General features: G+C 42.3%; 2 protein-coding genes and 1 pseudogene across 2 annotated transcripts; 1 reads left to right on the top strand and 2 right to left on the bottom strand.

The window, feature by feature from the left end:
• Positions 1-32891: 32891 nt before the first annotated feature.
• On the bottom strand, positions 32892-38918 carry LOC120059246 (solute carrier family 52, riboflavin transporter, member 3-A-like). The gene is made up of 4 exons (XM_039008147.1): positions 38737-38918; positions 34728-35877; positions 34287-34410; positions 32892-33786 (listed from the first exon to the last, which is right to left on the bottom strand). The coding sequence occupies exons 2-4, from the start codon at positions 35744-35746 to the stop codon at positions 33574-33576; spliced, it is 1356 nt and encodes a 451-aa protein (XP_038864075.1). The 5' UTR covers positions 35747-35877; positions 38737-38918; the 3' UTR covers positions 32892-33573.
• A 3487-nt stretch (positions 38919-42405) lies between these two features.
• On the bottom strand, positions 42406-65667 carry LOC120058649 (annotated as a pseudogene).
• A 2687-nt stretch (positions 65668-68354) lies between these two features.
• LOC120059245 (CCAAT/enhancer-binding protein beta-like) lies at positions 68355-69911 on the top strand. The gene has a single exon (XM_039008146.1). It carries the CDS (start codon positions 68540-68542, stop codon positions 69422-69424), a length of 885 nt encoding a protein of 294 aa, XP_038864074.1. The 5' UTR covers positions 68355-68539; the 3' UTR covers positions 69425-69911.
• Positions 69912-72089: the final 2178 nt, after the last annotated feature.

Genomic DNA, 72089 nt, shown 5'->3' with positions numbered 1-72089 from the left:
ACTTTGTTTTGTTTTGTATACCGTCCTCTAGTTTGACTCTGCTGTCTGAACTGAGTTCAACCTTGGGCAGAGGACCTCCTCATCCTTCTGCTTTCTGTACAGTGCAGTGGAGCACAACCAGAGCACACCTCCCTGCTTCAGAGATGGCACGCAGACATTAATATTTCAAAAATATAAAGATGACACTCAGAAGAAACATGGAGGCACAGATAGAAACTCAACTTGGTGGAGGAAGGAAACCATCATTGAGAAATGGTTTTACAGTGTTATATTTGTTTTATTCATATGGTTGTGGGGTAACTTTTTTATCTTAGCATTTGCGTAATTGACAAAATAGTTTGACAAAATACACAGTATTCAACCCATAGTAATTCTATAATTTACTGTGTTCCATTTAATTATATGATTCAACAATTCACTATTCCACTGACTTGATGAATCCACATACTTGATTAATTAATTATCCTGATTTGAGACCAACAAGTGATAGTTACAGGTTGCCCCTTCCTCACCCCTCTCCCCTGCCCTGAGCTCCAGAGCCCTCAGACTCACTCTGACATCTGGTCACTGCCTTGGGACGGGTGTTGCCATGGTGACATCCCCTCTGGGCTAGCGGGAGTAGGATGGCTCTACCCTCGCCGGTAGTAGGGGCAGGGGCTTGGGCTGTATCCACCGTCTGGTCATTAACATACTGTACGGCCTCAGAGGGCTGTGGAAAGTTGGCCAGCTGAATGGAGGTAAATGTTTTGGGTTTCTTATTCTTTGAGGCAATTCCTCCGCTAGGGATGCTGTGCAAACTGCAAAAGGAGGATGTAAGGCCGTTCCGCAGGTTCCAACACCTCTATTTCTACTGCCTCAATTTACAAACATGTTATGCAATTAAATCACTTAATTTACATTCAAGCTAATTCATCTTGGTAATTTCTGTAGAAATTTCTGTTGAATGGAGAGAAAATACATCTCTTAATTTCTCTGAAACAGCTATTAATTTGTTAAGGTAGTGGTGCCTAATGAGTCCAGGACACAACCCATAGCGCCACTTATGATGCTACCATGAGTGTTTGGAGCAAGGTAGTGAGTCCATTAGGCACAGCCATTTATAATTCACTTCTATTTTCCTTACCGGGTTAGTGGTGCAACAAGCCAACATCCCCTCATACTGTTTTATTATATTGGCTCTGTCATGTACTGTATCACATTGTGTTGTTTTATAATAAACATTCTATACTCTACAGTACAGTCACTACAGATGTAGGATCTTAATTTGAGCCAGTTTGTTACAGCAGGAAAATAATCCTGCCAAATAGGAAATGTGAATTATTATGTGGATAATTATAATTTATGGACATTTTTTGTAGGGGTTGCAACATTTTTCATTAGGGCAAATCAAGGCTGACATTTTAAAGTGGAATTTACAAACTATAGAAGCCTTTTTAAACCTCTAATACACTATAAATTTGCATTTCCTGCTGAGCAGGAAACTTCTCAGCAACAAAAGATCCTACATCTGTATATGGGCACAAAAATAAGTGACTTAATAAATAGTTGATAAGTGACTCACCAGTGTATGGGACAAGTTGGATCAGAATTACAGTTTATCCAACAATTTCACACACAGAGAGAATGAGAATGATGTTGTCTCGGGTGGTGTGAAAATAAATAAATAAATAAAACTAAACTACAACAAACAAATAAATAAAGAATTGTTATATATAACGCTCTCCAATGCAATAAACAGTCAACAGAAACTGATCAGCCCTAGCACAGAGATGAAGGTTGAGGAGACAATATTTCTTACTTTATTGAGGACTCCCGGCTCAACATAAAGGGAGTGAATGGACTTTAACAGCTTCCACTGCCACTGTATATCAAATGCAAGTTGGCAGATAGTTCACTATATCACTCATGCCCTATTTGGCTTGTGTCTGCCTGGTGTGTGTGTGTCTCGGTGCGTGTGCTCGATTTTGTTGTCCACAGGCAACTAACTGTACAATAAGTGGGGCAATTAAGTGAGAAAGGCAGAAAGAAGCGAATATGTTCCTATCTCTCTTTGACGGATGAGATAATTTATGCTAATAACATCTCCACCAGCTCCAGTCTGCCTAAAGATGATAGCAGACCCATCGTTCTCCCTCTGAAAAATCCTTTTCATACTGTTTCTCAACAAATTGCAAGAAGACAGCTGCATGGAAATGAATGAATATCTCTCAGACAGAGCACAGCCAGAATAGTCTGTTCCTCACCTATCAATATATAATGGTAACTCTTACTTACACTCACTCATACTGTGAGCCCCTTTTGTAGTTTGGAAAGGAAGGAGTACTTAATGGATGTATAAACATGAATAACAACACATACCCAGTGATATTTTGAAGATTAGAAACATTTTGGAAATAAATTATACAACAAACACAATTCTACATAGCCCAAGGTGTGATCAAACTTAGACGGAAAGCAATTGTTTTGCAGTGAATAAAAATCTCCTCCTCTGTCCTATTGTCTCTGAGAAATTGCTCCTCATTAAATCAAATAATATAGCCTGATGCATGCTTACAACCTAGCTGCATGGTTACAACCTCTTTCTCCCTCTTCCTCTCTTTCTTCTGCTCTCTCTCTCTCTCCCTCCGCGCTCTACCCAACCTCTCTCTCCCTCCTCCTCTCTCTTTATCTCCCCCATCCCCCCTCTCTCTCTCCCTCCCCCCTCTCCTCCTGTCTCTCACCCCACACTCACAGTCTGTTCTTTTACCTCAACAGCCTCTTTCAGAGAGAACACAACCCAGGAACATATGAGAATATTAAATATGATGAAAGACTGATGTTTCTTAATACCATTCAAGCTGAAGCTCAGTACACAGTTCTAGTGGGATAAATTCCATTATCGTATTGTGGATGAGGAGGGAATAACTGGCTTGCAGAGCAGAGTTCTTCCATGATGGCAGATCAATAAATAACACTGGTGACAGTAGGAGCAATAAAGAATATGCAATCTCCAACATATGGGAGGTAGCTAGCTGCCCACAACCACGCACAGTAAGGAATTCTGTTATTGTCATCCACTGAGACAGATGTGCTATTAACTTCCAAGAACAAGGTAACTTTATTGTCTTAAAGAGTACTGGGGGAAAATAATGGAAAGCTTGATGAAAAAGTAATTTTCTAAATGTCATCTTTTCAAAGAGCTGTAATTGTGAATGGAGAGATGCTTGGACTGGACTTAATATAATAGATCTGATTGTTCGTCTCCATCCCAAATAAGTCATTATTATTCATAAACATTTCCTTAAAGGCAAACCTAATTAACCCAGTACTTTCCAAAGGAATGATGCAGAAGCACCCTGGTGCCATTAAAAACATCTAAAGATCTAAATTTGTATTCTGCTTCCCTTTCTATAGTGATAATTAAATATGAATTATAATAGTCATCATCGCACCTTGCTCTAAGTTATCTCTAAATGATTGTTCCAGTAATCTTATTCTAAATTAATTGGGTTAATTAATCATGAACAGTCCCTCCCCCACCTCCCCTCCTCCATCCCCAAAAAGGCATTGCAGGTTTTTTCATATTATGTTCCATGGAAACGGTCATACCGTTTCCATGGAATAGACTAAACACAGACCCCTAGATGTTTATTGTGTAGTCCCCAAAAAGTGTTCATTCCAGTTGCTCATTTGTCTGTGTGAGCAACACCTGTTTGCTTTAGGGGATAAACAAAGACACGTGGCCCTTGTTGGCAAAAAATGGAGCCCTTTCATTAATAAAATGAAGGAATCTGCAACCAAGCAAAAGAAATCATCAGGCAACATTGAAGCAGGCGTCTTTTTTCTCCTCTTATGTGTTTCCCTTCCCACCTGCTTGTCAGAAAGGTGAGGATCAATTTCCCAAGGATTAGGCGGCCTGTGGAAAATGATTGCTTTTTCTAATACTTAGCAAAAAACATTATATTTCCTGTGGTCTTTGTTACTTTCAACATTTTCTCAAATGAGAAAAACACAGGCGAGCAGCATTGATGCCTTTGCGAACTTCACCTTGGGACCAGTCGTCATTTGCATATATATTGAGAGCATACGTTTTTGGTTTATAATAGTCACCATTCTGGGGTAGGGGTGGAAGGTGGGGGCGGGTGGCAGGCATTCTGTTATGAGGCCCCTCACTGGGCACAGAAGTCATTTCAATGTCTAGTTTTGATTTACATTTGGTTGAGTTGTCAACTAACGTGAATTTAAAAAAAATTTTTTTTTTTAATTATGTCACCATGTCATTGGATTTAGGTTAAAATCTGTGTGAAAAAAAGACGAAATTCCCTTTAAATTTATGATTTTTAAAATATTTTTTATATCCAATCAGTTTTCCATGTTGATTCAACATCATCACATATAATTTTTGGGATGAAATAACATGGAAACAATGTTGATTCAACCAGTTTTTGCCTAGTGTGCTTGTCTGCAAACAAAACTGAGAGATAGGCAGGCGATAGTCACGGCGCTAGGAAATCCTGACACACTCTGGTGTTGCTCTTATGCTGCACACTCTCTTCAATCCCAACAGATAGGCTACAGCAGAGCTCTGTATATAATGATGAGGTGCTTCCCACTAGGCACACACTGGTTGAATCAACGTTGTTTCCACGTCGTTTAATTTAATTACGTTGCACCAACGTGGAATCGATGTTAAATTGTCGCCTGTGCCTAGTGGTTTGTGTCTCTGCCTTAATAATGGGATTCGTTGTCCACAGAGCGGAACGACGGTTGTTATTTGAATACTTTTTTGAATATTTGATGAGGGGTGTTGACGTCAACTGCCTTTATTCAATGGAGAGTGAGATGCTAGCCTCATGAATATGCATAGTCCGCCTCAAATGTCGGCGGGGACAACTCCGATGTAAATTGTTTTTCCTCAAACTTGCCGGGATGTCACGTGAATCACACTTATATCAATACACTCGTAACAACCTAAGCATTATGAAACTTCTATTAGATCCAATAAGCCTCACGTATCAAAATAGCAATTAATTTTCATCTTGACTGAATTTGACACTCTCTCATTGCCACCCATAAAAAAACTCCTCACTTGCTTAAAAATTAATGATCTGCTTAACATAAACCCTCTTTCTTCACCTCTTCCTCTCTGGCTACAGAGGCTACCACAAGACAAATACCCATTAGGGAAGAGTGGGGTATCCTTTTTCTAGGAAATGATACACAACATTTATCATTTGACCAAATATTTAGGAAGAGGTCATCATTTCATGGAGTTTGTGAAGGAAGAAACCACATGGAAAAAGTGGTAGCAAGTTAGGTCCCTAAATCAGATTTTCACCAAGTCAAATTGATTTATCGTGTTAGAGGTTTCACAGTGCTTGCATCTAAACCAAAGTAGATCATTTTAAGATTGTTCTATACATCAGTTGGGGTCCCTATAAGCTTCAATATGAGTTCCTAAACCTAGCATGAAAGTGCATCATTGTAGCTGTGTGGGCTAATATAGTCAAAATGTTTGCCTTGGGGTAAGATTAGCCAATGGCAATAGGGTAAATTGAGCCAATGGTTGAGCCAATGGCAAGTTGAGCAAATGTAAGCGTTTTTTTTCACCAGGCGTAATGCAAGGCGTGCAAGGGCCTGGCCTATGTTAAAAGTGTTTAAAAAAGTATGAAGTGTTTCTTAGGTATTAAGTCTGTGTTAAAAGATGCTTAGAATGATTAAAAGACCAAAAAGTGACTGCGATTGTGTTGAATTGTGTTTGGGAAATAGAGATAAACATGGTTTTAAAAAGGTCGTGGTAATAGTGTATTTCATTCAGTACAGAAATGTGTAGGCTTAACTTGGCTGAACTTACCCATGGCTGAACCCATGGCTGTCCCATGGCTGAACTTACCCTGTCCCATGGCTGAACTTACCCTGTCCCATGGCTGAACTTACCCTGTCCCATGGCTGAACTTACCCCATAACCAGTGTAAGTTGTGTCAAGAGACCTCTTTTTTTGGTCAAGCTTTGTTTTCAAAACTGTGATGTTTATGTGAATTCTGATTATTTACAGGGATACAGAACATCCTGAAATATATGTAGATATCTTTGTTAGGAAGAATACTATATTTCCCTTGATGGAGTGATGCTGAATATAAAACAACTTACACCACTCTCCTCTATCCCTGAAAGGGCAGATTTGGACAGAAAATATATTTATAGTTATATTCATGAAACCACATTGCATTAAAAGCCATACCATTGTATGATATATATTCATAATTCATGGTTTATTTGTGTACCTGTAGACTACTGTACATAACATTATACATTACAAATAAAATTACGTTCTTTACTTTGAGATTTGGGCAACCAATACATGTTTTGCAGTGCACATCGGTGCGTGTGTAAGTGTGTGTGGGCATTCATAGGCCTACATTTGTGTGTTTGAGCGCATTTCAAAGGGCATGCAGCTTTTCTGCAGACACACACAGACGATGCAGCTGGCAGTCAGAGTCGAGGCATGGCTTTGTTCACTGTGTTGCTACCTGGAAGTATGTCCAAGTTGGCAATCTTACAGAAGGCCGTGGCTCCTGGGTCACCCTTTATATACGGTGCATAAAAGCTGCCTCCCTCCCGTCTGCTATCTGCTCCATCCAGAATGGCTGTAGAGCACAGATTGAACAACACAAGAAACAATATGTAGGAGTTCAGTCTCCATTAATCACTTTCACAGTTATGTCAGATATATACATTTTATAACTTTCCTCTTGTAGTGGGAAAGTGGTGTAGAAGATTTCCTTGAATTCTTCCTTCCTTTCAAAAATATTTGTGACGCATTTTCATATTCCCTCAACACACTCCACTCCACTGTTGGATATGTTATTCTAGAATCTGACCAACCAACACCAATGGCTGCCCAAATGAGGAATGACAACAGTCCTGTATAATTGCCTGATACATTAATCAGATAAGGCACCTGTCAAAACAGGTGACATTCTCTGTGGAACCACCTCCCTCCCAATGGGCCTGTTCTGAAGGACTGAGTTGCTATTGGTAATGACAACTCCGTAAGTCGTAAGTCTGTCCCCTCTGGATTAGGGATGAGAGAGAGCCCCATACATCTAGTCCTCTTCTCCAATCCATCCCTATTAAGATAATGTATCAAACAGACATTTTAATTTGAAGTTCATTTTCTCTTCAAGGGTTTGTAAATGTCTGTGAGTGATGAAACAGCTAACCTATCATTTGCAACATTGAATGGCCATTGGTATTATTTTTTTGGTTCATTCTGACGTACATCATTTCACTCAGGCATTGTTTATGCCTTTTGGATAGACGCTTTAAAACTTAATTTAAATACTGCAGCCAATAATGGTTCTCTCCATTTGGACTCATTGGTGAACAGCAGCAATTTGTTGTTCAATGGTAACCTCCTCATTAATTAGGACACTAAACCACTAGATCACAACCTCTTTGGACATAAGAGTTTCTGTAAGGCTATAGCCAAGTTGTTTTAGAATTTCTATCTTATGTACAGATGTAGGATTTTAATTTGATCACTCTTTTGTTGCTGAGAATTTTCCTGGACGGCAGGAAATGCAAACTTGTAGTGTATTTGAGTTTTAAAAAGGCTTGTAAAGTATGTAATTTCCACTTGTCAGACTTGATTTGCCCTAATAAAAAATGTATCAACCCAGACAAAAATGTTGATTAATTATAATCCACATAATTATACACATTTCCTGTTGCTGCAGGATTCTTTTCCTGCTGTAGAATACTGGCTCAAATTAAGATTATACGTCTGTATGATTGCACAGAAGTGGCCATAAGTTTAGGTCTGGGTTCAATCAAATCAAGCGTTAACTGGCGATAGCCGACACCCACATAGTTGATGCATTGTCTGTGTCGGCGGTGAAACTGCGTAGGAGCTGTCAAATTGTTGAGCAGCTGCTCTTGTAATCTTTGTCTCGAAGCCACACCCGTCCCACTCACGTTAGAAGTTCTGAAATTAGAATGTGTAGATATATAGAATTAATGATTTAAGGCTGCATGGGATTATTCTTAATGTGACTCCTTGCAGCCAATGGCAATGTCCGCTTTAGGTATACTGCCGGGAGCCGCTTGTGTATTTGACAGCTCTAATGCAGTTCCACCTCCGACACCGTCAAAACATCAGCTATGCGGATTTCGGCTAAAGCGAATCTGATTGAATCGGGCCCTTAGTTAAACCAGATATTCTCACCAAAAACAAACAATGATGATTCATTGATATTTCACAAAGAAACCAATTATACAGAATAATGGAAACTCTCTCCCTGACTATAACGAGACCTCATCTCTCAGCTGTTATAGGGTACGGTGCACCCGGAGACCTCTGTTACCAACAGCTTGGGTGACGTTAACGTGTGTGAAATGAACGCACATGCCTGCCAGCGGTGCCTTGGTGCACACTGGGCTCAACACCTGCCCGTGTTCAGCTGCTACCGCCACAGTCCACCACATGTACAGTTGAAGTCGGAAGTTTACATACACCTTAGCCAAATACATTTAAACTCAGATTTTCACAATTCCTGACATTTAATCCTAGTAAAAATTCTCTGTCTTAGGTTAGTTAGGATCACCACTTTATTTTAAGAATGTGAAATGTCAGAATAATAGTAGAGAGAATGATTTATTTCAGCTTATATTTCTTTCATAACATTCCCAGTGGGTCAGAAGTTTACATGCTACCAAATTCAAATTGAGTGTATTGCCGTTAAATTGTTTAACTTTGGTCAAACATTTTGGGTAGCCTTCCACAAGCTTCCCACAATAAGTTGGGTGAATTTTGGCCCATTCCTCCCGACAGAGCTGGTGTAACTGAGTCAGGTTTGTAGGCCTCCTTGCTCGCACACGCTTTTTCAGTTCTTCCCACAAATTTTCTATAGGATTGAGGTCAGGGCTTTGTGATGGCCACTCCAATACCTTGACTTTGTTGTCCTTAAGCCATTTTGCCACAACTTTGGAAGTATGCTTGGGGTCATTGTCCATTTGGAAGACCCATTTGCGACCAAGCTTTAACTTCCTGACTGATGTCTTGAGATGTTGCTTCCATATATCCACATCATTTTCCATCCACATCATTTTCCATCCTCATGATGCTATCTATTTTGTGAAGTGCACCAGTCCCTACTGCAGCAAAGCACCCCCACAACATGATGCTGCCACCCCCGTGCTTCACAAGGTCTTGCCTGATTTCTTTTGATTTTCCCATGATGTCAAGCAAAGAGGCAGTGAGTTTGAAGGTAGGCCTTGAAATACATCCACAGGTACACCTCCAATTGACTCAAATTATGTCAATTAGCCTATCAGAAGCATTTAAAGACATGACATCCTTTTCTGGAATTTTCCAAGCTGTTTAAAGGCACAGTCAACTTAGTGTATGTTAACTTCTGACCCATTGGAATTGTGATACAGTGAAATAATCTGTCTATTGTCACGTTCCTGACCTGTTTTCTCTTGTTTTGTATTTATTTAGTATGGTCAGGGCGTGAGTTGGGTGGGTTGTCTATGTGTTGTTTTCTATGTTGGGGTTTTGTGCGTTCGGCCTGGTATGATTCTCAATCAGAGGCAGCTGTCAATCGTTGTCCCTGATTGAGAATCATACTTAGGCAGTCGGGGTTCACGTGTGTGTTTGTGGGTGTTTGTATTTCGTGTCAGTGTTCGTGCCACACGGGACTGCTTTCGGTTTGATTCTCGTTTGTTGTTTTTGTATCTTGTAGTGTTCAGTTTACTTTCATTAAAATATGAACACTTTCCACTCTGCGTCTTGGTCCGATCCCTACACCTCCTCTTCAGACGAAGAGGAGGAAATCAGCCGTAACATCTATAAACAATTGTTGGAACAATTACCTTTGTCATGCACGAAGTAGATGTCCTAACCGACTTGCCAAAACTGTAGTTTGTTAACAAGAAATTTGTGGAGTGTTTGAAAAACTAGTTTTAATGACTCCAACCTAAGTGTATGTAAACTTCCGACTTCAACTGTACATAAACAGACCCGTCCTTATCACTGGATCTCCATTAGAGGGGACTACAGTCATCTGAATCCAGACTACCTGGGACCAGGGACAAAGGAGGGTATTGTAAAGGCAAATGGTAATGGTTTTTACTATATTAACTGACTGCACACTGAGGTTCTGAATTAGACCAAGGGCTTGATGTTATTACGTCCCCTGGAGGGCCAGGAGCTTGTCTCTCTCCTTCATGATGACTACAGTGGAAAACCAGGTCAGTGCTCAAATCGTCATGCTCTTTGCCCTCGTCACTCTGATCCTATCTATACGCTCCATTCAGACTGCAGAGGAACAAAGGCCTGCAGCAGGTTGGTACCTCAGTCACATCTTGGTCAGCATTCGACACTGGAGAGATGATTGTTGTAGTCTCATATAGGCGAGAATATCTTGCAATGCTAACCCATACTTTCACTGTATGGGGGTGGATATTTATTTAGCACATTTTCCCATATTGTCCTACTATAGTACTGCTCCTGCAGTAGCCTGCAGCAACAATCACACTCTACTACAGTGTTCAGCCGAAACAACAGGCTACAGGGAGTAAGTAAGGGGGGTGTTTTTAATCAGTGAACCCTAGCTGCATCCCTCTTCGTCAATACATCCTGCCCTCTCAGGGATCCTTGAGTTCACAGACCAGACCAGGCCTGGAGGGAAGAGCTCAAGACAAAGACAACACCATTCCCCACAGGCCTAAAAGACTGAGGAGATGCCATTGGGGGCCCGTTGATAAATTACTCTCGTCTGTCCGCATGAGAAAACAGGGATTCTCAGTAATTGCATATTTCCCAGAATTCCCACTAATTGCAGTTGTCACATGTGGGGTCTGCAGTGCAGTGAGCCAGCCTGGACTCTGGGCCTTGGTTGTCAGTGATGTGTTAAACTAAACAGCTGAACTCTCACCTGCCCCCTGAGTAGGGGAGTGGGAGATGTGCAGAGAGAGGCCTGTAGTAGAGGAGGCTAATAAATTGCACAGTGGCACAAAACATCAGCAGGGCAGCCGTGGAGTCAGAGGCGCAGAGTGCCCAGTGTATCCTGCCAGACAGACAGACACATGCAGCAGACCCATTAAGGCCTCTGAAATGGGTATGGAGAGAATGTCTTGGTGACACTGATTAAGGACAACCAGAAGCTACTGCATGCCCCCCCCCCCCATCCCCCCCCATCCATGATTGAATGTATACTGAGCTCTACAGTATAGATGTAACCCGTTAATATATTGTGGCAAATTGTATCTTAAGGTCTCTCACACAGAATTAAATAGAAATATAGGATCTCTAGGGTCTCTCACATGAGATTGGTGGGTGGCGTAGGCATTACTTCCAACACTTTACACATCCTTCTTTCACACTAATTCAATTTTCATAATAAAATATAATTCCCTTCGCTCTGTTACATGCATACTGGCACCTTTATATGTACAAAAATATGTTAATCTATCTATTAGGATACCGAAAAATACTGTAATGTGTGCAGTTGCACTGAGAGCACCAGAGGTTAGATTATGGAACATGTTAGAGTATGGAACGTGTACATGCTACATCTTTAAAAATATGGGGATCATGATGTGGGATCTGTTGAAAACAGATTTCTCACAGGTTTCTCAACGGTGTTGTCTTGGTTCACCAACATAATGGGTTGGATCAGTGATGGAGGAAGGCAGATCTCATCAGGACTTCTGGCACACTGCGATACCATGGGGTGGCCTACTGAATTATACAGAGGGGTTGTACAACTACATTTTAATCCACTCATGTTTCAGGCCTGATAAAAGGATTCTCTCCATCTCTTTCTGTTTAATTCACACTATCATCAATCAAATGTGTCCCTCCTCCTCCCCTGGGTTTGAGGGCCTACTGTGGATAGGCTGGGGGTCCCCTGGGGGGGTTAGGGACTGGGGCATGACGGACTGGTCACAGATGCTACAGAAATTAAAATGCAAAAGTCTGTATACATGTGCAAGGTGCTCAGTGTCTCAGACGAGCTTGTTTACATCAAGCACAACATAGGGCATTTAGGACGCTTTTGTTTGTATAAAATCTCTCAGACAGCTATGATTTTAGGAATTAGTAGATTTATGAAATATGAATCACATAATAAAGCAATAAAACATTTTTATTTTATTTTTTAGCTTGGCTACAAGTGTGTAAGATTCCCTGTATAGAAAATATACTGGATTTGTTTCTAACAATTGTCAGGAATGCATACTGACAGCAGCAGCCAGAGGCTACAGTAGGTCAGTAGGTCAGCGTCTGAACAAAAATAGAAAATAAAGGATAAACATAATACCTTTATAGCCTACGTAGGTATACTCCCACACAACAACAAAGCATTGCAGAAACCAACCACATTTAATCCTCATTGGATCTTAAACCACATCAATATGATAATGTATTTTTTCCCCTCATCTTTAATGTGAACTAAAGTTATTGTATGATTCCCCAGTTCTGGTTATTAGTTTACGGGATAATAGCATGAATGTTTGATGGGCAGTAAATAATTCAGTACCTTTGTGTTCGTCTGTGGTTCACTACCAGTTCTGATTGAGTCACTTCAAGGCGTCTTTTGTGGATGGAGGGTCCTTCAGCCTAAATGACACTTGGCCAAATAACACTTAAGTACCTGCTCAATATTTTAACAGGCTGGCCATGAAAGAAGGCTTGGGAATGGAATGGCATGTCTGGTGGATTGTGTCTTTGTTAAGCCACAGCAACTGTAGAGTAGAGCACCATTAATGTCATTTAGAATCTCTGGGCTGACCTATCACGCAACAACACGCATCACTGTCCAGGCACTATGGTTTAAACTCCATGCTCACACCAGGTACAGTTACTTAAGTTTGACACAATGACTAATGATGGGAAAAAAATATTGTGAAATTGTACCACAAAAACATGGGTCATTCTGACCTTGTAAAAGCCTCTTTTGGTGAAAGAAATGATATATCCATGTGACATGTGGTTTGAAAAGTATTTTTCTCTTCATTTGTTTTATCAACTCTATTTTCATATACATAATTAAGAATTGAATTGATAGGTTCACACCTGTTTCATTTTCTTTTGTTGATTGTTCTTGGGTTGAAATTAAATGTATTTTTATACTTGGATTATTTTCATCTTGACACAGTTTCTCAAATACTGTATTAGAAATGGTAACATCAGAATATCACAGATTTAATGAAAATATCAAAAACCAGATTGTGAGTTGCTACACCAATTTGAATAATCAAATCGGTCAAAATTGTGTTTTCAAAATCATTCCCAATTGGGTGTGGAGACTGCTATTGTAGAGTATTTGATGAACGTTCCGTTGATGAGAAAATTAACTTATGTACACTTCATTATAAACCCAGCAGACCTCAAGGACCCAGTCTTTATGAATCCAGGACCAGATGTCAGCCAGCCAAAGCCCCAATTAATCTCCACGTCTTGTAACACACCCCTAGAAGAAACAAAACAAAAAAATCATTGGGTCCGTATGACTACGAGGACAGAGAGTCAGAGACAGTGAGTGGGAAGCGAGGGTGAGAGATGCTATCCAGGGAGCACGGGGCCTGGCTGGCGAGCCTGCACAAGGGGAGATAAGAAGGGGGTGGCTGGGCTGTGGTGGAGCCTGGGTCACAGAGGGGAGGCTGGGGTTATTCATGGCCTTGCCGTGAAAGCTTGAGAAGATTACCCAGGGCCTGGCTGGCAGTGATACTGAGGGAGCGGACAGGCAGAGTAGAGGGGGGCCTCATCTCACCCCCTTTGTTCCCATCCATCTGCTTGGATCTCACAATGGCTCATAGGGACAGGGGCTGGAGGGGTAGAGGGGGCAGAGGGGGGTGGGGTGGAAGAGATAGGGGAGAACGAATGAGGACTCAAGCACACGGCTTGTTGAGATTGAATGAATAGTGCTGCAGCTGACAAGCTCTGACATACTACATTGGGAGAGGCGATGGAGGCGGGTGTTTACATTGTCTTTTTCTGGGCCAGTAATGGGCCGGCAGCTCCTCTTCACTCTGTATAATCAGTACTTTGGATAGACTCAGACGCCTCTTCAAACCATGATAAATAAACCACTCCAAAACCTTTGCGACCATGAGGACAGCATTTGTATGTGAATGTGTTGACCGCCGTATTCATCTTGTTGAGCAATGATCAGATGATAAAGGTGTTGTGTCCTATGAAATGTTGTCCAGACAGACTATACCTATGTACACAACAAAAGGGTTTTGTCCTTTGATTATGTTCCACTTGTAGAATAGCAGACAGGTTTAAAGCGGAAAGCATTAATGTTAGGAAGGGAGTTTATAGTTGTCACGTTGCATTGACAATGGGATGGAATATGAATTTGGTAATATCTCATGACTAAGTTCATTAGTTATGAAATATGGAAATGTATTACTGCTGTGGTCTATGACTGGATGGTTGCCAAGAGGAATGTGCATGGATACGTGTGTATAGGTGTTAATGCCTTTGTGGTGAGCTTGTTTTTTGCTTTTACAACCCTTTGGAACTTTAATGTAATAATTTTAAGGAGATGATAATTCATCATGAGCTGCCACTGTACTTTACTTCATGACTCACTGAATATATTTTTATTTATTTATTTAACCTTTATTTAACTAGGCAAGTCAGTTAAGAACAAATTCTTATTTACAATGACAACCTACCAAAAGGCAAAAGGCCTCCTGCGGGGACGGGGGATTAAAAATAAGTAATAATATAGGACTAAACACACATCACGACAAGAGAGACAACACAACGCTACATAAAGAGAGACCTAAGACAACAACATAGCAAGGCAGCAACACACGACAACACAGCATGGTAGCAACATAACATGACAACAACATGGTAGCAACACAACATGGCAGCAGCACAACATGGCAGCAGCACAAAACATGGTACAAACATTATTGGGCACCTACAACAACACAAAGGGCAAAAAGGTAGAGACAACAATACATCACGCAAAGCAGCCACAACTGTCAGTAAGACTGTGCATGATTGAGTCTTTGAATGAAAAGAGCAGAGATGTTCTATTGCTGAGGATAACGACATCGTCCTTATGAAAAGTGTGATCTCTGATAAAAGGTTATATTGCTGTTGCAGTCTAATCTTATTGTTATTAAAATAATCTAATCTTACATTATTAAAATATATAATTAAAATCAATCCCCATTGTCTCATTTTACATAACTGTATTTTTAATAAAGCGTGTTTCCCAAATTTAAGGAGAAATGTGTATTTTGGAACATTGAAGGGTAGTTATCTCTACAAGGGAACCTCCATTTCCAGCATTATGACAACTTAATACTATCAATAGAGACTATTAGCTATTCAAACCCCCAAAACCCAGGATACTTGTCCCACACAACCTTTCTGAAAAAGTTCTGACATTAAGGTCAACACATCTTTTGATTGTCCTCAGTGTAACTGTGTGAATGTACAGTACCAGTCAAAAGTTTGTACACACTGTTATGCTGATGAATGAGGACCCAAAAGCGACGTAATAGTAACAGAGTCTTTATTCCAGTAATAAACAAATAATGATTCTCCTGGATATTAACAATGGTCAAATCCTCTCGTCAATAGAGAGGAACGACTGGAGACGCGACCACAGACTGCAGGTCGCTTCAGGAAGGCACTGGCCGTAGCTGACATAGACACCTGCTCACACGCAGCATCTGAAGAAGGCAAAGAACACGACAGGGCGGAACAAGGACACAGGAACAGCAAACATCAAACAAGAATCCGACCAGGCAGAAGCGGAAAACAGAGGGAGAAATAGGGACTCTAATCAGAGGGCAAAATAGGGGACAGGTGTGAAAGAGTAAATGAGGTCGTTAGGAGAATGAGAAACAGCTGGGAGCAGGAACGGAACGATAGAGAGAGAAAGAGGGAAAGAACCTAATAAGACCAGCAGAGGGAAGCACAGGGACAAGACATGAAGATCAAAGACAAAACATGACAGTACCCCCCCACTCACCGAGCGCCTCCTGGCGCACTCGAGGAGGAACCCTGGCGGCAACGAAGGAAATCATCAATCAACGAACGGTCCAGCACGTCCCGAGATGGAACCCAACTCCTCTCCTCAGGACCGTAACCCTCCCAATCCACTAAGTACTGGTGACCACGTCCCCGAGAACGCATGTCCATGATCTTTCGTACCTTGTAAATAGGAGCGCCCTCGACAAGGACGGGGGGGGGGGAGGGAAGACGAACGGGGGCGCGAAGAAAAGGCTTGACACAAGAGACATGGAAGACAGGGTGGACGCGACGAAGATGTCGCGGAAGAAGCAGTCGCACAGCGACAGGATTGACGACCTGAGAGACACGGAACGGACCAATGAACCGCGGAGTCAACTTGCGAGAAGCTGTCGTAAGGGGAAGGTTACGAGTGGAAAGCCACACTCTCTGACCGCGACAATACCTAGGACTCCTAATCCTACGTCTATTGGCGGCTCTCACAGTCTGCGCCCTGTAACGGCAAAGTGCAGACCTGACCCTCCTCCAGGTGCGCTCACAACGTTGGACAAAAGCCTGAGCGGAGGGAACGCTGGACTCGGCGAGCTGGGACGAGAACAGAGGAGGCTGGTACCCAAGACTACTCTGAAACGGAGATAGCCCGGTAGCAGACGAAGGAAGCGAGTTGTGAGCGTACTCAGCCCAGGGGAGCTGTTCTGCCCAAGACGCAGGGTTTCGAAACGAAAGGCTGCGTAATATGCGACCAATCGACTGATTGGCCCTTTCTGCTTGACCGTTAGACTGGGGATGAAACCCGGAAGAGAGACTGACAGAAGCACCAATCAAACGACAGAACTCCCTCCAAAACTGTGACGTGAATTGCGGACCTCTGTCTGAAACGGCGTCTAACGGGAGGCCATGAATTCTGAACACATTCTCAATGATGATTTGTGCCGTCTCCTTAGCGGAAGGAAGCTTAGCGAGGGGAATGAAATGTGCCGCCTTAGAGAACCTATCGATAACCGTAAGAATCACAGTCTTCCCCGCAGACGAAGGCAGACCGGTAATAAAGTCTAAGGCGATGTGAGACCATGGTCGAGAAGGAATGGGAAGCGGTCTGAGACGACCGGCAGGAGGAGAGTTACCTGACTTAGTCTGCGCGCAGTCCGAACAAGCAGCCACGAAACGGCGCGTGTCCCGCTCCTGAGTAGGCCACCAAAACCGCTGGCGAATAGAAGCAAGCGTACCCCGAACGCCGGGATGGCCAGCTAACTTGGCAGAGTGAGCCCACTGAAGAACAGCCAGACGAGTAGAGACAGGAACGAACAGAAGGTTACTAGGACAAGCGCGCGGCGACGCAGTGTGAGTGAGTGCTTGCTTTACCTGTCTCTCAATTCCCCAGACAGTCAACCCGACAACACGCCCTTCAGGGAGAATCCCCTCGGGGTCGGTAGAAGCCACAGAAGAACTAAAGAGACGGGATAAGGCATCAGGCTTGGTGTTCTTATTTCCCGGACGATAGGAAATCACGAACTCGAAACGAGCGAAAAACAACGCCCAACGAGCCTGACGTGCATTAAGTCGTTTGGCAGAACGGATGTACTCAAGGTTCTTATGGTCAGTCCAAACGACAAAAGGAACGGTCGCCCCCTCCAACCACTGTCGCCATTCGCCTATGGCTAAGCGGATGGCGAGCAGTTCGCGGTTACCCACATCATAGTTGCGTTCCGATGGCGACAGGCGATGAGAAAAGTAAGCGCAAGGATGGACCTTATCGTCAGACTGGAAGCGCTGAGACAGAATGGCTCCCACGCCCACCTCTGAAGCGTCAACCTCGACAATGAATTGTTTAGTGACGTCAGGAGTAACAAGGATAGGGGCGGATGTAAAACGCTTCTTGAGGAGATCAAAAGCTCCCTGGGCGGAACCGGACCACTTAAAGCAAGTCTTGACAGAAGTCAGAGCTGTGAGAGGGGCAGCCACTTGACCGAAATTACGAATGAAACGCCGATAGAAATTAGCGAAACCAAGAAAGCGCTGCAACTCGACACGTGACTTAGGAACGGGCCAATCGCTGACTGCCTGGACCTTAGCGGGATCCATCTGAATGCCTTCAGCGGAAATAACAGAACCGAGAAATGTGACAGAGGAGACATGAAAGGCGCACTTCTCAGCCTTCACGTAGAGACAATTCTCTAAAAGGCGCTGGAGTACACGTCGAACGTGCTGAACATGAATCTCGAGTGACGGTGAAAAAATCAGGATATCGTCAAGGTAAACGAAAACAAAAATGTTCAGCATGTCTCTCAGTACATCATTAACTAATGCCTGAAAGACAGCTGGAGCATTAGCGAGACCGAACGGCAGAACCCGGTATTCAAAATGCCCTAACGGAGTGTTAAACGCCGTTTTCCACTCGTCCCCCTCTCTGATGCGTACGAGATGGTAAGCGTTACGAAGGTCCAACTTAGTAAAGAACCTGGCTCCCTGCAAAATCTCGAAGGCTGACGACATAAGGGGAAGCGGATAACGATTCTTAACCGTTATGTCATTCAGCCCTCGATAATCCACGCAGGGGCGCAGAGTACCGTCCTTCTTCTTAACAAAGAAAAATCCCGCTCCGGCGGGAGAGGAAGAAGGCACCACGGTACCGGCGTTGAGAGAAACAGACAGATAATCCTCGAGAGCCTTACGTTCGGGAGCCGACAGAGAGTATAGTCTACCCCGAGGGGGAGTGGTCCCCGGAAGGAGATCAATACAACAATCATACGACCGGTGAGGAGGAAGGGAGCTGGCTCTGGACCGACTGAAGACCGTGCGCAGATCATGATATTCCTCCGGCACTCCTGTCAAATCACCAGGTTCCTCCTGAGTAGAGGGGACAGAAGACACAGGAGGGATAGCAGACATTAAACACTTCACATGACAAGAAACGTTCCAGGATAGGATAGAATTACTAGACCAATCAATAGAAGGATTATGACATACTAGCCAGGGATGACCCAAAACAACAGGTGTAAAAGGTGAACGAAAAATCAAAAAGGAAATGGTCTCACTGTGGTTACCAGATACTGTGAGGGTTAAAGGTAGTGTCTCACATCTGATACTGGGGAGAAGACTACCATCTAAGGCGAACATGGGCGTGGGCTTCCCTAACTGTCTGAGAGGAATGTCATGTTTCCGAGCCCATGCTTCGTCCATAAAACAACCCTCAGCCCCAGAGTCTATCAAGGCACTGCAGGAAGCAGCTGAACCGGTCCAGCGTAGATGGACCGACAAGGTAGTACAGGATCTTGATGGAGAGACAGGAGTAGTAGCGCTCACCAGTAGCCCTCCGCTTACTGATGAGCTCTGGCTTTTACTGGACATGACATGACAAAATGTTCCGCAGAACCGCAATAGAGGCAAAGGCGGTTGGTGATTCTCCGTTCCCTCTCCTTAGTCGAGATGCGAATACCTCCCAGCTGCATGGGCTCAGTCTCTGAGCCGGTGGGAGGAGATGGTTGAGATGCGGAGAGGGGAAACACCGTTAACGCGAGCTCTCTTCCACGAGCTCGGTGACGAAGATCTACCCGTCGTTCTATGCGGATGGCGAGTGCAATCAAAGAGTCCACGCTGGAAGGAACCTCCCGGGAGAGAATCTCATCCTTAACCTCAGCGTGAAGTCCCTCCAGAAAACGAGCGAGCAACGCCGGCTCGTTCCAGTCACTGGAGGCAGCAAGAGTGCGAAACTCTATAGAGTAATCCGTTATGGATCGATCACCTTGACATAGGGAAGCCAGGGCCCTGGAAGCCTCCTTCCCAAAAACTGAACGATCAAAAACCCGTATCATCTCCTCTTTAAAGTTCTGATAATCGTTAGAACACTCAGCCCTTGCCTCCCAGATAGCTGTGCCCCACTCCCGAGCCCGACCAGTAAGGAGTGATATGACGTAAGCGATCCGAGCTCTCTCTCTTGAGTACGTGTTGGGCTGGAGAGAGAACACAATATCACACTGGGTGAGAAAGGAGCGACACTCAGTGGGCTGCCCAGAGTAACATGGTGGGTTATTAACCCTAGGTTCCGGAGACTCGGAAGACCAGGAAGTAGCTGGTGGCACGAGATGAAGACTCTGAAACTGTCCAGAGAGATCGGAGACCTGAGCGGCCAGGGTCTCAACGGCATGACGAGCAGCAAACAATTCCTGCTCGTGTCTGCCGAGCATTGCTCCCTGGAACTCGACGGCAGTGTTGAGAGAATCCATAGTCGCTGGGTCCAGCCTGGTCGGATTCTTCTGTTATGCTGATGAATGAGGACCCAAAAGCGACGTAATAGTAACAGAGTCTTTATTCCAGTAATAAACAAATAATGATTCTCCTGGATATTAACAATGGTCAAATCCTCTCGTCAATAGAGAGGAACGACTGGAGACGCGACCACAGACTGCAGGTCGCTTCAGGAAGGCACTGGCCGTAGCTGACATAGACACCTGCTCACACGCAGCATCTGAAGAAGGCAAAGAACACGACAGGGCGGAACAAGGACACAGGAACAGCAAACATCAAACAAGAATCCGACCAGGCAGAAGCGGAAAACAGAGGGAGAAATAGGGACTCTAATCAGAGGGCAAAATAGGGGACAGGTGTGAAAGAGTAAATGAGGTCGTTAGGAGAATGAGAAACAGCTGGGAGCAGGAACGGAACGATAGAGAGAGAAAGAGGGAAAGAACCTAATAAGACCAGCAGAGGGAAGCACAGGGACAAGACATGAAGATCAAAGACAAAACATGACACACACCTACTAATTCAAGGGTTTTTCTTTATTTTTACTATTTTCTACATTGTAGAATAATAGTGAAGACATCAAAACTATGAAATAACACATATGGAATCATTTAGTAACCAAAAAAGTGTTAAACAAATATATTTTATATATTTTTAAAATATATTTTAGATTCTTCAAAATAGCCACCCTTTGCCTTGACGACAGCTTTGCATACTCTTGGCATTCTCTCAATCAGCTTCACCTGGAATGCTTTTCCAACAGTCTTGAAGGAGTTCCAACATATGTTGAACACTTGTTGGCTGCTTTTCCTTCACTCTGCAGTCCAACTCATCCCAAACCATCTCAATTGGGTTGAGGTTGGGTGATTGTGGAGGCCAGGTCATCTGATGTTGCACTCCATCACTTTCCTTCTTGGTCAAATAACCCTTACACAGCCTGGAGGTGGGTTGGGTCATTGTCCTGTTGAAAAACAAATGACAGTCCCACTAAGCGCAAACCAGATGGCATGGCGTATCACTGCAGAATGCTGTGGTAGCCATGCTGGTTAAGTGTACCTTGAATTCTAAATGAATCACCGACAGTGTCACCAGCAAAACACCCCCACACCATCACACCTCCTCCTTCATCCTTCACGGTGGGAACCACACATATGGAGATCATCCGTTCACCTACTCTGTGTCTCACAAAGACACGGCGGTTGGAACTAAAAATCTCAAATTTGGACTCATCAGACGAAAGGACAGATTTCACCAGTCTAATGTCCATTGCTCGTGTTTCTTGGCCCAAGCAAGTCTCTTCTTCTTATTGGTGTCCTTTAGTAGTGGTTTCTTTGCAGCAAATCGACTATGAAGGCCTGATTCACACAGTCTCCTCTGAACAGTTGATGTTGTGATGTGTCTGTTACTTGAACTCCGTGAAACATTTGGGCTGCAATTTCTGAGGCTGGTGACTCTAATGAACTTATCCTAATGAACTTAACTTATGTGGCAGTCCTCATGATAGACAGTGTCATCATAGCACTTGATGGTTTTTGCAACTGCACTTGAAGAAACTCTAAAAGTTCTTAAAAAGTCTTAAAGTAATGACGGACTGTCGTTTCTCTTTGCTTATTTGATCTGTTCTTGCCATAATATGGACATGGTCTTTTACCATGTAGGGCTGTCTTCTGTATACAACCCCTACCTTGTCACAACACAACTGGTTGGCTCAAACGCATTAAGAAGTAAAGAAATTCCACAAATGAACTTTTAACAAGGCACACCTGTTAATTGAAATGCATTCCAGGTGACTACCTCATGAAGCTGGTTGAGAGAATTCCAAGAGTTTGCAAAGCTGTCATCAAGGCAAAGGGTGGCTACTTTGAAGAATTTAAAATCTAAAATATATTTGTATTTGTTTGACACTTTTTTGGTTACTACATAATTCCATATGTGTTATTTCATAGTTTTGATGTCTTCACTATTATTATACACTGTAGAAAATAGTAAAAATAAAGAAAAACCCTTGAATGAGTAGGTGTGTCCAAACTTTTGACTGGTACTGTATGCATAGCCCTTGGCCAAAACATTGCTCAAATATGAATAGCAGATCAATTACTTAGGCCCAGACCAATCAGACCAGTTCCTTTGCCAAAAATGTGGCAAAATATTAGCATTGGGCTGCCTGTGTAAACACAGCCATGGTGATGGAGAAGCATCTCTCTGTCCCAGAGGAGTGTTCACAGATGTTCCCAGAAGAATCCCTCCCATCAGAAACCAAACCGGTGTGACTGCCTGTGCCTGGCACTAACAGATAAACAGTAGACATATGGCCAGTTTCCCATCATCTGCTCTGCTATTTACAGCCCAGTAGTCTGTCACTTATGACGCCTCCAAGGAGACAGGATGACACCTGTTTGAATTCTCAATCAAAGGACTTATCTCCTCTTACACAGATTTATGAAGTCGGATAGTTGGAGTAGATTTTCTAATACAGTACTGCTGTCTTTGTAAAGTAGTATTGATCTGTTTTGCAGTGCACCCATAGGGCTGGCTTGTTAAGACAATAAACCACAATAATTATATCAAAAATATTAATCTGTTGAGCTTATTGAGTGGGTCCTCAACCCTGACTTTTTATTTTGGTTTGAATTTTCCTTCATTCTTATCCTGCATTGTGATCCTTCCACTTCAAAGGATCCTTCCAGAGCCAAACATATGTTTTGTTTAGGCTTGAGTCTGTGGCCTGTAGGAGAAGATGCCATATAGCAGCATGGCCTGGATGTGGAATGCTCTTTTGTAAGTGTACTGAAATGCCTTCCCACTCCAAAGGCTATAAGATAAGAGTGGCAGGTAGCCACAATGGAAGAACATAGAGTAGAAAGACAGTAACAAGGGAATGGGGGCATATCGTGGATCAGAGGGATTAGTTGTTAAGAGGGAGAAGGAGGAATAAAGAGAGAGCGAGAGAAGGAGGGAGAGGAAGAGGGAGAGAGAGGCAGGGAGAAGGAGAGGAAGAGAGGGAGTGGGAGGAGAGAGGCAGGGAGAAGGAGAGGGAGAGAGGGCGAGTGAGGGGAGAGGCAGAGAGAAGGAGAGGGAGAGAGGGAGGGGGAGAGGCAGGGAGAAGGAGAGGAAGAGAGGGAGGGGAGAGGCAGGGAGAAGGAGAGGGAGAGAGGGAGAGGAAGGGGGAGAGGCAGGGAGAGGGATAGGGAGGGGGAGAGGCAGGGAGAAGGTGAAGGAGAAAGGGAGAGGGAGAGGCAGTGAGAAAGAGAGGGAGAGAGTGTGAAAAGAAGAGTGTTCTCTGTCTGACCTAAAGGTCATAGTGACAACAGGTTTAATATGATTAATCAGGTCAGGCTAACACACAGCACTTACAGTAATTTGACAGGGCCACACAAACGCAACTATAATCATCGATTTAGTGTTAAAATTACTTACCCTTGTCCAGGTCATGATCTTAATCATCTGTATGGATAAAGTTCCTTAGCATCATTGTTGTGATGATAATCAACTGACTTTTCCACCAGTTTCACGCAGTTTTAAAGACATTCAACAAGACTTGTGGCTAAGCATTTCACTGTAAGGTGTATTCAGCGAATGTGACAAATCAAATTTAATTTGATTTTGATTTTAATCCACACAAGAGTAATCTTGTCTTAGACCTGAAGACCTACGTTAGCTCCCAGAGCTAACGTCTAGGCTTTAGCTCAGCAGGCAAACACTGTCTTGTGGCACACCAGAGACCCAGGTTTGAACACAGTCCAGAGTCACATCAGCACAGTATGAGTTAGAACCTGGGAGAAACTAAGGAGAACCCATCTCTCAGGTTTAGAGTGTTCCCCTCAGGCCACAGTGTGCTGAGTCAGATGCCAGTGACAAGGTCTTCCAGCTCTCCCTGCCTTCACCTCTCTCTGACAACTGAATTATTCATAAGGGCCAGAAAGACGTTGTTAGGGGCCTGGCTGCTAATTTCTCAATGGGGTTGTTGGCTGTCCTCACGCTATTTGCCAGAATGCATGTTTGGGAGGCTCGGATTTAAATGACTTGTCAAGATCTCCCCCAATGCTTTTTATTATCTATCCATCATCATACACAGAGTTCAAAATGTGGTCTATACATGCTGTGGAAGAAAACAGGATCAAGTTAAACTGTTACATAAACTGATAGGGCATTAACTCTTACATTTACAGTATACTACTCTCAAGGACATTGTGCCTGATCTGCTGGACGGTGTGTATCTAGGCCCTGTACTGTAGATTTATTGAGTGCACTCTCTCCCCACTGGATTCATCCAGCAACAGCAGCACAGGTCACTTTAAGGGTTGGGGACTTTGCCAATTGTCGTCAACAAAGAGAGTGTGCTTGTGTTTTTGTCCTTTCATAGCTAGCACCAAGCCGTAGCGGTATGCAGAGGTCAACATAGCATATGACATTCTTTCCTGCACCCTATATCTATCCAAATAATTAAGTAAATCATAGTAAAGTGAGGGCAACAGCCATGCAATATCCATAGACAAACATTGGCAGTAGAATGGCCTTACTGAAGAGCTCATTGACTTAATGTGGCACCGTCATAGGATGCCACCTTTCCAACAAGTCAGTTTATCACATTTCTGCCCTGCTAGAGCTGCCCCGGTCAACTGTAAGTGCTGTTATTGTGAAGTGGAAATGTCTAGGAGCAACAACAGCTCAGCCTCAAAGTGGTAAGCCACACAAGCTCACAGAACAGGACTGCCGAGTGCTGAAGCGCATAACGTGTAAAAATCGTCTGTCCTCGGTTGCAACACTCACTACCGAGTTCCAAACTGCCTCTGGAAGCAACATCAGCACAAGAACTGTTCGTCGGAAGCTTCATGAAATGGGTTTCCATTGCCGAGCAGCCGCACACAAGCCTAAGATCACCATGCGCAATGCTAAGCGTCGGTTGGAGTGGTGTTAAGCTCGCCTCCATTGGATTCTGGAGCAGTGGAAATGCATTCTCTGGAGTGATGAATCACACTTCACCATCTGGCAGACCGACGAACGAATCTGGGTTTGGTGGATGCAAGGGGAACGTTACCTGCCCCAATGCATAGTGCCAACTGTAAAGTTTAATGGAGGAGTAATAATGGTCTGGGGCTGTTTTTCATGGTTCGGGCCCTTTAGTTCCAGTGAGGGGAAATCTTAACGCTACATCATACAATGACATTCTAGACAATTCTGTGCTTCCAACTTTGTGGCAACAGTTTGGGCCTCAATAATGCTCTTGTGGCTGAGTGGAAGCAAGTCCCCGTGTCAATGTTTCAACAGCTAGTGGAAAGCCTTCCCAGAAGAGTGGAGGCTGTTATAGCAGCAAAGGGGGACCAACTCCATATTAATGCCCATGATTTTGGAATGAGATGTTCGACGAGCAGGTATCCACATATTTTTGGTCATGTAGTGTACTTTGTTTCTTATCATGAATCATTCTGCTTAGAGAAATAATGATGCAGGAATTAAGGAGACCGATCTATGAATAAATGAAGAACATAAATAATAAAATCTTGAAAAGACCACCACTTCTTATTGACTGCTCAACGTCCTCTGTTGGATACCAGGTATCAAAGTTCATCATTTCAATCAGAAAGCTGAAGACCACCCAAGGTAATTTCCCTTGAACTGAGTCCAAATAGAAGCTTTCATCATTGTTCTGGATATTATCACATTGCCTCCCGGGTGGCGCAGTGGTCTAGGGCACTGCATCGCAGTGCTAGCTGCGCCACCAGAGTCTCTGGGTTCGCGCCCAGGCTGGGCTGGGTTCGCGCCCAGGCTCTGTCGCAGCCGGCCGCAACCGGGAGGTCCGTGGGGCGACGCACAATTGGCATAGCGTCGTCCGGGTTAGGGAGGGTTTGGCCGGTAGGGATATCCTTGTCTCAGTATGTAATAAAATGTAATAAAATGTATGCACTCTACTGTAAGTCGCTCTGGATAAGAGCGTCTGCTAAATGACTAAAATGTAAAATATTAATGCAAAGCACCCCCATCATTTACGGTGGTCTGGTGGATAAATCATCACCTGTGGTCTTACCCTTTTAGAAGAGTCATACATGCAACTGTCCAAAACAACAGCCAAGCCCTTTTGGATCCTTGGTGAAATATTGTAACATTCAAAGACCTATACATTTCTTTGGAGGTGACACAAACACAGCACTTCACATTCAGAGCAAACCTTACAACACAGCCCCATCAAAAACCTGTACCAATGAACGCTAACGTAGGCGGAGATGATAACACCAGCAGGTGCTTAAGGACAAATAGGTAAACGCTGCATCAGCATAAAATAAATCAGTTATGCAAGGTATGCTACTGTTTTGCCATTTGTCAGATGTCTCACTTTTTTTTTAAGGTTACATTTTACATTAATAAAGTGGGACTTTGTTGGCAGCATTGGAATGGATGTCTAAGTATTTTTCCCCTGACCACCTCTGTTTGTGCTAATTACAGTCTCTGCATATGTTACCACCTTTATTTACTGCCTTCACCCACTTCAGACATCAGTTTAATAACTAGGAGTGGGAGAGATCTTAACCCTAAGGGAGGACCATCAAAGCCTATCCAACCCCCTTCTCACGCACCCACCCATCCACCCACACACCCCCTCTTTTCTCTATCTCTTCTCTCTTTCTCTGTCTCTCCCTCCCTCCCTCCCCCGCCCTCTCTTTCTATCGCTCTCTGTCTCTCTGCAGCAGATGGACCACCCTGAGGCAAGGCCATGAGGAGAGGGACCTGGTGAGAAGGTGGTACTGCTATATGAAGAATGAGATCAGGTGTGCTTCAACACAAAGATGCCTCCTGCTCTTTTCAAGTATACATGTTAGCCCCCAGACAAACTCCCGTGAGACGCAAATGACAGTGGCATCTGTGGCAGAAAATGACCCAACTACTGAGAATCTGGATAATTACATACTGTAGCGAGACCATTTGTTGCAGATAGAATCACTGTTGCACACAGGGACACTTGTTGTCCCTTAGCAATAAACATACATTTTCTAGGAAAGTTGGGAATAGTTCATGTTAAATTGCATACATTTGTCATTCATTAAACAGTTTGAGAGCTGCCAAAGGTAAAGTTTGCCAGAACTACCTCAGTCATATATCTCTGATGCCAATCCAGTCCTAGATCCATAAATATGTTTTCATATGGCTGAAGGTCAATTGAAAATTAGTTACACATATTATTATCAATCAGTAAGTACAATATCTACAAGAATGTAGCCTAGCCCCTATTTATTCTAAGAACAGCTACCAGTATCTCTCCTTTGAAATGTAGTCAATCATTACCCAACTGTAAGCTCACCAGCTGAGGCATTTCACTGTAACATATATAGCTAATATTACTATGATGGCCTGGTTGAGGACATATTATTTTGCACCCGACCTCCAGCAGATTAGTTGTATATTTACAGCACCAATAGAGCAGCAGATATTATGCACATACGATATACAGCTACACCTGGATGTAATCATGTCTTTTCTCTGTGATGCCACTCTGGCATGAGGGTCAGACTCATCAGACAAGCCCCCTGCCACTGTGGCTTCAAATATCAACCAAGGTGGTCTCCCCTTTATCTTCTCTTTTCTCCCCCTGCGCTGGTGAACACAATAATAGCCTTGCTGTGTTCATGTGCGCTCCATGTTAGCACTGTGGCTGTCAAAGGCCATCAAGCCCCTTTAAAGAATGGCAGCTCTCTGAAGTTGCCTCTTTCTGGAGTGGCCATTTTCCACATGACTGGTCCCACACACAAATGGGCTAGCTCAGCCTCTCCCGGGCTTGGCAACCTCCAGCAGTTGGTGCTCTAGGGAAAGGGGAGGGAAACTGGAGTGGAGAGGGCTCTCAGTGTTAATGGGAGGGTCGACATTAACATAATCATCTCCCTAAAGCGGCATCCAATATTGTTGCAACAAACAATACCTTGCTGGACCCCTCAGAGTAGGCATCATTAAATTCAATGCTTTTATTGTTGATTACCATAGATATAAAGGTTGTTTTACAGTGGAAAGGGTCATAATGCTACTGCAGCTAAATCTTGGCCCATGATCATCATAGCACTGCATGGGGAATGGTTAGCAATTCGGCAGGTATCCCACAGAAAGATAAAATTATCCTGGATAATGGAAAATGGTCATCATAAACACCATCCACAGGTCCTCTAACCCTTACGGGATCTTTCACCATGTTACTGCTTGCAGTATCATTTGCTGCTTGCTTGGTACTGTCAATGATCTCTGGAGTCTGCTGCTGTATTGAGCACAGCCTGGCATGTCAGCAGTGCCACTGTATCAATGTTAACCTGGCAACCCATCCTGAACCCATTTATGTAGTACAGACTGCCAAAGCCTCCTCACATAACTCAGAGCATCCGGAACAAAGACTATGTCCCAAATGGCACCCTATTCCCTATATAGTGCACTACTTTTGACCAGGGCCCATAGGGTGCCATTTGGGTCACAGACAGAGACAACACACCACAGGGATATACAGTATAATGATATCAATGATAATGAATGAAAATATCTGGTTGGCCAGCCACTTGGGCTTTGTGTCAACATTAACATCTGGCCCGATCAGGTGCGGTCCATCCCGACACTAAGACAGGAATCAACATTTTCATAAATCATTTCAAGGTGTCATCTTAAGGTTACAGGGCTAGCAGTGCATGACCAAAAGAATGTGGACACCTGCTCATTGAACATCTCATTCCAAAATCATGGACATTAATAGGGATTTGGTCCTCCCCTTTGCTGCTATAATTTATTTAACCTTCATTTAACTAGGCACGTCAGTTAAAAACAAATACTTATTTACAATGACGGCCTACTCCGGCCAAACCCGGACAACGCTGGGCCAATTGCGTGCCACCCTATGGGACTCCCAGTCACGAACAGATGTGATACAGCCTGGATTCGAACCAGGTACTATAGTGACGCCTCTTGCACTGAGATGCAGTGCCTTAGACTGCTGCACCACTCGTGAGGTCTTGAGTAACCATTCTACTGTCAACGTTTGTCTATGGAGATTGCATGGCTTTGTGGTCGATTTTATACACCTGTCAACAATGGGTGTGGCTGAAATAGCCAAATCCACTAAATAGAAATGATGTCCACATACTTTTTTATATACTGTATAGTGTACCACACACAAGTCAATTGCCTTTGAATTGCACAGACAATGCAAAGAAGCACTGTGAGGATTTCACTTTATAGACTTGTTATCTACCTTTTCTACCTTTATGGTTACAAAATAAGAACAACCTTTTCCCAAACAGTGATTATCATAGTACGTGTAACGGTTGTCCTCCTCCTCTTCGGAAGAAGAGGAGGAGTAGGGATTGGACCAAAGCGCAGCGTTGTTATACGACATGATATTTATTAAACAAGACGAAAACTAAACACACTTGAGAATATACAAAATAATAAACGAAGTCAACAGACCTGAACAAACGAACTTACATAAACACGAAGAACGCATGAACAGGTACAGACGACACAAACGAACAAACGAAACAGTCCCGTGTGGTGCACAGACACAGACACAGACACGGAAGACAATCACCCACAAACAAACAGTGTGAACAGCCTACCTTTATATGGTTCTCAATCAGAGGAAACGTCAAACACCTGTCCCTGATTGAGAACCATATAAGGCTAATTACCAATGACCTAAACATAGAAACACAAAACATAGAATGCCCACCCAAACTCACGCCCTGACCAACTAAACACATACAAAAATAACAGAAAACAGGTCAGGAACGTGACAGTACCGTAAGAATTTAAATACAGTACAAATCACTGACATTTTAGTAAACAGGCTTTTAGACAGATATCCATAAAGAATAGCTGAAAAAATTAGTCTATTTAGTTAGTCACTCATGAACGCTCTTCTATCAGCTGGGTAAGTGTAATAATTATCAGCGTTACAAGTTTTTCCATCCTCCCTACTGTGCGTCTCTATAATTGGTCCCATTACGTGGCACAGTCAGCCCTAGAACAAAGGGTTCCCAGAGAAGGGGGGGGTCATTCTAAACCCTGCAGAACCCATGCCACATTGACAAGCAGGGGGCATTTACATATGCTGACAGACTCGTCCCTTCCAAGGGTGGAGCGTTTGGCACTTCATTAAACTAACATCAATATCTGCTGATGAAAAAAAAGGAGCAGGCCAAAACACTGGGAGACACCATAGGGAAATGACAGAGGGCTGTAACGTTCAATCTCATTTTATGGGAGAGTATTATTTAAATAGAATTTCATATGTACCAGAGTACTAGTGTCTGAATATTGCCTTGTGTGTCTGTCACTAGATTGTCTGCAATTGGTTTCCACAAGCTGTTCACCCGAATATCAGCTGCCAGCATTTGTCTCCCTCTGGGATTGTTCAAGCAAAAATTTCCCCACGCAAATTTCCCCCACGTTCTGGATTTTGTTGATGTTTTGACAAAACTGCTTTATCATTTTTCGAGTGTGATTATGTTATTTTATTGCTGGTGGTATAGTAAATTGTTGTAATAATGCTAATCATTCATCCTTGAATGACTGTTGTTTTACCAACTTTACCAAGGGGATCCTACAATCAGTTACTGTGTCAGGCACAGGTGACGTATCTGTGGATTCAGCAACAAGGTAGATAGGATATCTATCTAGAGTTGTGGTTTAGAGTTCATTGCATTATAATTCCCTGAATTAATTCCCTGATTCTGTTAAAGAGGCTAAATCCCCCATTCAATTTGACGCGCTGCTCATTTATCTGAGAACTGGGATGGGAAGCGGCTGGGTGGGGTGGGGATTCGGTGAGGTGTGAGGGTGGGGGTCCACTCTGGGAGGTGTCGTCCTGACCAGATGGGCCTCTCAGTGGCGTAGTAAGAGTCCTCCTCACATGGCAGAAGAGACTGCAGGATCTCACAGGACCAAGACAGGGAATCCAGGTGGCCACAGTCCCTCCTGACCAGCTGGAGAAGCAATGGGCCATCTGACACAAAATTATACACTTTTCTTTTGCTGCTGATGCTGTGTGTTGTCAATGCCTCTCCTCAACACAAAAGCCCGGGCCAATCAAGGAATTTATCCAACGAAGCTAGCAGAAAATCTCTTAGTTGCACTCAGATATTCAGGGACGTTGTGAAGCAAAGCGAAACAACATTTGAATGCAAGATGAAGGCTATAGTGAGTAAGGGGCTGTGAAGTGCCCAAAAACGAAAAAGCAACCAATTTTTATATAAAATAAAAATGACATAGAGAAAAAAAATCTGATTCACCTTCAACTAAATGTAACACTTTATCCAGAACTACCCTTTGACAATTTCCCTTTTACATAACAACATCCAATAATGATGAAATAATTTGGGCTTATTTATTGTCAATGGTGTGAATAATTCACCGCAGTGATTTCAGGAAAAGGGGTTTTCCTTTCCTCAAATCCAAGTGAGAAAGTCGCATCTGCTCTTCGCCTGATCCTCATCTGATCCTCAGCTGACCCGGACTCCCGGAGGCAGGGTGGCCCTCATCTGATCGTCAGCTAACCCGGACTCCCGGAGGCAGGCTGGGGGTAATTGTCGCCCTCTTTCTTTATTATTTTTTTACTCAGACCCGGGGTCAGTGGAGCTCCCAAGTGACCAGCAATGGGGCCAACAGCCAACTAACTGCCTCCTCTACTCTGACTAACCTTAATTAGTGACCACCTCCCTGGGCTTCCCCTAAACCTGGGGCTGGGGGGACCTCTTTGTGGTCCTCAACTCATCTGAGGGGAAGGAGATAGACTGAGAGATAGAGACTGGTAGAACAACAGCTGCTGATGGGGACATCACTATCTGGTTCCTATGGAAGAGCAGCATCCTCCTGAGAGAAATTGCTGTAACCTACAGTAATCTGATTCTCACACATCCATGATAGCCATAGAATCTCTCGAAGCAACATTGTATGTGACTGAACACATGAGGTTAAACACATTAACTTGAACACATTAGCACATGATGATCTATAATGTATTTACAAAAACAATCAACAGTGCATATCATATGATGATCTTACATGGAATGCTCTTTCACACTGACACACACATGAACATAGAGATATAAAAGCCTTTATAGAACAAGTGTTGAATAGACAAAGTGTAATTAAATGTATTTTGTGTTGACAAGAGAATCTGCTGGGATGCCTGAATAATGCAAAGATTAGTTTTTTCTAACATGGTCTACTACCGCCATCTAGTGTTACAATCTGAAACATTCTAAATAGAGAAAACACCAGTGGGTTCAGCAGAGTGACCGTGATATACACTAAGTGTACATACAGAACATTAAGAACATATTCCTAATAATGAGTTGCACCCCCCCCTCCCCTTTGCCCTCAGAAAAGCCTCAACTTGTCGGGGCATGGACTCTACAAGGTGTCGAAAGTGTTCCACAGGGAAGCAGGCCCATATTGACGCCAATACTTGGCTGGATGTCCTTTGGTTGGTGGACTATTCTTGATACACACAGGAAACTGTTGAGCATGAAAAACCCAGCAGTGTACCTGGCGCTTACCACCATACCCCCGTTCAAAGGCACTTTTATCTTGCCATTGACACTCTGAATGGCACACATACACAATCCATGTCTCAATTGTCTTAAAATTCCTTCTTTAACCTGTCTCCTCCCCTTCACCTAGACTGATTGAATTAGATTTAACAAGTGACATGAATAAGTTTTCCCCTGGATTCACCTGGTCAGTCTATCTCATGGAAAAAGCAGGTGTTCTTAATGTTTTGTACACTCAGTGTAAATCTAAGGTTAATTCAATAATAAAAATGTTCATGGCACTATAATTAGTAATTACAAACCAAACATGAATCTGGATTCTGCTTGTCTCCTTAAATTCCCAATTATTCAACAAGTAATGGTTTAAAACCATACATTTGAAATAAGATAAGGTTATGAGGTTTATAATGCAGATATTTACAACAATTGCTCCAACACCCTTGAGTGTAGGTTGTGAATCATACTGCATAGAAATACATACAATTATTAACTGAACAACAGTTTGAAATCTTATGCTTTACTCCATTGATCCACGTGGATTTTTTTCTCACCACAGGGTGCCCTTGAAGACATACTTAGAGTCCAATCTCTAATCTGAGGCCAGATACGTCATTGTCTCGTCATTGTCTTTTCCTTGACCCCCACATTATTCACACATCACCCCAGTGGGTATAGGTACTAGCAGGTACTCCTGTCCAGGGGGTGTACTTGTACATCAAGCTGCATCGCACTACAGAAACAAGAGATAAACTCCTGCCCTAGGGCCGTTCTGGCTCGGACAAGGCTACTTACCAGTGGGTATGTTAGTGTCTCAGGTATAAGTCATCATCATAAAGGGCACCTAGTGTTGCAGAAGTCTCCTGACTCGAACAGGTTGCAGACATTGACCAAAGGGAACATAATGGCAGAGCCAAGCAGAGAGCCTGTCTGTGCCGCTGCTCCACACCACACCAGGGCACTGTGGCTCTCGTCCCTCAGGATGACACCCACCATTACCTTCACATAGGACATGGTCCCCGTGAAGAAGACCCACGACAGAACCTGAGGATTACATTGTGACTTTATTAGTTAGGTAACACGTACGATTCAAGTGTAAGAATTCAAGTGCCCTAGCACGACATACCTGATCCTATACTAATCAAAGGTTTAATGATCAGTTGATTAGTGGAATCAGATGTGTAGTGCCAGAGGAAAAACTAAAATGTGCACCCAAACTCGGTCCTGGGGCCCCCCGGGTGCATGTCCCCCCCCCCCCCCCCCCCCCCCCAGCACTACATAGCTGATTAAAATAATCAAAGCTTGATGATGAGTTTGTTATTTGAATCATCTGTGTAGTGCTAGGGCAAAAAACTAAACATGCACCGAGTGGGGGCCCCAGGACCGAGTTTGGGAAACCCTACCATAAAGGACCGCAACAACTTTGTTACCTTTGCTTTTCTTGAATACCAAGGATCAATAACTGTGACAGTTTGATAGATAAGTGTTTCTTAGAAAGTGTCTCTAGACTGAGGCCTATTTCTACAGGTGGAGTTGTCACTCACTATGATGGTTTTTCCCAGTGCAGAGCCTTGTAGTACTGGACATGGACTCATGGCGGCCATGGCCATGTTGTATCCTCCAAAGATTGAGCCCAGGAGACACAGTACACCCAGCAACACTAGTGACCTGAGCGCAAAACAGGAAACCAGAAAACAGTTTGTTAACTGTATATCTGGAGAATGTCATTCAACATAAAGATAACCACTGAGATTGCTGCAGTGATGGGTAGCTGAATGTCTATGTCAGTGTACAAACAATATCTATGTTCACCTGAGAACGCTGTAAAAAATGGTTACTTATTGAACAGCAGGAAGCAATTTCTGCACATAATGCTGTCAAAGCTGAGATAATAATACATATTGATTTGAGTGTTTGTCCATAAATGCTTGTTGTTGCTTTATCGTCAATAAAAGAGGAAAGCTTGAGGCTATTTGGGGTTTTACCTTTTAGGAAAGAACAGGGCGACTATACAGGCCACTGGGTTGGCACAGGATGCCAGAGCCGCCGACAGGTGATAAGCCAGGTTACCGTAGGGCATGCAGGAGTACGTCTGCACCGAGGGCAACAGGCCGTTGGTTGCCCCGTTCACACAGACCACCATGAAATAGATAAAAGCTAACTGATAAACAGAGTGGCCTGGTTTAGCCAGCTGTGGCCTAGCCTGACCTGATTCCTCACTGTGGGGTTTTGGGTTAGAGTTCTGCTCGTCGGTTACCACTCCAGGGTTGTCGAGACCGAAGCAGACCGACGCCACTGTGTCAGTGTCTGAAACCAGGTTCTCTGTGGACAGTTCAAAGCTGCGTGGGAACCTGTTGAGGGCAGAGAACGCCAGCAGGCTGATGCACATCATCGCCGCCAAGAAGAAGAAAAACACCTCCGTGGAAAAGTTGGGCTGTAGATACTGGGTCTGGACAATGTACATGTCCTTTTCAGTGAGGTTACCAGAGGACTGAGTGCCATTTACACACTTGGCCATGCCGACGCCCTGGCCAAGAGCAACTAGACCAGGGATAAAGCCACTCAGGCCCTCTCCAATGAAGTAGGTGGTGATGTAGTGGGCTGGCAGCTGCATCATGAAGGGCAGGAAGGTAACAGAGGAAGTACAATCCACCAAGGCCAGGAAAAGGGTTAGAATAAAGAAGACTGTGCTCCGTGGTGCCGTTGCCACAACCGTGGTCTCATCCCAGAAGAACGCCAACAGTACACAGGCCAGGATGCCGATGGACAACACACTGTAGATGACAGCGCTCTCCCTCAGACGGCCCGGACACAGCTTGTGCATGACAGTGACCAGCAGAGGCCCCAGGTTGGCCAGCTGGATGATGACTGTCAGGTAGGATGGTAGCTCCCAGCCCTCGGGGAGGGTGTTGACAATGAGGGGGAGCTCCACCCACAGGCCGTTGACAGCCACCCAGGAGCCCAGGCCGAAGCAGCAGGCCAGAACATGGACCAGCAGAGACATGGCTGTATTGTAGCTGGTCCCAGTCAGGTCAGGTCAGGTGAGGTGAGGTGAAGTAGTCTTCTGGAGGAACTTCAGATCTGAAGTGAAGATATATCTGGTTGAACAGTTTCAACCTGGCCAGCCTTCAGAGCCTAGAAAAAGAGGAAACTAGATATTATCTTAACAAATACTGAAAGTCAGTAGCGGTGCGTGAGCAACCTCTGTCCAGTGAAGTCCACAAAGCATATTGCATGTAACAAACAGTTACATGACCTACAGCATGGTCAAGCAAGTTAATGTTTCTGATATTTTCAGACTACTAAACTAAACAACTATTGAGTTAGAACTAATGAGAGTTACTGCAAGTTGCAAAGAAAACAGGAGCTACCTCCACTATTCCAGAACCATTTCATCTTCAACATTTCAACATCATCAAATAACCTACTGTATGCTTAGTCTAATACAGTGACAACTAAAAGATATCAAAAACAACTTAGTCCAATCAATGTAAGCTAAATATGCTGTGGCTGTCCATGGTTCTGCCATCGTCCTCTCTTTCATGTTGACGAAACGGTCTATGACTGTGTTATACAGTACACGCTTTTAGTTTTTGTTGTCCTATGCTACCTGGCTAGAATGCTTGCTCGCTAGCCTAACTTCCTTTATTGGGCAACGATGAGCCAGCTAGTTAAAATTAGCCTACTATATCTAGCTACATACTGAACTTCCATCCTCTAAGGGCCAGGGGCACAATGTATGAACTAATGGTTGGATCAGAATCGCCATTATAATCAATGACCAGTACAGAGAATTAAGTTAAACCACAAGTCTAAATCCCTGTCTCCATCCATGGCTAATTTAGGAAAGAGACGATTCTAGGTAGCTAGCTAGCCACTGGAGGACAACGACACAACGAGATGCAACAATTCAATTGAATTCCATGAATACACGCCACTGCTTAAAGACACTGCTGCTAAAACTATCAAGCTAGATCGAGGATGAAATGAGTAGGACAATAATAATATTTGTAAAATGTTTTAAGTATTATAGTACCAAATCTCTCTGCAAGGATCTATCAACAAGTAGGCCTAACCCTAGCCTAGACCAGGGGTTCCCAAACATTTTCACTCAGGCTCCCCTTCCAGCATTGGGGAACACTGGAAAACTGCTGATGCACTATCAATTTTAAAATTGCACCTTGTGCATTATTGCAACTTTCAGGAGTAAGTTGAAAGCCAGACTGAGTTCCTTTTTTATTTTTGGGAACTACTGGCCTAGACCATGACCATCATTACTGTATAACCAAGAGTAAATATCACATTGTTATTGTGGGTTTACAAATCAAATGATCAGTTTTGCCTTTTAGATCATAATGAATCAGATTAAATAGAAAGATTCTAGATCAGCACTCCTACTCTGAGACTCTTTATGGATATGTGCCCTGTTATTGAATGTGCATTCATTTTGTCATTGGAATTTGATCTTTAACTTTTTGCCAAACAGCTTTTAACCCTACTGTTTTACACTTTAGCTGTGAGTCACACAGGGTGAAGCAACCTGGCATAAGCAGATCTAGGTCAACTGGTTCAACTCTGACGCTCTCTGTGTGCCCTGTAATTTATGCACAGGGTGTTGTTGCTCAAGGGTGCAAATGTCACACGTCCAACTTTGAAATGACTGGTTTAGTTAATTAGTTACACTTTGATTACCTAAATGATATACTGTATGTTAAATTTAAAAAATAAATGTAAGTCAAGGACAACTATCTAACTAACTGTGTAGATGGAGTAGTGAGAATCAGATGTATTGTATTTTTCATTTATACAGAGATGAAACCATGAAACCTTGAGACAATACTAGCAATTGTAACAGAGAAGTATTCAGTCTACTCAACGCATTCTTCTTACATGTCAAGCAGCTGAAGGAATTTTCACTTCCCTAACACTTCCCTCTAGAAACACAACGTACCATATGGCTGTGGGGGCCAGCCGGATGCCTAACTACGACCCAGATCATACAGGACACACACTTCTCAGAGGCCTCAACTCGTGACAATCCAAACCTTGAACTGGCTCAAGCTGCTGAACTTCACTCTCTGTACCCAAAGTAGCAAATGTTTCACTCTTCTCATTGTTCAGCTAAACATTTTATCAGTTTCATATCAACCATTGTCTGTAACGATGCCATGTATACACAATTAAGAATGACTATATTAGTCTTGAGACATAATTTGCTTTATATTTACTGGCTGTGGCTTTTAAGGAACTGGTGTTATTAGCATGTGTATTTCCGCATGACCACCTGCACCTCAAAGCTCTGTATTAAAACTTTTACTTCTGGAACTCAAGTCTCCTCTTTTACTTTAAAAAAGTTAACATTGTTACTGCACAATGGAAAAGTCTAAGAGGGATCCTTGGGAAGTCTAAGTGGGAACCGACGTCACTTGAAATTTAAAATGGTCCATTTAAATTTAAAACAGTTAAAGTAAGGGTTAAGGGAAGGGTTAAGGTTAGGGGTTGAGGTTAGGAGTTAAGGTTAGGAGTTCAGGTTAGGAGTTAAGGTTATGGTTAGGGTTTAGGGCAGGGACATCCCAAGGATACCACTTAGTACAATTTAGTTTACATGGCCCTGCTGATTTCCTATCTCTGCTAGTGAAAATCAGACAGGCATTTAGCTTCCACACAGGATTTCATGATGTTCGGCCTAACAAATGAGACAATGTCAGAGCCAATACCATCACATACTGTGTATCTGGCTTACAAAGCACCAATGTGTTACAGTAATGTAGATGGTCAGTGTGAACTGCAAGAACTTTCATTTCATATTGATCACTATGATCTTTTGTCAGGGGAATGGATAATCAGAATCTGCCTGAAAAATACCTTCTTTACAATATTGATTTGAAATTGATACACTTTAACTTCCATGATTGTTCCATTGCATGACCATAAGGCAATATTACATTTCCAATACAGCTCATAGGAACCAAGAAGATAAAAAAGTATACTCACAGGTTTCTTGAGCTACTGAATGGATGCCTTATTGAGGAATCCAACATCCTTCCACTCTCATCTTATATACAGACCTTTGGGACAATGCCACTGGCTTCTCCTTCACACACAGGCCGGAGGAGAACTAGGGAACTAGTGCCTTGTGGGTAGTTCAGAGTCCAGTCCAGCAGTCAGCTCCACCGTGTAAGAGTAAACTGAGCAGCTGTGCAGCTGTGTCCTTTTTAAATCTGTACAACAGCCATAAAGTTAGATACATAGTAGAGATGGGACGTCCCCTTTCCTCTGCCTGCCCAGCCCCGAGAGACTAATGGGAGACCTAAGGTCCCTCATCTCATTCCACAATTATGTGAATGGGAAATTCAGGAAGAAAGCGAGGTTGCTTATATCAGAGGTAGTCAGGTAATACAACCCAGGGTGTGTGTGTGTTTGTGTGTGTGTAAATGATTGGGATGTGGTATGGTCATTTTAATCATAACAATAATATCCAATAAAAATCCATCTGTTTATTGACCTACAGAATATACATTGATTAAGACATGAGAGGGCATCTACTCAACATCTTTGACCAATAATGACTCTGGTGAACACTAACTGAGATTCACATGAACTTTTTATAGGCCTACACCGCTTTATCCTTTTACCAACAACAATAGTCCATGGGAACAATAACAATATCAGGGATCCCTCCCGAGTGGCGCAGCGGTCTAAGGCACTGCATCTCAGTGCTTGAGGTGTCACTACAGACACCCTGATTCGAATCCAGGCTGTAGCACAGATTGGAATATGTTCCGGGATTCTTCCAATGGCATTGAGGAGTACACCACATCAGTCACTGGCATTATCAATAAGTGCATCGAGGACGTCGTCCCCACAGTGACTGTACGTGCATACCCCAACCAGAAGCCATGGATTACAGGCAACATTCGCACCGAGCTAAAGGGTAGAGCTGCCGCTTTCAAGGAGCGCGACTCTAACCCGGAAGCTTATAAGAAATACCGCTATGCCCTCCGATGAACCATCAAACAGGCAAAGTGTCATTACAAGACTAAGATCGAATCGTACTACACCGGCTCCGACAATCGTCGGATGTGGCAGGGCTTGCAAACTATTACAGACTACAAAGGGAAGCACAGCCGAGATCTGCCCAGTGACACGAGCCTACCAGACGAGCTAAATAACTTCTATGCTTGCTTTGAGACAAGTAACACTGAAACATGCATGAGAGCATCAGCTATTCCGGACGACTGTGTGATCACACTCTCTGCAGCCGATGTGAGTAAGACTTTCAAACAGGTCAACATTCACAAGGCCGCAGGGCCAGACGGATTACCAGGACGTGTACTCCGAGCATGCGCTGACCAACTGGCAAGTGTCTCCACTGACATTTTCATCCTCTCCCTGTCTGAGCCTGTAACACTAACATGTTTCAAGCAGACCACCATAGTCCTTGTGCACAAGAACACTAAGATAACCTGCCTAAATGACTACCGACACGTAGCACTCACGTCTGTAGCCATGAAATGCTTTGAAAGGCTCGTCATGGCTCACATCAACACCATCATCCCAGAAACCCTAGACCCACTCCAATTTGCATACTGCACCAACATATCCACAGATGACGCAATCTCTATTGCACTCCACACTGCCCTTTCACACCTGGACAAAAGGAACACCTATGAGAGAATGCTATTCATTGACTACAGTTCAGCGTTCAACACCATAGTGCCCTCAAAGCTCATCACTAAGCTAAGGAACCTGGAACTAAACACCTCCCTCTGCAACTGGATCCTGGACTTCCTGACGGGCCGGCCCCAGGTGGTAAGGGTAGGTAACAACACATACACAACGCTGATCCTCAACACGGGGGCCCCTCTGGGGTGCGTGCTCAGCCCCCTCTTGTACTTCCTATTCACTCCTGACTGCACGGCCAGGCACGACTCCAACACCATCATTAAGATTTGCTGATGACACAACAGTGGTAGGCCTGATCACCGATGATGATGAGACAGCCCATAGGGAGGAGGTTAGAGACCTGGCCGTGTGGTGCAAGGACAACAATCAACAAGGAGATTATTGTGGACTACAGGAAAAGGAGGACCAAGCACGCCCCCATTCTCATCGACGGGGCTGCAGTGGAGCAGGTTGAGAGCTTCAAGTTCCTTGGTGTCCACATCACCAACAAACTAACATGGTCCAAGCACACCAAGACAGTCGTGAAGAGGGCACGACAAGACCTATTCCCCCTCAGGAGACTGAAAATATTTGGCATGGGTCCCCAGATCATCAAAAGGTTTTACAGCTGCACCATCGAGAGCATCCTGATGGGTTGCACCACTACTCAGCCCCGGAACGCAAGGCACAACAGAGGGTAGTACGTACGGCCCAGTACATCACCGGGGCCAAGCTTCCTGCCATCCAGGACCTCTATACTAGGAGGTGTCAGAGGAAGGCCCTAGAAATTGTCAAAGACTCCAGCCACCCTAGTCATAGAATGTTCTCTCTGCTCCACACGGCAAGCAGTACCGGTTCACCAAGTCTAGGTCCAAGAGGCTCCTAAATAGCTTCTACCCCACGCCGTAAGACTCCTGATCAGCTAATCAAATGGGTGCCCAGACTATTTGCATTGCCCCCCCCCACATTTCCTCGACACCGGTGCCCACGCACATTGACATTGACTCTGTACCGGTACCCCCTGTAAATAGCCCCGCTATTGTTATTTATTGCTGCTCTTTAATTATAGGTATTTTCTTAAAACTGCATTGTTGATTAAGGGCTTGTAAGTAAGTGTTTCACTGTAAGGTCTACACCTCTTGTATTCGGTGCATGTGACAAATACAATTTAATTTGATCACAAGCAGCTGTGCTTGGGAGTCCAGTAGAGCGGTGCACAATTGGCCCAGCGTCATCTGGGTTTGGCCGGTGTAGGCCGTCATTGTAAAAAATAATTTGTTTTTAATGGACTTGCCTAGTTAAATAAAAGCAAACAATCACAATCACCACTGGTGTTGTGTGTCTACTGTCCCTTTAATTAATATTTAACCCCATTTTATTATGTCCACGAGGGTCTCAATAACTTTATAAATGCTGAACTTTGATTATAAGATTGCCCCCTTTTGATGGATATTATTCCCTCTGATATTACTTCATGAAGAACATAATCATTTTAATATTGTACCTGATAAGATCAATAAACTACCCACCTTTATTACTAACCACGTATCCATCCAGTTTGTATGCGAGTAGTCATACGGTATTAAAAAATCACATCTATGGAAACAGGAGGTTTCGGTACAATTGTATAAATGCAGACATAATTTGTTCGTTTGAAAAACTGGGATCTTTTTGTATCAGTGAAATGTATTACAAGAAAAATGGCGGTGGAAACGCCTTAATGTAAATGCTGGCTGCAACCTCATATTGATATAGTAACTATCATATCGAAGTACATTTGGAGTCATGCGATTATATGATGATCGATGCTTGACTGACGTTTAACACAAATATTTTTTCGCTCTTATCCATAATAATCTCATCATGTAGACTAGACTACCCGCACAGTATCTGCCAGCTGTTGACAAGAGCTGTTGACCAAAGTAGGCACATTTGCTTTGTAACGCAACAATTTGTGAGAAAACTATGGGTAGAGTTGAAAATGCGATGGAAACACACTGAACTTTAGATTTTTATTCGGTACATGAAAACTTAAGCGAAAAAGTACATTTTGTGTGCACTACGTCATCACCCACTGACTTTTATCAGCAACAAGTCCCTTTGGTGGAAACACACCATTGGTGTGAACATTGTCTTTGTGGATTGTAGAATATTAGCATGAAAATCTGTCGCCAATTTGATGGAAACCTAGCTTGTGATAAACAAATAGTCACAAGACTGGTCACCCTATGATATTTACTGCATGTTTGGTAAGATCACTAAAGGGGAACAGACGAACACTATACATAAGATCCTGTACAGACCAAGATAGTGTAAAAGTACAATCAATGTAGTTCCATAACCCACACTGACAGTGTATGAATGGCAAACTCAATGACACTAGCATTCTGAAACAAACATGGGAAATGCCTGCAGGGGGTTAGAACCATTGGAATACAGACACTATACATACGTGTGAATGTATGATGCAATAATTATGATAGGAAAGGGGGAAGAAAAAAAACCTTATTATAAAAGAAGACATGACTATTGGTCAATTCTACTCTCCAACTAAGGACCAAAAGAGGTAGCCCAATTCAAGTTATCTCCATTCAAGGGTTGTTGGCTTAAATGGTTGCAGGTTTTCTGGTTTGTGAATCCTTTCAGATGACATATGTTATTATTGTATTGTGTTTTACACCCAATGACACTTATGAACTAAACATTTCTGGTATCTTAAAAAAATATATAAATAATTATATAGGACGCTAAATATCAGTGGTTGCCTGTCATGGCCAGGTGTGTGTTGACTAAAGTGACAGCTTGAAGAGCTTACTACTTCAGGGATCTTGCTATAAGCTGCTGCAGTCACATGCATTTCCAGTGGAGCCCATAAATAAATTGCTATAAGTTAGACATGCATAAAGCCCCCAAAAAACACCGAAGAAATCAAGCTCTCTAAATCAATGGGGAGGTAAATTGACTGGTTGAACTTTATGTTTAGAACCTGATACGTTTTTCTTATCTAATTTATATCTTGCACTGAACAAAATCCACAAATACTTGCATAATCGCTGGAGGGTCCTCTCTATTACAAAAAGGGAGCACACAACATGTACACTCAATAAGATTATTTATGTTATTGTACAATCTGCATTTATAACAAATAATAATAAAAAAAGATTAGTAAGATGTACAGTATTCGAATGATCAGGGCTGGACCGATGACTCCGCCTACCTAGTCTTCTCTAGTCCAACCAGAGCTCCAGTGATGGAAAGGGGAGGGGCCAGGGCCTGAGAATGGCGCATGTAGAAGTGATTGCATGTTTGTGGGTGTCTGCATTCGTGTGTTCGGCCACACGTACATCCCTGTGTGTGTGCGCTTGAGTGTTGGCTGGCAAATTAATTAAAATAAGGAGGGAGGTGGTGGATGGGATGAAAGGATGAACGCAAACAAAAGAGGGAAAAGGAGAAGGAGAGTAGTAGCATGGGCTCAGTTGGTGTAGATCTGGCCCTCTGGTGGCTGGGGGAGCTTCATGTTCTCCTTGCACATCATGAGCCGCCTGAGCTCCTGCAGGACCACACGGATGCTGTAGGAGTTCTGCCACTTGGCCAGTGCAGACACTGCTCGTGTGTCAACCTGCAGGACAGGGAACAATGGAAGGAGAGAAACATTACACCTCAATCACGCACACTCACAAAACATGACTCAAAAATCTCTCTATATATTTTGTAGTAATATCATGGTTGGCTGAAGTACTGGTTAGTTGTCAACAAACATATCCCAAAAATTATTCGCTACATAATCTGGTAAAAATAGTTCATTTTTGTATGGATATAAAAAGTCTACATAAATGCAACTTGTGGAATAGCCTATCCAGCGGAACGTACATCCTATATGATCATGCATAACTACATTTAGTATGTTCAAGCAAAGTATTGCCAATGGACTCATATTGCATGTGACATTTCCTCTGTCTGTAATGTAACCTAAACATAGTAGGCATTAGCCCTGCACTGAAATCCATATCTTATTATAGGAGCCAGGGGCAAATGAATCAGTCATTCACTTCAATAAACAATCAAATCCTTAAACATACATAAAAAAATATCTACAACACAAATGAGACAGCCAGTATTAACTATTATACAATGGAAACATTTTGAAAGACAAACAGATTTACATACCACACCATTGGAGTTGTGCACACCATTCAAGTTTATCTTAGTTACAAATCTGACAAACGGTGGGGCCTCTGGATATCTGGGCCCACATTCAACCTTCAGACTGTACATCCTATTTTCATAGATTGTCTGAAAAATGACAAAGACATCAGTAAGAATGGGTTTAGCATTACGTTAATAGCTCCACCTTGCCCCTTTGATAGGCTAGGTCAGGGTTGTCAAACTCAGACCGCATTCGGTTTTCACCGAGATCCTGAGGGCTGTAAATATAATTCATTTTATTTCCACGCTGGCAAAAATTTGCAAAAAGTAGTCCTCTGTCCATTACATTTGGAATTTTAAATGCTCCCCGACAGTCCAACTGTTAGCAAGCTGGACAAAATAGTTTTGATTTGGTTTTTACCCATTTCAATATTGATTAAGATTGTCCCCCGCAAATGTACATTTATTGACAAAAAATAATGCATTCTTTGTTTTATCAAACCTGCGCGCCGTATGTTTGACACCCCTGGGCTAGGCGGAATTTTTGACATATTGATTACACCTGTCCAATCCTCTCAGACCTCCACAGTTGCCTAGCGGGGTAGGGCCTAAGGGGTTGTTTCTGGACAAGGCCAGTGAGCCAAACTTGGTGGATTCCTGTGAATCAGAGTAGCCAACTCACCCTAGGAGGGCCAATGATCATCCCTCTCCATCTTGTTAAGGTCATGTCCTCATCATCTTCCAAGCCCCAGCTCACTGTCCCATCCCCCACACCTTTCTGGCCTTCTTCCAGCTCTTCAAGCAGCCGGAAGTTACGAGGAACCTTAACGCCTGTTGGTGTGTGAGACAAACAAGCACAAAACAGAAAAGATTGAAATACCACACAAGACAAAACAAACAGTACATCCCATTAAGTTTCAATATACACAGTGTACAAAACCATGTTCGGCTCTTTCCATGACATAGACTGACCAGGTGAATCCAGGTGAAAGATATGATCCCTTATTGATGTCACTTGTTAAATCCACTTCAATCAGTGTTGTTGAAGGGGAGGAGACAGGTTAAAGGATTTTTAAGCCTTGAGACATGGCTTGTGTATGTGTGCCATTCAGAGGGTGAATGGGCAAGACAAAATATTTAAGTGCCTTTGAATAGGGTATTGCAGTAGGTGCCAGGTTTGAGTGTGCCAAGAACTACAATGATGCTGTTTTTTTCACACTCAACAGTTTCCCGTGAGTATCAATAATGGTCCACCACCCAAAGGACATCCAGCCAATTTGACACAACTGTGGGAAGCATTGGAGTCAACATGGGCCAGCATCCCTGTGGAACGCTTTTGAAACATTGTTGTCCATGCTTTGACAAATTGAGGCTGTTCTGGGGGCAAAAGGGGGTGCAACTCAATATTAGGAAGATGTTCCGTACACTCAGTGTATATTTTTTTTAAATTTATTTATCCGTTATTTTACCAGGTAAGTTGACTGAGAACACGTTCTCATTTGCAGCAACGACCTGGGGAATAGTTACAGGGGAGAGGAGGGGGATGAGTGAGCCAATTGTAAACTGGGGATTATTAGGTGACCGTGATGGTTGAGGGCCAGATTGGGAATTTAGCCAGGACACCGGGGTTAACACCCCTACTCTTACGATAAGTGCCATGGGATCTTTAATGACCTCAGAGAGTCAGGACACCCGTTTAACGTCCCTTCCGAAAGACGGCACCCTACACAGAGCAGTGTCCCCAATCACTGCCCTGGGGCATTGGGATCTTTGTTTAGACCAGAGGAAAGAGTGCCTCCTACTGGCCCTCCAACACCACTTCCAGCAGCATCTGGTCTCCCATCCAGGGACTGACCAGGACCAACCCTGCTTAGCTTCAGAAGCAAGCCAGCAGTGGTATGAAGGATGGGCTAGCTTTGACAGTAAAACCAGGCGAGCGGGTCAGACCACCTCAGTCTGTGCCAAAACAGTTTGAAAGTGCCACTAACCAGCCATTGGTCACATCCTCTGCCAATCACACCTGTACCTGTTCCATTGACCAATAGGTTAGCAGTAGCCAATAAGAAACTGCTATAAAGCCAGATTCCACTTCCTACCAGTCAGTTCCTTCAAGCAGCTCCAGAAAACAGCTGTTGTTCATAAACATTTGAACTCCACTCAACATCTGTCCATAAACCTGTAGATAGGTGGTGAGAGTTTCGCATGAGACAAATTAGCAATAACTCTGGGCAGATTTAGTGAGTCGACCCATTCACACTGAGCTTCTGGGAATAATCTGCTAAATTCCCCGTCTAGATTATCTGGTAGTCTGATTGGGTATGTGTGTGGCATTTACCTGCCATTTTACCTTTACAACATTACTGCTTATTTTGATTTTAGCAATAAAACGGATTGTTACTGTATAATTAGGCTTATTACAGCTGTGTAACACATTTATTTGTCTGTCTTTATAGAGACCACTCTGCATCAATTACCCCACTATCACTGCCCAATGTAATTACAATAAAGCCCCTGACTATTTTGAGGAGTTTTTCAATGATTATTAAGTGTATAGCTACAGTAGCTTGCTAATTCAAACGAACGTTACTGGCCTGTATTAGAGAACAAATTGGAGGTGTGGATTGACGTAATGTGGACGGTAAACGTAATCCGCATAAATGTGTGGGTAGCTAGTTAGCCAATTCTCTCTAGTTAACGTTTGCTATTTCAGTTCATAGTAGGCCCAAACGGTTCTGGCCTAAATTCAGATGAGTGAGCTAACGTTAGCTAAATAATTGATCGCATTAGAAAGCCGATAGTGCCATCTTCCCCACGTACGCTGGGTAGTTAGCTAACTAATACAAGTCCAATGAATGTGACTGACAAGTTAGCTGAAGTTAGATCACGAAATCACTACAGTAACAAATCGAGTCGTTATCTGACTAACGTTAGTTGACTACGCTAGCAAACCAGCTAACAACAAATAGCAACTCGTTAGGTAGCTACTGTAACGTGTGCTGACAACATGCAACACACAAACCAGCCAGTTCGAGCTGTTCCTGCGACTAGTTAATAATGAACTAACGTTAGCTAGCTGGTAATTCTCTTGCCAATGGCGTTCTGGACGTGGAAGCTAGCTAACAGGCTAAAAACAACGCTTGATGAATGACGCGGCATTTGATCAGTCGACACAGGTTGACGAGCTCTTTTGCCATGTCAACGGAGTTAAATTTAGCATTAAATATATGGGTAACTATGCATGGAGAGGTTTTCCAACGGAATTTACCATGTTAGCTTCAATACACTAGAACTTGCGAGACCAAAAGCCTTGTCAGCTGGCAGATAGCAGGTGAGAGCTAACTTCGGTAGCTAGCGTTAGCCGCTAGCTAGCAGCTATACATAGCCATGTTTTAGTAAAATAAGCACTACTTGAGCATTTCTGGAAAGTATCTTGGAGCGTATATACACTATCAGCAAACGTTTATTTGAATGTTACACGAAATTAGTAATGTGGTAGCTAGTCATTTATTTAGCTGAACCGTTTACCTGATCCGGCGGCGACCGCCATCTTGTCGCTTAATAGCGGGAGCGCGCACGTAAGCATGGTTGGGGGTTGGTTGCAGCATGGGAGCGGAGAGATGGGAACGCGCTTGCTCGAGGTAAATTGATCCACATTACCTAGTATAAATTGATCCACAGATCAGATTTACCCACCACAAATCCTAACCAAAAGGGCGATTAAACATATCTAACCCTGGACCAGTGGTTAGGGGCAACTTGTTCCCAACACTCAATGGGGGGTCAGATATTTTTGATTTACCTAGAGACCACTTTGGGAAAAGTTTAATTCATAGATTTATCATGGTAGTTATTTTGACAATGGCATAGCTATATTTCTAAGAAATATAATAGCATAATATACTTAAAATGACAAAAACCAAATTGAAACTGTGTACAAATGATAATGGACCTTCATTCATAGTTTATTGACTGTGTCCAGCTCACTAATGAAAGCTAGACAGTCAGGGAGCCTTAAATTCCCCCCAAAAAGAACACATTTTGACTGTGGAAATATAACCAATTTAGTGCGGCCCTCCGGACCTCGTTGAAGAAGGAATGCACTCCCCGGGGCAAAATTAGTTTGACACCCCTGTTCTCATGGATGGTCTTTGTTAGATATGCTTCTAATGGAAATAATGAACACAACCAAGTACTACCTTGTTTTTTTATTTAGTTTCTTTATAAATATAATATAAATTGTAAGCCATAAGTAGGCCAACCATATTGTACCGATAAACAACATTTATAACTTCTCAGCAGAGAAGACAAGGCCAGCTTTTTAAAGGTCCAAGGAGCACTACAAATTTCATTCAGACAAACATGTCAGAAACACCTGAACAAATCAACAATAACCATTTAACATGATTGATCTCATTCTTGACAAAAAAAATAAGTGCATTAGGCAACATCTTTTCTTTTAACATTTAGACAAACCCCAATTGTACACTTTCAACAAGACCTTTAGCTAAATCCATTCATGAAAAAGCATTGTATTAAAGCAATTAGGTCATTAAAATAACTACTAAATCACACATTTACAGCGAGCAACAAAAGTATTGAGACAGCATGTTTTGGCTCTGTACTCCAGCACATGATACAATGACTGAGGTTAAAGTGCAGACTGTCAGCTGTAATATGAGGGTATTTGTATCCATATCGGGTGAACCGTATAGATTTTATATCACGTTTTGTACAGTCCCTCCATTTTAGGGGACCAAAAGTCTTAGGGCCAATTCACTTATGTGTATTAAAGTAGTCAGTCAGAAGTCAAATTTGTTGGATGCATTTGCTGTTTGGGTTGTGTTTCAGATAATTTTGTGGCCAATAGAAATTAAATGGTAAATAATATTTTCGTTTTGGAGTCACTTTTATTGTAAATATGTTCCTAAACATTCTAAATTAATGTGGATGCTACCATGATTACAGATGATCCTGAATGAATTGTGAATAATGATGCGTGAGAAAGTTAGACGCACAAATATCACACCCCCCCCAAAAAATGCTAACCTCCCCTGTTATTTTAATGGTGAGAGGTTAGCATGTCTTGGTGGTATGATATTTGTGCATCTGTAACTTTCTCACTCATCCTTATTCACGATTCATTCAAGACTTTCTGTAATCATGGTAGCATCCACATTAATGTAGAAGTGTTTAGGGGGGAAAAAAAGGACACAATACATTCCTATTGGACACAATATAATATAAAACACAACCAAAACAAACAGCAAATGCATCCAAAAGTTTGTAGAATAACAAGCTTGATGTAATCCTTGTATGCTAGTAATATGAGACAAAATACTAAACTTTGGACTAATTCAATACACAAGTGAATTTGGGGGGACTATGTACAAAAAGTGCTGTAATTTCTAAACGGTTCACTCGATATAGTTGAAGAAACTCTCAAATTAAAGCCAAATAGACAGTCTGCACTTTAACCGGTCATTGTATCATTTCAAATCCAAAGTGCTAGAGTACAGAGTCAAAACAACTAAATTGTCACTGTCCCAATACTTTGAGTGCTCACTGTACATCTACAGTAGGTGATCGCTTAGTACAAACTAACGCGTCTTAATGTACTGTATCATATTACAATCCATCAGTTAGACCCTGTAACTTCAAATCTGCAATGGCATGACAAATAATCTTGCATATACCACATAAATAGATCATGGGAAAAGAAATAGTCAAACAGTTTGGCATTGGTCAATAGCAACATGATCTGAAAGACTTAAAACGCCCACACCAGTCCCCCTTTGAGCTGAAAGACGATGGCTAGAGCTTACCCATGATGTTGCACAACGATTTAAGTAAAGTCTTAATTTTAGTCTAAGTATTATATATTTGGGCTTGAAGTGACAAATCCGAAATGCCCACTTTGTGCAGATCCGTATGAATGCAGCGTCTTTTCCTATGATATGACATACAAATTATTTTCAGGGCTAGGTTTTATTTGAATGTTACCACCCACCAGGATGGCATCCTTTATTAAATCAGAAACAGCTGCAACATTATTCCTCTTTGCGACTGAGAGGACCCAAACAGCCTTGTGTTCACTTGGCCACCTGAGTCATGGAGAAAATGTAAATATGGGATGAAAACTTGCACTTTTTCTTCTTTTCAGAAAATGACCATAATCCATTGGATAATTTGTCTTTTTTTTTTAGCTAGTCTGTATTAGAAATCAAATCAAATTGTAAATTGTCACATGTGCCGAATACAAAAGCTGTAGACCTTGAAATGCTTACTTACAAGCCCTAAACCAACAATGCAGTTCAACAAAGATTAAAGAAAATATTTACTAAATTAACTCAAATGTAAATCACAATAAAATAACTATAACAAGGTTATATACAGGGGGGGTAAGGGTACAGAGTCAATGTGCAGGGGTACAGGTTAGTCAAGGTAATTTGTACATGTAGGTAGGGGTAAAGTGACTATGCATAGATAAACAGCAAGTAGCAGAAGTGTAAAAACAAAGGGGGGGGGGGGGGGTGTCAATGTAAATAGTCCGGGTGGCCATTTGATTAATTGTTCAGCAGTTTTATGGCTTGGGGGTAGAAGCTGTTAAGAAGCCTTTTGGACCTAGACTTGGCGTTCCGGTACCGCTTGCCGTGCGGTAGTAGAGAGAACAGTCTATGATTGGGTGACTGGAGTCTTTGACAATTTTTTGGGGCCTTCCTCTGACCGCCTAGTATATAGGTCCTGTATGGCAGGAAGCTTGGCCATAGTGATGTACTGGGCCGTACGCACTACCCTCTGTAGCACCTTGCCAAGCAGTTGCCATACCAGGCAGTAACCAGTCAGGATGCTCTCGATGGTGCAGCTGTAGAACTTTGAGGATCCATGCCAAATCTTTTCAGTCTCCTGAGGGGGAAAAGGTGTTGTCGTGCCCTCTTCACAAATGTCTTGGTGTGTTTGGGCCATGATAGTTCGTTGGTGATGTGGACACCAAGGAACTTCACTCTCGACCCGCTCCACTACAGCCCCGTCGATGTTAATGGGGGCATGTTTGGCCCTCCTTTTCCTGTAGTTCATGATCAGCTCTTGCTCACATTGAGGGAGAGGTTGTTGTCCTTGCACCACACTGCCAGGTCTCTGACCTACTCCCTATAGGCTGTGTCATCGTTGTCGGTAATCAGGGCTACCACTGTTGTCGTCAGCAAACTTAAATGATGGTGTTGGAGTCGTGCTTGGCCAGTGTGGAGTGTGATTGATATTGTGTCATCTGTGGATCTGTTTTGGGGGGTATGCGAATTGGAGTGAGTCTTGGGTTTCCGGGATGATGGTGTTGATGTGAGCCCTGACCAGCCTTTCAAAGCACTTCATGGCTACCAACGTGAGTGCTACGTGGCAGTAGTCATTTAGGCTGGTTACCTTTGCTTTCTTGGCCACAGGAACTATGGTGGTCTGCTTGAAACATGTAGGTATTACAGACTTGGTGAGGGAGAGGTTGAAAATGTCAGTGAAGACACTTGCCAGTTGGTCCGCCATGCTCTGAGTACACATCCTGGTAAACCACCTGGCCCTGTAATCCATGTTGACTTGTTTAAAAAGTCTTGCTCACATCGGCTACGGAGCGCGTGATCACACAGTTGTCCGGAACAGCTGGTGCTCTCATGCATGCTTCAGTGTTGCTTGCCTCGAAGCGAGCATAAAAAAAGGCATTTAGCTTGTCTGGTAGGCTCGCATCACTGGGCAGCTCGCAGCTGGGTTTCCCTTTGCAGTCTGTAAGTCTTCAAGCCCTGCCACATACGACGAGCATTCGAGCCAGTGTAGAAGGATTCAATCCTAATCCTGTATTGACGCTTTGCCTGTTTGATGGTTCATCTGAGGGCATAGCGGGATTTCTTATAAGGGTCCGGATTAGTGTCCCGCTCCTTGAAAGTGGCAGCTTTTGCCTTTAGCTCGGTGTGGCTGTTGCCTGTAATCCATGGCTTCTGGTTGGGAAATGTTGTCCCCACAGTGACCGTACGTACGTTGTCGATGTACTTATTGATGAAGCCGATGACTGAGGTGGTATACTCCTCAATGCCATTGGAGGAATCTGGGAACATATTCTAGTCTGTGTCAGCAAAACAGTCCTGTAGCGTAGCATACGTCAAATGACCACTTTCGTATTGATCAAGTCACTGGTACTTTTATAAATAGTATAATTGCGTGATATGCCCTAAGATTATGGTTTTTGACCACTGAAGTTTTGCTTCACTACACGCTCCACTGCTTTGATGGCTGTAACGTTAGAAAATTTAAGGAACTTATGTCATTTGTGGCATGCATGATCATGACCAAAGTCATTGTAGCCTATCATTTCACTTCCCCTGTGAGAACCCTGAGCACTGGCTGACTTGGCTTTGCTGTATCGCAGCCAAAGCCTGTCAGCAGCCTACCTACTAAAGGTTGCACTGTGTCCATTACAATGTAGAAAAACACAAACTATTTTTCAATAGTTATCCATATTACCGGAACTTCATCTTATTCTTTTTAACTTTAGTAGCTAGCTATCTTGCTAACCTTTTCTAGCTAACTAATGTTATCTGTTGTTGCTGGGGTTTTTTTTTACTACACCATATTCAAAAGATTAGCAAGCTGGCTCTAGGGCTAGTTCTGGAGCTGGATTTGTCATAAGCATTGATTTAGGGAAAACTTCGCCACAGATGGAAACACTGGCTTATCTTTGACTTCTATTGCTATCTCAAGTTTTGGCATCTTATATAAATTGCGGCTGCTAATCTGCCATATAAATAGTTAAAAAGAATAAGATGAAGTTCCGGTAATATGGATAACTATTGAAAGATAGTTTGTGTTTTTCTACATTGTAATGGACACAGTGCAACCTTTAGTAGGTAGGTTGCTGACAGGCTTTTGCTGCGATACAGCCAAAGCCTATATGTTGATGTTTATCAACTCCACTTGGAAATTCCCACAGCGAATTTGTAAATGTATAAATAGCATTCTTCGGAGGTAGAACCTAAACGTGCATGTCCTATCTTGGACAGAAAATTGTCCTTTAGGAGATTACAATTTCACCAATATTAAAAGCCATTTCAGTTTATCCTTTCAAACTTCTTCCCCTCAACTGAATTATTTAATAAACTAGTGAAGCCATAGTCATAATTACAAATTGATCCACTTACTATTATCCTGTTCCTACTACTATACAATAATTCAAATCCTCGTAGTAAGCTCTGACACTGACAAGCTACACAAGAGACATTAGAAGGTAAGGGGTTCTTCTACATGGATTTCCTATGATCTTCTAAGGGCATAGTGTCTATAATAAGCTCACATCGTTGCGGTCACAAACTGCAAACTCCACATAGTTGTCACTGACTAGTTGGATTTTAATTTCCCACTGAGAAAACAATATAAATTCATCATTAGTACGGTTCTCTTTGACGGGCCTTATTTGTTGTTGTTGACATTTGTCAATAAAACTCATGAATGCAACAGCTTGTCAAATTGTTTAGTGTCCTACTTGTAGCCCTGGTTGTCCTGAAAAAATAAATAAAACACAAAGAATGATCGGTGCTTAGCTGCCAATTAACCCGATCAGTCCCAAGACCCCAGCAACAATCATATCTTCGTTTATCTGACTTTCATGTAACTTCATGTCCAGCCTGCATGTTATATTTAGCATCACAATTACACTACCAGTCAAAGGTTTTAGAACACCTACTCATTCAAGCATTTTTCTTTATTTCTACATTGTAGAATAATAGGGAAGACATCAAAACTATGAAATAACACATATGGAATCATGTAGTAACCAAACAAGTGTTAAATGAAAATATATTTTATATTTGAGATTCTTCAAATAGCCACCCTTTGCCTTGACAGCTTTTCACACTCTTGGCATTCTCTCAACCAGCTTCATGAGGTAGTCACCTGGAATGCATTTCAATTAACAGGTGTGCCTTGTTAACAGTTCATGTGTGGAATTTCTTTCCTTCTTAATGCGTTTGAGTCAGTTGTGTTGTGACAAGGGGGTATATATAGGAGATAGTCTTTTACCAAATAGGACTAAGTCCATATTATGGCAAGAACAGCTCAAATAAGCAAAGAGAAACGACAGTCCATCATTACTTTAAGACATGAAGGTCAGTCAAAACAGAAAATTAAGAACTTTGAACGTTTCTTCAAAGTGCAGTGGCAAAAACCATCAAGCACTATGATGAAACTGGCTCTCATCAGGACTGCCACAGGAAAGGAAGACCCAGAGTTACCTCTGCTGCAGAGGATAAGTTCATTAGATTTACCAGCCTCAGAAATTGCAGGCCAAATAAATGCTTCACAGACTTCAAGTTCAAGACACATCTCAACATCAACTGTTTAGAGGAGACTGCGTGAATCAGGCCTTCCTGGTCCAATTGCTGCAAAGAAACTACTTCTAAAGGAAACCAATAAGAAGAGACTTGCTTGGGCCAAGAAACACGAGCAACGGACAGTATACCGGTGGAAATTTGTCCTTTGGTCTGGAGTCAAAATTGGAGACTTTTGGTTCCAACCGCCATGTCTTTGTGAGACGCGGTGTGGGTCAACGGACGATCTCCGAAAGTGTATTTCCCACCGTAATGGAGGTTGTGTTATGGTGTGGGGGTGCTTTGCTGATGACACTGATTTATTTAGAATTCAAGGCACACTTAACCAGCATGGCTACCACAGCATTCTGCATCAATACGCCATCCCATCTGGTTTGGGCTTAGTGGGACTATCATTTGTTTTTCAACAGGACAATCATTTGTTTTTCAACAGGACAATGTCCCAACACACCTCCAGGCTGTGTAAGGGATATTTTACCAAGAAGTAGAGTGATGGAGTGCTGCATCAAATGACCTGGCCTCCACAATCCCCCGACTTCAACCAAATTGAGATGGTCGGACTCATCCCAAACCGCAGAGTGAAGGAAAAGCATGGGAACGCATTCAAGACTGTTGGAAAAACATTCCAGGTGAAGCTGGTTGAGAGAATGGAAAGTGTGCAAAATTGTCAAGACAAACGGTGGCTATTTGAAGAATCTCAAATATATTTTGATATGTTTAACACTTTAGTTACATGACTCCAAATGTTATTTAATATTTTTAATCTAAAACTTTTGACCAGTAGTGTAATTGTGATGCTAAATATAACATGCAGGCTGGACATGAAGATAAATGAAAGTCATAAACGAAAATACGATTTTTGCTGGGGTCTTGGGACTGATCGGGTTAATTGGCAGCTAAGCACCGATCATCCTTTCACTAGCATACAAATTAAGACAATCAATATTTTTTTGAAAGGCGCATCACCACATCTTTTCACCACACTGTGAAGTTGATAACTTATTTCATCTGTAGCCTAAAGCTGTGCATGCTTTTTCAAGTTGTAGTGGGAGGAACACAGTGTCGCATGACTGCAAAATTACATCGACATGGTTACTCGATCAACAAATTGCGCTAGTAATAATTTCCACCTCAAATTTGTAACATAATTCATTTTACAGACACAAAACAGATCCCACCCTGTCGAACTAACAAATTGTCTGTCGACATTTCAGACACTTCCTGTTTATATCAAAGCTGTCATGATTTTTATAGGACTTTACTCCCATAAAAACTATGGATGGAAACATGCTTACAGGACCAGAGGTTTCACTTTCCCAGCTTTTACAATATCCTACTTATACTAAACATTTAACTCTGCAGTAATTTCTCTGCTGACCTACAATTGAAAAATGTATGAACAGTCAGAAGAATAAAGGACACTTGTTAATTTTCAGGCATAAGTGCTTTTTGCTTCTGAATAAAACAATATGAATATCTCAGCTAGTTTAACACACATTTTCAAACTTCATAACTCTGAACCTTGACAATCCCAACCAATGCTGGGCAACCAAATATTATAAAACATAAAATAATTATTGCAACAATTTTAGTTGTTCAAATCAAGGACCAACTGAAAAACTACATTATTGAACAATAGCACAACTGCCCCAAAACTCAAGTGGTCATATACAGCAGGTTGAGTTCATTCCATTATCAAGTAATGAATTAGTTAAATGAAAATAGTAAGGAAAGCTGGTGATCCATCATATTGCTTGCATAAGCCAACCTATTGTGTGCATGCATTCTTACAGTATATAAGTCAGTTTAAGTGACATTTAAAAAGGGTAATTTGAGCACAGTGGGCAATTAGCATGTTTTAACTATGTTATTGTGCACAGCCTTTATTCTTCAAGTGGAACTATTTGCAGATACAGTATATGGGGAAATCATTTCTAGATTGGTGGTGTGCATGTTATTCACCTGTCTCTCTTGTTTGTGATGCTGGAAATAAAAGCCCCAGAGTTCAAATCATTATGAAAAATAACTCCCACATCATTACGTTTCTGTAGGTGACCTTTTTGAAGACAATAAATGTCACATGCAGAGGGGGATAGTCGTGTGTTCGTAATTAAATAATGTCCAAGTTAAGGGAATTTAAGAACAGACAGATTGAAACCTGATAGCATTTCTAGCCAAGGTTGTTAAAACAAAAGCCTCAGGTTAAGTATCAGACTGCATAGGTATCTACTGTACAGTTAATTTCCAACCATGGTTACTACAGCACACACAAAGCACTCATTTCAGGTACTTAGCTAATTAAATATCTTCTGATTACTCTTCTACTGCATTCAAATAATTATTAGGCCATCATCACTGTAGCCTTACACGGAACCCAAACCGGCTGCGCGCGTGCGCCATCGTGCATACATTTATTTTGTCCCCCCACACCAAACGCGATGACGACACGCAGGTTAAAATATCAAAACAAACTCTGAACCAATGACATTAATTTGGGGACAGGTTGAAAAGCATTAAACATGTATGGCAATTTAGCTAGTTAGCTTGCCCTTGCTAGCTAACGTTAATTTGTCCTATTTAGCTAGCTTGCTGTTGCTAGCTAATTTGTCCTGGGATATAAACATTGAGTTGTTATTTTAACTGAAATGCACAAGGACCTCTACTCCGACAATTAATCCACACATAAAACGGCCAACCGAATCGTTTCTAGTCATCTCTCCTCTTTCCAGGCTTTTTCATCGTTTAACTTATATGGTGATCGCATCTAAACTTTCATTGTATTACCACGACTACTGGCAAAACAGTTTGCCTTTCAGTTACCCACGTGGGTATAACCAATGAGGAGATGGCACGTGGGTACCTGCTTCTATAAACCAATGAGGAGATGGGAGAGGCAGGACTTGCAGCGCGATCTGCATCAGAAATAGGAATGAGTTTTATTTTAGCCCGCAGACGCTCGTTAGCGCGCGCGAGCAGTGTGGGTGCAATAATTGAATAACATGGATTTCTAAATATATTTTGCGACGCTCGCGCACGCGACGTGTCCGGTCTGGTCAGCATGTTAATCACCCTTCAAATCCTGCTTGGCATGGTGGTTACAAGGCAGATATTGGCAATATCACTGAAGGGTAATATTGTGTTTGACCACATCTATGTAAACTTGGTATACAACTTCTGGGTTGATATATAAAAAAAAGGAATGCTTTGTGTGGAAAAGAGTGGCAAATTTGAGAATGAATGTGTGGATAGTAGCAAATTTAAGACAGAAAGAAAAATGGTTGAAAAGAACAAATCACACAAGCGTTACAAAATAGGTTTGGCAAATTGAGAAGTGAAATGAAAGGCAAGAGATTACTGCATCTGTGATTGTTAAGGCCATTTTTTTTTTTAACTGCACACGGACTATGTCCATCAAGACAACTGGATATAGACAAAATACGAGCCAGCACTAAGGTAAAGCAAAACTTAAAAAATCTCAGGTGAATTAACAGGCATCAACTATACAAATGGCAAATTAAGGTAATAGGCAGTCCTTGACAGGTGAAGGACAACATACTGGGTTCATGCCCAGTGAGAGATGCATTTTTTTGTCACATTGTTTTTGAGGGGGGGAGACGAAGTGCTGCAAAAAAGCAAGACGGTTTCCTTCAAGTATTTAGAGTTTTCTGTGAAAGGTAGTTTCTCATTCTCAGTCTTCGTAAAGTGGATGACAATTAAATGTTTGACTGTCCCTTATGGTGACAATGGCTTCAGTGTTACACCTCAAGAAAGGAGATCAGAAATATAGAATAAGATGAGGATTTGAGAAAGTATCACAATGTAGTAGTGATTTCAAATAGCACTTCGCACTCAGATTTCCACAGTGGGTTAAGAAAACACTCCACAGATAGAACCAGACAAAATGTGCAAGGTTTAAAGCTATACGGCATCTCTGAAACCAAACCCTTGTTAAGGTTTGTGTCGCCTATGGATTACAGCTAGAGTTAAGCAAGGAGACTGATTACTCATTCTGAGGTAGGGTTGCAGCCAGTCTGAATGGTTACTTGGTTTTGTGGGCACATTTCAGGTCATCAGACCTGGGCTTCTCCCCAATCACACTCTGGATCAGATCCTCAAGCTTAGACCAGAACCCCAGGTTCTCCAGGGGATAGTTCAGCCAGCCTGGGGAGATAAGACTTGACATTATGGTTTTATGAACTTGTTACCTCACATTTGATCTACAGATTTTACAGCAAATATAATTTAAAATATAATATAATATTTTTTTTTAATGTTCAAAAGCCATAGCATTGGCTCAGCTGAATGATAATCGTTCCAGCTCACCAGGCGAGAGGGTAAGGAAGTTGAAGGACATGTGTGCCAATGGGATCAGGGTCAGCATGCAGTTGTCACCATTGGTCTCAATGAAGTCATGGCGGGTGATGGCTGTAGGATCGATGTGATGGTCCCTGAATGGTCGGATAAAGGCCTGGGGCCACATATCAGAAAGTGAGTTCAAAATAACAGGAGGAACAGTAAAACAGAAAGTCATCACAACAATTAGGTAATTAGACAATTTTTGGGGGAGGGACAATACTTTTCCAAATCCAGTCAGTCACATCTCCTACCTTTCCAAAGATGGGAAGCTCCACAGATCCCCAGGTGTCAGCCCCCCAGTGGACTACACCAGAGGCAAAGTCTGCAGTCAATATTCCTGCCACTGAGAGGGAGGGGGGCGATGACATGTAAGCAAGAATCTTGTCAATCAACGCACGCTTATTCTAATGACTGATGCATCCATCAACGGTGCTTACCAATGCCCAAAAGGATGTACCACATATGACCCAGGTGGAAGTGAGCAAGGAGGTGACAGAAGTTGAAGGCTATGAGAGAAGCAGAGGACAACACTTATCCATTCCTGACATCTTTTTCCTGTAGAGACCAACAAAGACAAATGAACATCCCATGGTTAAAGAACTTTAAAGCTAATAGGATAGGGCTGCATCTTCAACTTAGACAATATTATGCCCAGTGAAATAACCAATCAAAGAAAAGGATGGGATAACTGCACACTTGAAGGCGCCTGCTGTTTTATTGCACAATGTTTCAACTAGAGGTCGACCGATTAATCGGAATGGCCGATTAATTGGGGCCGATTTAAAGTTTTCATAACAAACAGAAATCGGTATTTTTGGGCGCCGATTTGCCTATTTTTTTATATTTTTTTTACACCTTTATTTAACTAGGCAAGTCAGTTAAGAACACATTCTTATTTTCAATGACGGCCTAGGAACGTTCTGCCTCGTTCAGGGGCAGAACGACAGATTTTTTACCTTGTCCACTCGGGGGATCCAATCTTGCAACCTTACATTTTAACTAGTCCAATGCTCTAACACCTGATTACATTGCACTCCACGAGGAGCCTGCCTGTTACGCGAATGCAGTAAGCTAAGGTAAATTGCTAGCTAGCATTAAACTTATCTTATAAAAAAAACAATCAATGACTGTCATTGCTCCAATGTGTACTTAACCATAAACATCAATGCCTTTCTTAAAATCAATACACAAGTATATATTTTTAAACCTGCATATTTAGCTAAAAGAAATCCAGGTTAGCAGGCAATATTAACCAGGTGAAATTGTGTCATTTCTCTTGCGTTCATTGCACGCAGAGTCAGGGTATATGCAACAGTTTGGGCCGCCTGGCTCTTTGCGAACTAATTTGCCAGAATTTTACGTAATTATGACAACATTGAAGGTTGTGCAATGTAACAGGAATATTTAGACTCATGGATGCCACCCGTTAGATAAAATACGGAACGGAATAAACGTTTTGTTTTCGAGGTGATAGTTTCCGGATTAGTCAAAGGTATATGGTTTAGAGAGAAATAGTCGACGCGTTATAATTCCTGTAATAACTTGCAGCTGAACTTGAAAGGGGTTCCTTCATTATTTTACCGTTCATGTCTTCCATAGAGAATGTCTTGATCTACTTCAAATAAGGTCTGTGTTTCGTGCAGGCTTAAACCGCCTCAACGTTTTGATACCCGTGTAAATCTCACTAGGATAAGGTAACGTTTGTCAACATATTTTCATAAATCCACTCTACAAATTTTTTTATCTTCGCTTATATTTAGCCAATATTGATCAGAGTTACCTTGTCCTATGGATATCTACACAGTTATAAAATTGGCATGGTGGTGTAAGCCTACACGAAACACAGACCTTATTTTAAGTGAATCTAAAAAATATCCTATGGAATAAATGAAGGAACTGCTTTTCAGATTTTGCTAAAAGGTGTCATGGGAATTATGACTCGCACTTTGGTCGTCAATTCTTACCATGCCCATTATTAAAATAGGATTTCCTGCATATAGAAATTACAGTTTTTGTTTTTAACATTCATCACAGGTAACTTAAACTCTATTTTTATTCAAACAGTTGAGGATTTGTCTCCTAAGCAGACTCTTCAGTATCATTGTCACTTCAGAGCTGTGTGTGTGTATTTATGTATTATATTAAGTTAAAATAAGTGTTCATTCAGTATTGTTGCAATTGTCATCATTACAAAAATGTGTGTGTATGATATATATACACTGCTCAAAAAAATAAAGGGAACACTTAAACAACACAATGTAACTCCAAGTCAATCACACTTCTGTGAAATCAAACTGTCCACTTAGGAAGCAACACTGATTGACAATAGATTTCACATGCTGTTGTGCAAATGGAATAGACAAAAGGTGGAAATTATAGGCAATTAACAAGACACCCCCAATAAAGGAATGGTTCTGCAGGTGGTGACCACACACCACTTCTCAGTTCCTATGCTTCCTGGCTGATGTTTTGGTCACTTTTGAATGCTGGCGGTGCTTTCACTCTAGTGGTAGCATGAGACGGAGTCTACAACCCACACAAGTGGCTCAGGTAGTGCAGTTCATCCAGGATGGCACATCAATGCGAGCTGTGGCAAAAAGGTTTGCTGTGTCTGTCAGCGTAGTGTCCAGAGCATGGAGGCGCTACCAGGAGACAGGCCAGTACATCAGGAGACGTGGAGGAGGCCGTAGGAGGGCAACAACCCAGCAGCAGGACCGCTACCTCCGCCTTTGTGCAAGGAGGTACACTGCCAGAGCCCTGCAAAATGACCTCCAGCAGGCCACAAATGTGCATCCTAAGTGTTCCTAAGTGGACAGTTTGATTTCACAGAAGTGTGATTGACTTGGAGTTATATTGTGTTGTTTAAGTGTTCCCTTAATTTTTTTGAGCAGTGTATATAAAACATTTTTTTAATAAAATCGTCCGATTAATCGGTATCGGCTTTTTTTGTCCTCCAATAAAATCGGAATTGAAAAATCATAATCGGTCGACCTCTAGTTTCAACCCAAAGGTATTCAACAGTATGAGTGTTTCTTGACTTAACTTTTTGTACCCTGTACCTGCAAAGTTAGTCTCTTTACACCATGGCAACACTGTGCCAGTGAGGAGCTAGCTCTGGTCCAGGGCATTTACATGTCTCAGCCTCCTTCAGAGGAGGCTCATCCGCAGATAAACACACTGGACCAGAGCTAATGAGGAGCTTGCCTAATAAAATCAGACGTTTATACCAATACTTAATATACAGTCTGAAACATAGCAATGCAAAATTGTATACGTTTTTCCTACAAGCCAGAATGTTTAATTACATTTGCACTTTCTCTGATGGTTGTCTGTGCGGTTGGTTCTTCAGCCACTCAATTTGGGATAGAATATCCACAGGAAAGTGCTGTTTACACAACTTTTTAGAGTGACGGTGATGCCATTGAAATGTATGTCACCTGCACATATGCAAAACAATGTAAACACCTACAGACTTCGATTACATGCATGTACTTCCGTTTTATTCCTTTGGTCACGAGCAAACAAATCTTCATTACCACAGAGACCAACGTTTTTGAAGTCGGGTTAATAATACTTTCCTGTGGATATTTTGTCACAAATTTCAACCAAATGAAGGGCCAACACCATGAACAACCAGCAGAGTATATTCACATTAAGTTTATTCTATATTCTGACTTGTAAAGGGACTGCTTGGAATTTTCTAACATAAATGGCGTTGCCTACATAATTTGCAGGCATTGCAGCATTTCATGCCTAGGGACCACCACCCCTCCATGTGAAGTACAAATGGAGCTGACAGAGCAGCATTCTGGTCACATGTGGTCCATCTACGTAACATTGCAAAAATCAGAAACTTTGTCCAAAAATGATGCAGAAAAATTAATCCATGCTTTTGTTACTTCTAGGTTAGACTACTGCAATGCTCTACTTTCCAGCTAAAGTACTAAATAAACTTCAGTTAGTGCTAAATATGACTGCTAGAATCCTGACTAGAACCAAAAAATGTGATCATATTACTCCAGTGCTAGCCTCCCTACACTGGCTTCCTGTTAAGGCAAGGGCTGATTTCAAGGTTTTACTGCTAATCTACAAAGCATTACATGGGCTTGCTCCTACCTATCTTTCCGATTTGGTCCTGCCGTACATACCTACACGTACGCTACGGTCACAAGATGCAGGCCTTCTAATTGTCCCTAGAATTTCTAAGCAAACAGCTGGAGGCAGGGCTTTCTCCTATAGAGCTCCATTTTTATGGAATGGTATGCCTACCCATGTGAGAGACACAGACTCGGTCTCAACCTTTAAGTCTTTACTGAAGACTCATCTCTTCAGTAGGTCATATGACTGAGTGTAGTCTGGCCCAGGAGTGTGAAGGTGAACGGAAAGGCTCTGGAGCAACGAACCGCCCTTGCTGTCTCTGCCTGGCCGGTTCCCCTCTCTCCACTGGGATTCTCTGCCTCTAACCCTATTACAGGGGCTGAGTCACTGGCTTACTGGTGCTCTTCCATGCCGTCCCTAGGAGGGGTGCGTCACTTGAGTGGGTTGAGTCACTGACGTGATCTTCCTGTCTGGGTTGGCGCCCCCCCTTGGATTGTGCCGTGGCGGAGATCTTTGTGGGCTATACTCGACCTCGTCTCAGGATGGTAAGTTGGTGGTTGAAGATGTCCCTCTAGTGGTGTGGGGGCTGTGCTTTGGCAAAGTGGGTGGGGTTATATCCTGCCTGTTTGGCCCTGTCCGGGGTATCATCGGATGGGGCCACAGTGTCTCCTGACCCCTCCTGTCTCAGCCTCCAGTATTTATGCTGCAGTAGCTTACGTGTCGGGGGCTAGGGTCAGACTGTTATATCTGGAGTACTTCTCCTGTCTTATCCGGTGTGAATTTAAGTATGCTCTTTATAATTCTCTCTCTGAGGACCTGAGCCCTAGGACCATGCCTCAGGACTACCTGGCATGATGACTCCTTGCTGTCCCCAGTCCACCTGGCCGTGCTGCTGCTCCAGTTTCAACTGTTCTGCCTGCGGCTATGAAACCCTGACCTGTTCACCGGACGTGCTACCTGTCCCAGACCTGCTGTTTTCAACTCTAGAGACAGCAGGAGCGGTAGAGATACTCTCAATGATCGGCTATGACAAGCCAACTAACATTTACTCCTGAGGTGCTGACTTGTTGCACCCTCGACAACTACTGTGATTATTATTATTTGACCATGCTGGTCATTTATGAACATTTGAACATCTTGGCCATGTTCTGTTATAATCTCCACCCGCCACCCCTCATAGCCTTGTTCCTCTCTAGGTTTCTTCCTAGGTGTTGGCCTTTCTAGGGAGTTTTTCCTAGCCACCGTGCTTCTACACCTGCATTGCTTGCTGTTTGGGGTTTTAGGCTGGGTTTCTGTACAGCACTTTGATATATCAGCTGATGTAAGAAGGGCTATATAAATAAATTTAATTTGATGTGGAATGTTGGAGCCAGGACACAGCAGCATTCTGGTCACATGTGGAATGTTGGAGCCAGGACACAGTAGCACCTATGCATTCAGTGTCTTTCAATAGGAGTCAAGCAAAGAAGAAAAACCAGTCAAAAGTATCAACTACAAAAGGAAACATGCAAAGTAGCATGCAATAGATTTAAAGAATGACATGCTCTATTGGTACAGTAATTTGTCATCATAGGCTAGATGTCATGAATCTTTTTTAAATACTTTGTAGGCATATCAACTCTAGTCACTTAGTGCACCACTAAATTACGACGACTGAGCTTTGGGCCACTTGATTCCATTCTTGACACCATGGCCTTTTCTCAATTACATTCTCCGCAAGTCCCCTCTTCTTCTCAAAACCAATTGGATTACAAAGCCAGAGGTCCCTCCCCTAATGGCTTGAGGAGGAGACCAGGAGAATACAACTAGGGCATATTGCTTTGAAAGATCAAACAAACCCCTCCCAGTGTGCGTGTGGAGTTGTATGTAGGCCTATGGCTTTTACAGCATAGTTAGTTATCATTTCTTTATTTCGAAATTATCCCGGGGAACAGTCCGGCTAGTCGATTACCTATCAACTAGACTCCGTAACAACTAGTAGGCCAATTCAAATGCCTAACTACTTTCCCGTGATCCTAATGAATAAAAACCTTATTTTTTTTAAGTAAAAAAATAAAAAATAATTGTTTTTGGCTAATCGATATGTAAGAGGAACCATTGTAAATGTAGTCGGCTACGACATTCCTGAGTGGCATTGACAATAGAGATAGCTGTTACCTCACCTGGCAAATTCGCAAGTTCACGAGCATCTGCGTGTTGGGGACCGCGCCGTACTCCGAGCCGGTCCATTTGGCTCTGTGCTCTGTAAATCTTGTTCACACCCGTTATCGTTGACCATTTTCGCCATGTTCCACTCCTGGTTCAACCCCTTTCCACAGTCAGGAAAGGCGCCATTACGAAAAATAGGGCGCACTCGTTTTGCAAGCCGCTTGCTTCTGGCGAAGGTGTACGCCGCGGTGCTCATGAATTTGAGATCAATCTCAGCCCGCTCTGGTAAGAATCGTGCTATTCCGTGGTGCAAATCATGCAGGCCTTTTATTCTGCGATAAAACTACATTGCGTTTCTAACCCTATCACATTACGCTTGCAATCTAAAGCAGCCAATTGTTGAGTTGTACATAGTTCCATAATCACGCGAATAACCAATTAGGTAGTGAGGTGAACGAACGAATTTCCTGACCCCATCCGCGAGTGGCCAATCAGAGCTATTGTGTTTGACTGTTAAGGACCGTTGTTCCATGTTCTATGTACCTGGTCATGGTAGCCAAACATTACGGTCAATTAGGAGAGATAGGCCTTTAATTTAAAGGCATGTCACATATGTTGAAATTAGGATTTTGGTTAGGTAAAAACACTATGGTTGTACACTTTTTACAATTTCATAATTACATTTTCACTGAACTGTGTTAGGCCTATTCGAGATCATAAATGAAACCATTATTACAATAGATAATTTGAGGGGGAACTACTGTGGTGAGTGACCGAAAGAAAATAATAAAAGTCACAAGCAACGTAAGCTTTACAAAGCCTAGTAGGCAGAGATCAAGGGAAGTTTAGTCATGAGTGAATTGTTGTTTACACTACCCATAGATGGCAGTGTACAACTATGTACAACTCAATAGACAAATTATTTTACAAAATCTGACCCACAAGTCAAAGTATTGATGCTTTTCCCAGTCTTCTCAATGGAAAGCTTTGACTCTGTGGGTTACAATATGCCAGGTAATGGATTTACACTCTGCCCTAAATGTGGGATTTCATAAAATCATTCAATCATCTCTACAAATTGTTTCAAATCTACAGTGGCAAAAACTTTATCTGTGAGTAAGGTCATATGTGGCCTATGCTTAAATGCAGACAGCCATAGACATTAGATGCACATTACAGGAGCTTGTCCCTTTAAATAAGTTTAAAACTAAGTTAAACACTATGATCTGGGGGGCTGTCAAGGTTTTGACCATTAGTTGCACCACACTTTCCCAATGCGTAAATAAATGTTTTTTAAACTGTAATGCTTTGTGTCTGATGTTGTAAATGTGTCTGCAACTCTGTGTGCTGCTATTTTGGCCAGGGTCTCTCTTTTAAAATATATTGGTAATGTACTACAGCTTCCTTGTCATGGAGAGCATTGTGGAATTAAATGTAATTCAGACTTTCTATAAAAGATCCTCACATCCCTCCTCTGATCCTGTTACTCAGACAATCCCGCAGGTGAAGAAGCCAGATGTGGAGGACGTGGGAAGGCGTGGTTACATGGGGTATGCGGTTGTGAGACCAGTTGGATGTACTGTCAAATTCTCTAAAATGACATTGAAGGCAGTTTATGGTAGAGAAATGAACATTAAATTCTCTGGCAACAGTACTGGTGCCACGCTCCTTCAAAACTAGAGAAATCTGTTGCATTGTGTTGTGTAGCAAAACTGCACATTTTAGATTGGCCTTTTATTGTTCCCAGCACAAGGTGCACTTGTGTAATGATCATGCTGTTTAATCAGCTTCTTGATATGCCACACCTGTCAGGTGGATGGATTATCTTGGCAAAGGATAAATGCTCACTAACAGGGATGTAAACAAATTTGTGTACTACATTTGAGAGAAATAAGCTTTTTGTGTGTATGGAACATTTCTGGGATCTTTTATTTCAGCTCATGAAACATTGGACCAACACTTTATATGTTGCGTTTATATTTTCGTTCAGTATTTGGATATTTTTTATTGGAAAATACAAGTAGTTGAATATTGGAATGTCTTTCAAAAATGCACTTGGAAAGTATTGGCATGTATTTGAAAATACTCAAAGTGTATTTCAAATAAAAATATTTAGATACTACATGCATTTAAATCCAGGTCTGTTTGGTCCTAGCGGTAATTAAGAAATGTAGAAACGTTTCAAATAGTAGGCTTTTTATAGGAAATTATTTTAATAAGTAGATTCTACATTATTTGAAAAATACTAAAATACAGAGCAAATAAATATTTCAAATACATATACCCAAATATACATGTTTTTGAACCAAGCTCCGTAGACTATTACTTTAGGCCTATACTAATAGACTAGTTGTGAATTTCTGCCTTTCTAAGGTCCTACTCTTAAAATTACAATTCAGGAAAAAAAGTTTTGCCTGTGCTGGAAATGGCTATATCGGTCCACTAATATGCACTACTTCTGTGAAAATCTTTTCTCCAGATCTTTCAGGGGGGTGCTGCAGCACACTCAGCACCTCTACTTCCCACAGCTATGGTCATGGCAATGCTAATATGGCTAAAACCAACAACTGTAACTATGTATTTGAGAAACAAGTGCTCATTGTGCAAATGTATTTATATTTTCAATGCAAATTTGGAGACGAATATAGTCTACATGTTGTCAACAGTCTAAGCCAACCCCCGGGTGTTTAGCCTCATAGTTCTGCACACATCAGTTTTGTTGCTAAACAACTAACCAGTCTACGAAATCAAGTGGGAACAGGTTACCGGTAGTTAGGGGATTTATCACGCTTGCTCCGCCCATTCAGCTTCACAGTAGCCTATATATAAACCGTTCATAGACTCTCACTGCTGCATTACTGATCTATTCTTCAAGTTTATTTTCTTCAATAACTGAATATTATCACAGTGACATTTTGTCGTGTGCCAAGTTACTTGAGTGTTTTCAGCCAGAATTACGCTCGTAGCCAATACCTCGGGCTGCACCAGATTTCAATGTTCCCGCAATTCGGCGGGTGTTAAGATCCATGGAAGTGGCCGGCTTCTACGACGGGGATTGCTTTGCTTTCCAGAGTAGAAACAGCATTATCAGTCCCATTAGCGACAACAGCACTTGCAAGCAGCGCGTTGACGGCTCGATGACGGAGCTTGGCATAGCCGAGCACGAGAAAGCAATTGATTTCAGCGACTACTTGGATCCAGCTGCTGCGCACTGTCAACTAGCAACACACAACGAAACTCAGCAGAGAGGGGGAGGCGTATTCGCTAGTTTCCTTGCCGAGGAAAGCAGGATAAAGAGACTTTCATCATTAGAACAAAACTACAGAAACTACATCTCTCTCAACGAGCGGGAGACAAGTGCGCACGCCAACCCTAGGGAGCCATATGTCCTGGGTTATCCTGAACTGCAGGAGACCCGTGTGGACACCGTGTTCAGCCCAGAGTTTATTGGGAACCACTTTAAAACCGGTGAAAGAGACGATCTTCAAGAGGACCAAAGAATGGACAACAACGGTTCGTCTGGCTACGACATGAGGTATCTTCATTACCAGTCGACTCCAAGTGGCAGCCTTGGTAATATTTCCACTGCGTCCTCGTCTTCCTCAAGTCCACCCGGCACACCTGCCCCGCCAGGTAAAGGCAGGTCGCCTTTGCAGGGCGGGAAAATGTCATCTGGTGGCAAGGGGAAGAAGCGACTGGAAAAGGACAGTGAGGAATATAAGCAGAGGCGGGAGAGAAACAACCTTGCCGTTCGAAAGAGCAGGGATAAAGCCAAAATCCGCAATATGGAGACACAACACAAAGTGCTGGAACTGGCCGCAGAGAATGACCGTTTACAAAAACGCGTGGAGCAGCTGTCAAGAGAGCTTGCCACTCTGCGTAACTTGCTCTCTGCCACCGGTCAGTGTTAGCCACAGAGTGCCAACACACCTCTCACTGGAAACCGGTACTTGATCAGGCACTGACTTAAAAAAAACATTTATCGCGGTGCCATGTGAAAAAGTTATTCCAAGATGTTACGTTTGTGTACAGTATCTATATGAAAAATCCACCAACAGTTTACAAGTTGTGATTGGGTAAAGAAGGTGCAATGAATGTACAACTATTCATGATTCTTGACATGTCACCTTCATTCTGTCTTTACAATTTTGTGTATGCAGTATTTCTGTACGGGTTTTGCATTTTTATATTGAATATTGGTAAATATTCTGTTATTTAAAAATAAATGTCCTTATCTGGAGCAATGGTTGTCAAGGGAAGAGTTGTAGCCCACTGCAGAGGTATGATGCAACTCTTTGTAACAGTATTGGCAATGAATGAAGTAATCTCTTAATATGATGAAATGTACAAATGGTACTTGATATTTTATTGAATTAAACAATTTATACTTTGATATTATTCATTTGTATGTTGTTTATTTGTGAGATGGTAAAAAGGTGGTAGATCACCTGACAGGTTTATTCCTCTCTTTCACACACATACACACACACACACACACACATACATACACACACATATACATACACACACATACACACACACACACACACATACACACACACACACACATACATACATACACACACATACACATACATACACACACAGACATACAGACACACAGACATATTTTATTGAATTAAACAATTTATACTTTGATATTATTCATTTGTATGTTGTTTATTTGTGAGATGGTAAAAAGGTGGTAGATCACCTGACAGGTTTATTCCTCTCTTTCACACACATACACACACACACACACACACACATACATACACACACATACACATACATACACACACATACACACAGACATACACAGAATTAAATAGACCATTTATGTATCTCTTCGCTCACATGTGTAAGAATTCAAGGTATAAGTCATTAAAAGATTATAGGTGTACATAAGCTCAAACTTAAAGGTCCAATGGAGCTGTTTTTATCTCAATATCAAATCATTTCTGGGTAACAATTAAATAACTTACTGTGATTGTTTTCAATTAAAATGGTCAAAAAGAAACACAAATAGCTTCATAGCAAATAGCAATTTATCAAGCAATAATTTTACTAGGACTGTCTGGGAGTGGTCAAAGCGGGGAGGGGAAAATGGAAATCTAGCTGTTATTGGCAGAGGGGTTTGGAATTCTCTTCCTTATTATTATTCCTTATTATTATTATTATTTTGGCCTGCCTGGTGATGTCCAAATCTCCATCCATCCCATCCCAATCTCCATCCCACCAAAACATGCTGACATTGCAGGCAGGCAGTCTTTTCAAACAGCTCACTAAAGGGGCACTAAAGGGGCATTATCATAATTTTTGCAATTTCACAGTATTATTTTAACCTCATAGTGTGGAAATATATATAAAACAAAGGGAAATCACGTTTTTGACTGCATTTTAGACCCATGGACAACTGATTTGGAATATGATGACTAATTTGCATCTAACGATAGTTATTAAAAATGATAAGTTATGATATTGTGTGATTTGGAATATGATTTTAAATATGATGATTGATTTGGAATGTGATGACACATTTTCATCTAATGATAGTTATTCAAAATGATAAGTTATAATATTGAGAACCTAAAATAGCAGTATTACTTCAGTGTGATTCAGTAAAACAATTAATATTTCAACAGCAGTGTATTGGTGAAAGAAGACATACTAACTGAGCCTTTTTCACCCAACTAGCAAATGTCACCATTATCTTAAGCACACACCTCGGTCAATAGTCTGGTGGGTCCACTGACCCACAGAGGGGTTCAAGGCCTCACAGGCCAAGATTAACTAACCTTTTGCCCAAACACACCACCACCGTCCTGCAAATAGTTTTTAAAAACGTGTATAACCTGCCAGCCTCAAATATCAAATGGTATACTTTAATATTTAGCCTATGAAATGTGCCGAAGAGAAGAGTGATTTTGGATGTGGAACAGATTCTCTTTGATAATCTATCATCCACCAAAGGTCCAGTTTGTTCAGTAATATTATATACAGTATGTTTAGTTTTAGTTTAATCTAATAACTGGTCTAAGTGGAACTGGTCAAATACACTACCATTTCTACACATGAATGCAAGGCAGTGGAAATGACTGAAAATACTATCAAACTTGCCCATCAAGAGTTACCCTGGTAATAGGACAGGAGAGAATCCCTAGAGAACTACAGTAAACCCGTGACAATGCAGGGCAGAGGTTTGTAAAGGAGGCCAGTTTCGAGAGAGAGAGCAAATTGTGTATGTGTGCTAGTGCTTTATGTATTTCTTGATTAGGCTTTGCTACTGAACCCAATAGCTCCAAGTACATTTTGACAATGTCATCCTTTCTTGTATCACATAAAAGAGAAAATACAATGTTTTGAACATCGTGAATTTCACAACACAACTTCCCATAATGGAAACAGAGTATATTGCTCAACGACATCTTCCTGTTCCATCCGTGAATTCAAATGTCACACCCAATTAAAACAATGCTCTACGTACTTACAAGACAAATCTAGCAATAGGTTGAAATAGGGATAGTTCACCCAAATTATATTGTACATTCACTTGATTTTATTGTTTCCTAAAAA

Source organism: Salvelinus namaycush, chromosome 14 (genome assembly GCF_016432855.1).
Source record: "Salvelinus namaycush isolate Seneca chromosome 14, SaNama_1.0, whole genome shotgun sequence".
Taxonomy (NCBI): Eukaryota; Metazoa; Chordata; class Actinopteri; order Salmoniformes; family Salmonidae; genus Salvelinus; species Salvelinus namaycush.
Note: the sequence above shows the minus strand (reverse complement) of the source record. Positions and strands in the feature narration are given on the sequence as shown.

Bases quoted from the DNA above. Each gene is read 5' to 3' on its own strand.
- LOC120059246 (XM_039008147.1), bottom strand. From the start codon at position 35,746: ATGTCTCTGCTGGTCCATGTTCTGGCCTGCTGCTTCGGCCTGGGCTCC. The intron at 34,411-34,727 runs GTAAAACCCCAA...TTTTGCGCTCAG, and splicing joins GCCCTGTTCTTTCCTAAAAG to GTCACTAGTGTTGCTGGGTG. The intron at 33,787-34,286 runs GTGAGTGACAAC...TGTAATCCTCAG, and splicing joins CACTGGGAAAAACCATCATA to GTTCTGTCGTGGGTCTTCTT.
- LOC120059245 (XM_039008146.1), top strand. From the start codon at position 68,540: ATGGAAGTGGCCGGCTTCTACGACGGGGATTGCTTTGCTTTCCAGAGT.